Here is a 72,089-nt window from a genome sequence, read left to right on the forward strand (position 1 = left end):
TCATCTTCTACATGACTTCATCAGTTGCGTAAGTGATGGCCAGTGGATAGAGAGATACAGTAGAACCTCCCTCTCTCTAGTTCATCATTGGATGAGCTCTCTCATCACCTTGGCTCTTGTACTTGCATGGCTCCAAGCCTTTAGTGTCAGAAAAAAAGAAAGAAAGAAAAACAAAGATAATCTTCAACCTGTTTGACCTGGCATTATACATCAAGGTAACAGAAATAGTGTGGCAAAAAGTCTGGTATTATTGTGGAAGGGTCAGTAGCTGATGGTCATAGAAGGCAGAAAGTACAACAGAGCAGCAGCACATGCTTGTCTAAAAAGCTTTTCTTTAATAATTGTTGTATTGCAATTACTTCATTGTTTTGAGCATGTGTTGTATGATTTGTATAATACGTTTTCTTTTCGTTGTGGTACTATAATCCTGTCTCTTTAAAACCCCCCCTCTATTTCTGTGTGTGATCATGAATGCGATTGATGTTTTATTGTTGTTAGTATTTTTCTAGGTTTTAGCGTAGTGGCGCCGTAGGAGCAGTAGGGTTCTTTTCTTTTCTTTTTGCATTGTATTTTATGGCGTGATAGAGGCCTCTGTAACTAGAAATAAAAACTTTGTTATACTTTCCTAAATTGGTGTCTTGGTCACTCTCTCCTGAAACGTTATATTGCTCTGGTATCCCGTATTACGAACCTGTGTGTCTTTAAAGGTTACATATTTAGCTAACCTTCTTTCCTCTTTAATAGAGGTGGCGTTGTCGGAAATCTTATAATTATATGATATGCTAATGGTAATACTTAAATAATACACATCAAACTAAAGGGTGTAATCACAATTATTTATTAGCAAATTCAGTAACAAAGTGTTGACAAAGGGTACCAGTTTTAACACAGGCTGTTAATGTGAGCAGAGCCACCCTTACACAGAGCTGCTCCAAGTCAACTCTCTCTGAAGTCCAAACACAGTCTTTCAGCTTTCTGCTTTGATTCATGCTTCTGGAGAAGGCAACTGGATGTTGCACCTTGCATACACCCAAGAGGGTTAACGTTGTGGTAATTAGTGTTTTCATCCGATTACCTCAAGTGAAGACACTATGACTTTTAAGAAACACTAGGCACTATTGAAATTTGAGTTTTTTATTCACCTTTGTGACATCTTTATAGTTCTTGGTGAAAAGTGACCATTTCACCTAAATTAATGGGTAAGACCAGTAAATCCAGTAGAAGGAAATCTGTCGCACGCACGCACGCGCACACACACACACACACACACACACACACACACACACACACACACACACACACACACACACACACACACACACACACACACACACACACACACACACACACACACACACACACACACACACACACACACACACACACACACACACACACACCCACACCCTTTGGTTCCACACCACCATACAAATATATACTGTATATTATACAAAATAAAATGTTTTAGACTTCTGTGAAGTACAGTATGTACCACAGCAGGTCAAATTGCTCAATTAAGGCCGCACAATGTAGGAATGGTGGAGAGAGGGCGAGATCATTTAGCGACCTCCAACCGGGTTGCAACCTGATCATATATGGATTCTGTTAGTGTGTGTGGTATGTGGCCGATGTGGCCTCCATGTATGGGTATTCCCATATGAAGTCTTGTTAGATAATAATAATAATAATTGATGACATCAGGGAACTCCATATGGGCATAAAAGGGATTCTGTTAGTGTGACATGAAGCCAGAGCGTGATGTCCGAGCAGCAAACCCATTTTGTTAAGAGTGGTTCCCCTGACATCGCAGTGACATCAGAGCATGATGTCAGAGCGACAAACCCATAGACCGTAAAAAAAGTGTACACGTCTACACGTCCAGACAGACATGGACACGCTGTGATTTTTCATAGTAAACTGCGACCTTTGTTCGCAATAAAATAAAGATTATTTCCCGGGAAGGCGTTTTTTGAATGACAGCAGTCCATTTATTTAAGAGGTGAAAACACAAATAAGCTACCAGTCAGCAAGGTCTATCGTATATATAGAAACAATCAAAGGATGTATACGAATAAAAAATCAAATTACATTTGGGGTCTTGACCCATGGACTAAATAGGGTGGATATGCACGTTCTGCTTGACCCCCTAAAAAAAACCTAGAAGGTGAAATCATGAAGACTGATTTAAACATAGTGTAGTTATGCGGCGGTGTCACATACTGAAACAGATCTACAAGCTCACAACCTGTCATGCTGGGAAGAGTTGTGTCCTTGTAGATTGCCTATTCCCATGTGTGACACTGGCGTACAACTAAGAATAAATCAGGCACAAGGCTTGCTAAAGTAAGACATGCCAAAAAATGTCTCTTTAAAGAAAAGCCCACTGAAGTCTCTGTGGTTCTCCGTCTCCAGACACACATATTGTGAGCCGGGCCAGGGACTTAATCCTGACAGGTCTTTCTCCCCTGTAGCTCTCCCACGCTCATCTCATTTCCTTTGCCATCACTTGAATGTTTGCATGCCGTCTACCTCGGTGTCTGCCCACACCATCTCCTGTCTCTGAAGAAACAGCTCTAAGAAAGGACAGTCGACAGCCTGGCACAGCTCTTTTAGAAAAGAAAAGCGGGGGGGGGAAAAGGATGAAAAACCCTCTGAACGGCCAACCATTGCCACGTCGACCATCTGGAACAGTAAACTGTGTTGAACTGCAGCTTACAATAAACTGATTTATCATGTCCAAGCACTGTTTATCTCTAGATCTCGGCCTTCCATTCTCCTCCCGGGTGTGGAGGGGGAAACACTCCCCCCCCCCACAGCCGCCCACTTGACATCTCATGAGTTGATCTTTGCAATATCAGCAGGGAAGGTGAAGTAAATATACTGCAATATTGATTGCTCTCGCATTAGCATTTCACTGGATTAAGTGGAATGTCGCGGGGGAGGGCTGAGGATGGAGAGCAGTAGCGTGTGTGTGTGTGTGTGTGTGTGTGTGTGTGTGTGTGTGTGTGTGTGTGTGTGTGTGTGTGTGTGTGTGTGTTTGTTTGTGTGGAGGGGGGCGATTCCTTTCCTTACTCAAAGTGTTGGATGTGAGTTTTTCTGTGCATACAAACACACCAATCAAATGCTTTTCAAACACGGTTCATAGCCTATAGTGAACAGTACTGTGGGCCAAATGTCATCCAGTTTATGTACAGTATCATTACAAAGGGTTCATAAAGCAGTGGTGGTCATTTAATAATGGAGTTGTGGAAAGGGAAGGACAGACATCATGAGAGTGCTGATACAAGGTATGTAGGGTTCCATTATTTCCTGGAGGTGCCATGCCCTTGATTTCTATAAAGGTCATCCACAGTGTTTTTAATTGGCCTTGGGCAGCACATTGAAACCAGTAAAGGGGGCACAGAAATGCAGCAAAGCCGAGTTCTTTTCGCGGCCCCGGCCCGTCCCGTGGCACTTGTGGCGGACCTGCAGCAGGTGTTTGAATTGTTTGATTGCATAGAACTAATGCTCTACTCCAATCAGAACACCTGTGTAAGGCTGTGTTGACCCAAGAAATTGCCGCTCTTAGAACTACATTTGGCACACCCTATAGAACAAACACAGGTACATTCTCTCTCTACTGCACTGCCACCAAAATGTGGAATGCTCTGACACCATCCTGGCTTAAAGCATGTGGATCACTGGCTTCCTTCAAAACAGGCCTGAAAATCCATCTTTCAGGAGACCAAAGGGAGAGGTAAACTCATCTCTCCCATAGAAAGGAGATGGTAGCCTTTCTCTGCCGTCCCCCTTTCTACTCTGTACGTAGTGTTTTATATTTGTTGATGATATCGATTGGTATTCTTCTTTTTTTTTTTTACTGTACCTCACACCGTTTATATTTCAGTCTAATAAAGTATTCAATCAACACACCACTGGTTCCATGTTAATGAATACAGCCATCAGGCAGTGCTTAGCTCAGCACTTCCCAACCTGGGGGCCAGGGGCATTGGTAGTGGGCCCCCAAATAATTGTCAAAGATATTAATGATCATATAACACCCCCCCCCCCCCACCCACCCCCACACACACACACACACACACACACACACACACACACACACACACACACACACACACACACACACACACACACACACACACACACACACACACACACACACACACACATACACACACACACACACACACACACACACACACACACACACACACACACACACACACACACACACACACACACACCCCTAGCTTGAGCCGTTGGCTTGTAGCCTACCCTCCAGTCTGTCCTTGAAACTGTCCTTGGTCACTGCCAGCTCCCTCTTTAGCACCTTCTGGACAGCCTTGGCGCTGTCAGCGTCCCCTGCCATGAAAGCCCTCCTATTCCTATCCAACAGGGCTTTAATGGCACCATTGATTCAGCGCTTGTCGTCGGCAAGGTAGTGTACCTTTTTGATGGGGTACAGAGCTCACTCCACACTCACAGCACCTTAATGTAGTCTGTAATACAATGGAAGAGCCCATCGATTTAGTGCCAGCACCTAAGCTTAACGATCTGAGCTTAAGAAATGTTATTTATTTAGCTTGTTTATGACTTTTACTCTTACCTGTATCTCATCTGTTTCAACCTTGTTACTGTTGCTGCTATGTCCTACAAATGGTCTGTGCTGTAAGTTCTACATTTTGTCTCAGTCTGACTCCAGCTTACAGATCCTCTGTCGGTTTGGCTCCTGCAAGTCTGGCTCACGGTTGTTATTATTATAGTTGAATAAAACGAACAAATAACAAAACAACTTCTGCCATTTTCATATAATTGGTTGGTCCACACTAATGCTCATTATAAGATAGTACCATTTTTCAAAACAAAACAAAAAACAACTTCAGACATTTTCATATAATTGGTCGTCCACACTAATGCGCATTATAATATGGTACTATTTTTGTCTATAGGTCTGTGTCTCAGAGAAGGGTTGTGGACAGATCAGAAACCCGCCAAGAAGTGACATCATTAATGGGGAATCCGAGCTAATAGTAAAAGTTATAGCATCCTATAATAGAGGCCATTCATAAAACATACAATATATTTTTTTAATTCCTATCTTGACCAGTGGGACATCTGCTTACTCGTAGGCGCGATTCTGAAATAACTGAAATAAAAAAGAATATACAGTACAAAAAAATCTATAAATAACTGAAACTCTGTGTTTACAAAACTCACTAAAACAGAGTGTCTGATGCTGCTGCCGAAGAATGCACTCGCTTCTTCTGCTTTTGGTATAATATTTCATACATAAATCATTTAGCTGTGCCAGTTTTAAGCCCTGTTGTCAAGAATTGCCAAAACCTTCTAGAAATAGTGAAAATAGCTGATCTACAAGTTCACAACAAGACGCATCACGATGCGTTGCAGATCTTTGATGGAGCTTGTAGATCTTTGATAGATTAATTGATTGGTTGAATTATTAACAGCATGAAAACAGTCAGCTCAGTTACAGTAAGCTCCACGGCATTAGATTGTTTATCGAGTTGGAACTAGTTTATGCCTATCATACGCCTAAGTTAGCTCTTTCTCATTTATTTATATATTTATAGTAGCCAATTATTTTTCTCCCAGTTTAGTCGAGCTTGTCCTTGCTCACCCTCTACTGAGGAACTCTTACCTCCTCTTTATTGACTTGTTTAATCCACTGTCAGTTCAGATTCCATATGGGTCCGTATTTTATATTCCCCACCATTACATGGCCTGTGAAAAGGCTATATAGGGTTTATAAGTTTGTGATCATTAGCGTTCATCAATGGTTTATTGCATCAAGTCATTCACAGATTGATTACATTATTCATGTTTCGCTCATTGATTGCACGGGCATATATTTTCACAGCATAATGTTGACTTTAATCATAATTTAGTGTGTGCCTATCTGAAAAAAAAAGTTCTGTGAATTTTTATTAAGGAATCAGTCTGAAAATCCTGACTAAAAAATAATTATAATCTCATGCACTTTGGAAAGAAACATTATCAATGGAGCCATAATGCGATCATACTACATACATAAACATGTGCAGTTTACCTTTTAGAAATGGTATCTGATTGTGTAAATGTGTAGAGTTTAATTTACTTTTTCTTTTTTATGAGACTCACAAGAACTAGACAGTCCCGACCCATCTTTTCTATGGGTCAGACAAGTATATTTATTTTTAATCAGGTTGCTAAACCTGATTCTATGAAGAGACTTCCATGAAGAGATTTCTAGTTAAAGGAGACATCCAGACCAAAACACATATAGGGTTAAATCTGCCTTTTATCATACCCCTTCATACCTGCTTTTGTCGATTTTTTTCATAGCTGCCCCTATTGCTAGATTTCGGCTGCCCCTGTTGCTAGATTTCGCATAACTAACATAGTGGATTGTCCTTAGGCTAGTGCGGTTACTTCTTTAGCTTCAAAGTTAGTATTTTTTTATTGGATTGTGTTTACACAACGTCCTGAGACCAACCAAACCGCTGTTTTGACCTCACAGGTACCCTTACTTGTCAAACGGCTTCTGCTCTGCACCAGAGCAGGGAGAGGAGAGCCTAGAAAGGTAGGGGAGGGAGGGGTCTGTTTGACAAGTTAGGGTGCCTGTGAGGTCAAAACAGCGGTGTGGTTGGTCTCAGGATGTTGTGTAAACACAATCCAATAAAAAAATTCTGACTTTGAAGCTAAAGAAATAACCGCACTAGCCTAAGGACAATCCACTGTGTTAGTTATGAGAGAGCCCGCGAAATCTAGCAACAGGGGCAGCCGAAATCTAGCAACAGGGGCAGCTATGAAAAAAATCGACTAAAGAAGGTATGAAGGGGTATGATAAAAGGCAGATTTAACCCTATATGTGTTTTGGTCTGGATGTCTCCTTTAAAAAGGAGACAAAAGGTGCGGTGCCAGTGCCCTCGGGGTGCCTTGTGCTGTATATTAGGCATCCTTTTTTCGCTAGTCAATACTGGTGCCTTGTCACCAGCGTGTCATCAGCAAGGACGAGGTTTTCCGAATGGAAACGAATTAAGTCAAACAGCGGCCATTGCTCTCTTCACCTCTGAATTTTATTACCTTCTTAAACGCTCTCAAACTCCTTTTTTGTGGCACGGAATTTACTTTTAAGAGATTATAGGATAGTATTTAGTTGTTTGAACGTCATGTGTGGTCAATTCACCATGACATATCGCCACGAGAAAATCTCGATAGTCCGAGGTCCCATTAGTCTGAGTAAGGTTAGGGTTTAGGGTTAAGGTTAGCATTCACCACCGCTGGCAAGTTAGCATTCACCAGCCTCGGACTATGGGACCTCAGACTAATAACACATTGCTACGGATAGATGCTTATCCCGGGAAGATACACGCCGTTGCTATGAATTCTCTGTCAGCCGTGGCATACACACACAATGTTTATGAGCACTTTCTACTTTAGTACTGATACTTTTGTACTTTTACAAGTAAATGTGCATGGAAATGCACACAGACACAGCACGCACACTACATACAGTATACTGAGGTAAATGTGAGCAGTGAGCAGGAGCCATAACTTTATTATTCTTTGTTATGCTAAAGAAGATGACAAGCGCAACCTGATTATATCACGACTGTTGTCCTTTCTAGTTTAGGTCTGGCTAAGGGGCCTGGCTTCCTTGAGCTTCAAAAAGCCTACTATCCTGTTGTCCAATCATTATAGCTTTCCTCCTGATGATTATTTTCCAGAACCAAAAGGCCTGGTATTGTGTACACAGTGTTTGAAGTATGGATGAAGCATGGTGCACAATCACATTTCAGGTTATTGCATGGGACATGAAAGATGTGTAAAGGTCATTACCATGTTGCTATATTGTCACACACACACACACACACACACACACACACACACACACACACACACACACACACACACACACACACACACACACACACACACACACACACACACACACACACACACACACACACACACACACACACACACACACACACCTTGCTATTTTGGTTACTTTTGCTTGACACGCTTGTTTGACGACGTAGGGTATTCATTTACCAAAAACATAAAACGTTGAAAGATACAAGGTTTATGCCCAACAGCAACAAAATGCAAAACCAGAAGCATTAGTGAGCTGTTCATCCAAGACACGCTGCCCGAGGCAGGAGAAACAGAAAAGGTTATCGTTGATATAGAAAAAAAGACGAAAGAAGAAGGAGCACTCCCATTGCCGCTCTTTGGAGAACAAAGAGAATGAATAATATTTAATTTCCTAGGGTTCCATAGCTGACGGGTAGATTAGACAAACAGACAGTCTTATTATTATTATTTTTTACATTTTTATTCAAGGTTTTACATTTTTTATAACATGCAACCACAAACAGTCTTATTGAGGGCGAGAGGGGAGCGTTCAATCAATGGCTGTTTTATTACTTAAGTCTACCGTGCTGTTTGTTGGGTTGTCATAACCTCATGATCTTCATATCTTTACATCTTATCTGGCTAAAGATTTTTTTTTGAAAGAGCGAGAGATGAAAGCTGTCTGCCTCAAAGAAGTATGTGCCTAAACCAGCAATTCTGTACATTGATGTGGACCTGTGTGAGTGTGTCTTTTGCACCAGGATTTTCATATGGAATAGATATCAGGGCTTAAACCTAACTCTTTCAAGTGAATACCCTGACATACTGTATACACTATGGAGCTTTATATATAGTACAGGGGTCTTCAACAGGGGGTCCGGGACCCCTAGGGGGTCCTCAGAGTTACTACAGGGGGTCCTCCAAATCTTTGTGTGATAGATTTCTTCACTTGAACCCTATAGTGTCCATATCCGGGGAACTTTAGCCAAAAATAGCACATCCACAAGCTCTCAACGCCGTTGTGAGCTTGTAGATCGGCTATTTTTGGCAAAGAGCTTTGGTGTAGATGGGAAAAAGAGCAGACTAAGTACAGAGTGAAAGCTCAAGCTCAAGTATTGACGGTTCAAGTGGTTAAATATCTGGAGAAACAATTTGACATGAATCCAAAATACACTGATGATTGTGCTGTCAAATGATTAAACTATATGGAATCTATGAAAAGGTTGTGGGGGTCCCTGCTTCACCTAAGGGGTCCTTGGCCTGAAAATGTTGAAGACCTCTGCTATAGATTCTTCCCCTAAAGACTAAACAATCTATTCCCCAATGATATCACACAATCGGTAACACAAAGAAAATGGTAACAGACACAGTATTGCAAACAATCTGTAAACCCAAACACACCCGATCCATCGATCCCAAATCAGCTGACACCTCATTATCAACAGTCAAAGAAATATGGGAAAATGTTTAACACAAATGTTGCATGGAGTCTCTACCACAAAATCTTTTGAGATGGGGTTCCGTGGCCAAATCCAAAATCCAAATCTAATTTGGGGGTCGTTCACATGAAAATGTTTGAGAACCACTGTTAAAAAGGACAGACTTCACAGCAGTTTGTGAAGTATTTCATGTTAATGCCTCAGTGATACCTTTGTAGATGTCAACAAGAACAGAAGCCAGACAATTTCTAATCAAGTTGCACAGACGGCACGCATAATCACCAATGTGCACACACTCACAATCACAATATCTCTCCAAAATGCTTTTCTTGTTTTAATCATTAATTAATTACAAAAAGATAAATAAAAGAAGCTTCTGCACACCTAATGAAGTTTGGAAGGACCTATTTTTGTTTCCATTATGCAAGCTAAATTGACATATCTTAATTTTATTTTTTATGTGAGTGAAGGTAAATCCTGTGCATGAAATTATGTAATATGAAATAAGGCACGGTGATGCACTCGGTAGTGCTGTTGCCTCACAGCTAGAAAGTCATGGGTTTGATTCCCGCTGGGGACACTAGTCTGTGGGCGCTGGGGGTGTGTTCTCTCCTTCGCGTCATCAGTGCCCATACCCTGTGGGGTTGGCAAAAGGGCCTTTCTGTGTGGAGTTTGCATGTTCTCCCCGTGTCTCCTAGCGTAGGTACCCTCACAAAAACATGCAGTAATCCTGGTCTCTATAATGCATCCTCTGGCCAGTCGGGGCGCCTGATGGAACTGGTTGGAGTCCAATAAATAAATAAATAAATACATACATAAGGCAATTCTCTTCATTATTTTTGCCCCTGAGTTGGTATACGCAAACACACACTTTCTCTGGTTCAATGTAATCTTTCACATACACATGAATCCTCACACACACACACACACACACACACACACACACACACACACACACACACACACACACACACACACACACACACACACACACACACACACACACACACACACACACACACACACACACACACACGTCCATCTTAAAACAGATTAAATGTGAAGCAGGCAGTGGTCCATCCACATCTCTGGGTTCAGCCTAATCCGGGTCTTAATCCAGAGAGAATCCTCCTGAAATCAGCTAGTCTCACACTGGAGGTGTCAATCTAGAAGGAGATTACCCTGCTTAGTCACTAGGGGGCATGTGTGCACGTTGTGGTGTGTGGTTCTGTGGGTACCTGTACAGTGTGTGTGTGTGTGTGTGTGTGTGTGTGTGTGTGTGTGTGTGTGTGTGTGTGTGTGTGTGTGTGTGTGTGTGTGTGTGTGTGTGTGTGTGCACGCAAAAATATGAGGTTTTAGTCATCCGAGTAGTGCCCTATCAATTTGATGCCCCAATAATATTTTTAAATCTTGTATTGTGTGCATGTTTTTAGATAATATTATTAGAGAATCATATACAATGATGCTGTCTTGCGCGATGCAACCATACCTCAAAATCATATAGGACGGAGGCTCTAAGACCTCCTCACTGGCAGGTGAACCAGTAGGATACAACAGCAGGGACGACACACGCGTGAGGAGGAATTAATTGGCATTAACGAATAAACTAGGGAGAAACGGGGTAAAAAGCCATGTACAGAACAGTTGTCTTATAATCACTCTATCATTCACTCTGTCATTATCTCATTATTACAGGACTCAGGATTCAATCCATCCAAGAATGAAGAGGGTTTTATGTGTCACTCGTAGTATAATTTCTATGAAATGTGCAGTACAGTAGCCTATATTGTGTATTGTTAATAGTCTATTACTTCTGTCATGCATAATACAGAGGTTAATTTTCTCAAGATGGTAAAAGGGACAGCATAAAAGATGTGGATTACACCAGTTATTTTCGTTATGAAGCAAACACCACTCCCCTGGTCTGGACTGTCCATACAAAAACAGAGAACTGTACTGCTTGGATGAATTCCAGGTCCATCTCAGTAGAAGTTAGTTTCATGTCTCAGATAAGATTACATTCTCCCAGTCCATGATCCTATTAATCATTGTCCTCAACTCGCACATTTTTTATCTTCATCGATTGGGCGTTTGCAAGCTTTATGTTCGAGAGTGGAGCTCAATGCAATTTTGGCTTAAGCTGTTGCCTCTTTCCCCAGTAGCTTTAGGAGAAGAGGTGCCATTGTTGTTGCCGTTGTTACCTCCGTTGTCCGCCAAGTATCTTTCCTCACCACAAAGATCAGAAATCTGGTGATCCCACATAATCCTATATCCAGTCTACTGCGGTCAGAAAAAACTAAATAAAAGCAGAGCCTTGGCAGACTGACCGCAACAGCAAGTGACGTGGGGCATGCCACTTTTGGGAAGCCCCAACCACAACCACAACTGCTATTCATTCATTTACACTCATCCACCGGAGCTGCGCTGCATGCTCTGCTTCAACAATGACCTGCTGCTTCCTAGGCCACCTCTTTCTCTCTCGCTCTCTCTTATCACACCAGGCACGTGCACACATAGACATCAAAGGGGGCTTGACCCCCTGCCCTTTTACCCGTTTGTAAAAAGTGCCCTCTCCCGACCATGAATGGAGTTTTTACTATGGTGAAAGAAATGGAAAAATGCCCTCTTTCCATGCTATACCTGAAGGCAGCATACAAGAGCATTGCTTTGTCCAAACTCTCCTGAACTTGAATGCAGCATCGTATGTTGAAATAATTGCCCTTTCTGTATAGAAATCCATGCTGTTACGCAGCATCTCCAATATTGGCTTGATTATGCTTAGTTCAGTGTGGTGTGATATTATCAACAAAAGGCCCTTTTAGACATTTCAGCCCCTGCCTCTCTAACATTCTGTGCACGTCCCTAACGCATGCCACACACACACACTGAGTAAAACCCACAGCTGCTGTGTTGGCTAACTGTAAGCTCACAGGGGGGGCATTTTAGAAAGCCCTATAATCTATCACAGAGTCTGGGACAGCACCTGCACTGGCTAGCTGACTGATTAAATGGTTGCCTGGCTGGCTGAATAGCTGGCTCGATGGGTAACGGCCCGGCCGCCTGGATGGACCGAGGTGCTGGCTCAGAACCCCCAGAGATCTGTAATGTCCATCCCAGAAGAGGGAAGTCATTACTGTGCCAGCATCTATCAGGGGGAAGGAGACAGACATACAGAGACACGCAGATGTGCTCAGTGCATTCACCATAATAGCCATACTGTAGGCTACTGTATGTATGTGTAACATACACACACACACACACACACACGCACACACACACACACACACACACACACACACACACACACACACACACACACACACACACACACACACACACACACACACACACACACACACACACACACACACACACACACACACACACACACACACACACACACACACACACACACACACACACACACACACACACACACACGCCGTATAATGAACCCAGTGATGTTAATAGGTTTTTAATGTAATGAGTCCCGGGACCCAAGGAGGGTCTTTCGGATGAGTCCCAGGGATATTTTATGGGTCCCACAAAAATTCAACGCGTCATGTCATTTTTGACAAAGTGCAGCATTTAACTTGAATTGGTTATTATATGGTTATGTTCATGTTACGTAGAAATGTGTCTGAAAGAAATGGACCACAATTCCAAATCTTACAATTTTAATACTTCCAAATAGTCATGTGATGGTTTGATTTTTTTTATACCGAACCGGTAATATCGGATGTTGACCACTTGGGGGCGCAGATAGAAGCTTTTACAGAGTCTTCATAATCAACAGCCATCTGTTATTTTATATACATCGATAATATATAGATCTTCTCAGTGAGATGTCTCCTGTTTGTATGGGGGAAATGCTCTCTGCCGTGCTTGTGTTTGCTCTGCTGTACAGAGAACTAGTGGACTGGGTCAAAAACAGTGCATTGGGATTGCTTGTAGATCGGCTACTTTTGTTTTGAACGGTTGATCATAGAGGGACGTGCCGCCCCTCTATGGATGCGGGAGGGCAAGGCACAGGCGGCCGCGGTGGTCCGCTGCCCCGGCGGACACCAAAGGGACGGCGCCGCCACGAAAACACTATAATCAATCAAACCGTTAGGCAGCCTAGGCTACATACATACTATCTCAGATAGCATACATGCTAGGCTAGCTTGCTTCCTCCGTGTTGTAGTTGAGCCAATAAAGGTTATTTGACCATGTTCACCACGACGTTAATCGTTGCTATTGTTGTAAAGACGCAATGAAGACCTGTGTGGCTTCTAACACGTTGTCCAATATCCACCACATCTATAAACAATAGCGCGTGTATCCAGTTGTTATTGAATGAAGAGGATGAAGAGGACAGGGGGAGAGGAGGCGGGGTCGCTGTCTGAGCAGTGAGCAGTGAGCACGTCACGTTTCTGCGCCGTGCTTTGCCATACACGTTCTGTGGGGGAACCCTTTTTGGTGTATCACCTAACACCCTGTGCCACTATGGTCAGAGAGCGGCCCAGTGCTACGCTAAAACTCAGGCACCCATTGAATTCTGTGACCATGCACGGACACACAAAATGGCGTTCAAAACACACTGTCGTTAGTTCTATCGTCTGTTTTAAGACTTTCTACGCGGATTTCATTTGTGTTAACATAGCGTAAAGTAGCATGCCTTCACCCATGAACAATGGTGGCGTCTGTGGACTTTATAAAATATATTTTTTTTCGCGACGTGGTAAATTATTTTCACGTGGACTCCAATGGAGGCGATGCGTCCGTGGGACCCCAGAACACTGACGTGAATGCGTCTCTAGGCAACGTGAATGCGTCAGAGACGCGGGACGCGCACGTAATGACGTCACTGTGAACCAATAACAAATTGTATATGTATATTTTTTAAATACTACATTTACATTGTTTGAACTAATATGTGCTTGTTAGAATTCCGCATCTGCACCCAGAATCACAGTTACTGTATAATAGTATGGTAAACCCTACTGGTAACTTTTATTGCAATATCGGCATATCTGTCAATTTGACCATGCAGATAAACGGATATCGGCCAAAATGTAAATATTGTGCATCCTTAATATCCATGCAGTCTGTGTGAATCACCCTGTCACCATAGTATCACATGACTCGATTCCCTTGGGCATTAATCTTATTATTTCATTTTCTCAGATACCGTACTGTCACAGGATCCCTGGTACCCTGTTCTGTAAATTATACAGCCACTAGAGAGGGTACAATGGAGACTAGGAGATAATCACACACACACCACAGTGATAGAATTAGCAATAAGTATTTAATATGTACCATGGTCTATGGGGCATTGCCACATGTATGCCGTCTGTGTCAGAGCAGCATACAGACAATGGCAGTGACGTCATTACGTGCGCGTCCCGCGTCTCTGACGCATTCACGTTGCCTAGAGACGCATTCACGTCATTGCCCTGGGGTCCCACGGACGCATCCACGTTAAAATAATTTACCACGTCGCGAAAAAATATATTTTTTAAAAAGTCCACAGACGCCACCATTATTCATGGGTGAAGGCATGTTACTTTACCCTACGTTAACACAAATGAAATCCGCGTAGAAAGTCTTAAAACAGACGATAGAACTAACAACAGTGCGTTCTATCGTCCACCGACGCCATTCTGTGCGCCCATAGATGGTCACAGAATTCAATGGGTGCCTGAGTTTTAGCGTAGCACCGGGCCGCTCTCTGATCATAGTGGCACAGCATGTTAGGTGATACACCAAAAGGGGTTCCCCCACAGAACGTGTGCAACTGACGGCGCAGAAACGTGACGTCTCTACACTGGCAAAACAACAGCGTCGCGGTCAGGGTCCCTGCGGAATGAACGTGTCGCAAACAGCATTTCGTTTCATTAATATCCTCGCCAGAAACTGCCTGCCGTCTGTCTGTCTCTTTCTGCATGCAGCGGAGCCACCGCACTCTGCACTGCAGCAGCATGAATGAACGTGCTCTCTCTGTCACTCTGATGTGATGCTGCTACGTTTAGCTACATGCTAAAGCTACTGCCGTGGCTGCTCTCTGGCACAGTCAGTGAGGCTGGCAGAGGGTCATAAACTCATTAAGTCATAAAAAGACGTCTGATTTTCAAAGCGGAGAAACTAATTATCTGTGATTTACAACAGCAGTTCTCCGGAGCGCTCCACTTTCTCATAGTATTACGTCGAGTGGTCTCTCCATACACAGAAGAATACTCAAATGTTTTACTTAAGTAAAAGTATCTTCTACTGCAAGTTAAAAGTCCGGAATTCAAAATGTACTTGAGTAAAAGTATAGGCTACACTTTAGGACTAAAAGTAAAAGTACTCATTATGCACAATTATTCTGTATCACATGTTACCAAATAATATCCTTTGAAAATAGCCATGGCTGAAGTGGTTATGTAGGCTATACTTTTCAAAGTAACTAGTAAAGTTTTCAAGTAATTGTAGTGGAATAAGTACAATATTTGCCTCTGAGATGTAGTGGAGTAGAAGTAAAAGTAATGAAAATTGGAAATACTCCAGTAAAGTAAAAGTACCTTAAATTGTACTTATAAGTTACCTTTTTATTACCTCAAGAAAAGAAAAAAAAAGAACATTATTGCACCAAAGTAATCAACAAGCTAAAACTATACTATCAAAAATGTCCAAACATTAGCCTAATTGTAAAATAATATAAGATAGAGGCAAATATAAATAGCCGATCTAAAAGCTCACAATGCAAAAAATAAATAAAATGGGGACCCAAATTGGGGACCCATAATTTTTTTCTGGGACTCATTCGAATGACCACCTGTGGGTCCCGGGACCCATTACTTTGAAAACCTATTAACATCACTGCAATGGAGGGTGATATTAAAATGTCTGCTTCACGGAGAGGAGGCACCATAAATACCAGGCCTTTTCTACGACACAGGAGTCATTGAAACTGACATGAGAAAATGGGTTTGGACTCATATTGTATAGGTTGCTTTGTAATTGCATTTGCAGAGAATTATTGGTCCATTCCCTGTGGCGTGGTTCGTGCTTCCTATTGTGGAAAACACCTTTACAGTGTGAGCTTTAGACTGATGGCACACTAACGTCAATCTATATCTGACAAATGCATCATTGATATACAGTAGGGGGCCTTTATCCGACACCTTATACAGGTATATGACTTACAACCTGCACAATCGTTTCTGTAGACATTTTAGGAATCAAATGGCTTCTATTTCTTCCTGGGTTGGACCCTCGGCCAGGCTGCGATTATAACAGAATTCTCATTGCTGCTTATTAACCCAAGAACAGATAGGGAAAACCCAGGGATGTCTAATCTTTAACTGCTACATTGTTGCTGGCACTGGCAGGCAGAAACCCTGTACAGTATGTCCAATGCGACACTAGTCATTCCTTGTAATTGTTGCCTATTTTTGATACAGTAGAGTGTAGTGTAGAGCTAGTTATGGTATGCAGATGTATACTAGTAGTCGGAGGCCTTAGGGAGATAGAATGGTAATTTTGTGCTAATCAGTCTAAAAGCGCCAAATATTGCACAGAGCATGCTCTAATGATTTAGCTAGGGCACCCGAGATGGGAGACCAACTTGATTTGGCCGCTGTGACGACCCCGAAGGTCACCGACTCGGGTGCCCTAGCTAAATCATTAGAGCATGCCCTGGGATACATCTGTGCAAAAATTGTATCTATCAAATCTGTTGTTAAAACAGATGCTCTGTTTGATGTTTAGCTGATATCCTACTTATTTTTTTTTTATAAGCACAAAACTTCATCATTACCCTTACAGTCGTTTGTTGACTAGGGTCCATCCGATCTTGCACTAGAGTGTCTGCTAAATGCCTAAATCTAAATAGTAAAATGGAAGCAAGAGAGTGAGAGCACAGCAGACAGACTAGTGTCTACACAGCAGCTAAACATTGTGGTCAGATAATTGGAAAATAATGCACCATCTGAACATTAAACAATGGAACTTCTGGGAGACCCAGCAATTAGCACGGTTGTTTACAACACAGCACATCACCATGGTAATGACTCTGCACTGTAAACTGCTTCACTCAGGAGACAAAACAATGTGGTGTGTGTGTGTGCGTGTGTAAATGCATGTCTGTTCATGTGTGTGTGTATGTGCATTTCTGCTCATGCATGTACAGTACATGGGGAACGAATGGTGGCTATTTGTCATTTATGGCATTGGTTCCCAGAATTTTTCAGCTGAGAGCACGAGCCGAATCTGAAGCCGGTGGGACATGGATTACATACTGTACATACATACTCAGAGATTTCTCGCATTTATTCTAAGATAAAGTCAATCTCCACATAGATCGACGGGTTATGTAGTACTTTGGCTGAAATTCACAATACCGGATTTCTTGCACTCAAACAATACATGGAACTCATCCCTCATGAAAGTAAAATACAGACGTGTTCACTTACTAAATATACAAAAGTAAAAATACTTTAGCAGATCTATAAGCACACAAAATGTGAGCCTGTAGATTGGCTATTTTCAAATAGCCCCTATGGAGGGACAACAACCTATGGTTGGTTAATGTATGTTTTGTGTTAATAATCAAAATCTGCAAAGTAACTATACTAAAGTTGTCAATAATTGTGGTGGACTAAAAAGTACAATATTTGCCTCTGAGATATAGGGGATAAACAAATGTATATAACAAAAGTATAACAAATGTAAAAAAGTGGAAATACTCAAGTAAAGCAAAAGTACCTCAAAATTATACTCAAGTACTCAAGCAAACTACAGTACTAGAGCAAATGCAATTAGTTACTTTTGAGGACACACTCTCTCCCCCTCTTCAATCCACGTGTCTCCTCCTCCTCTGTCTCTGTCTCCCTCCATCTTAACCCATTTAGTGCTCCAGACATGAACGGGTTAAATGTCTAGCGTGCCGCTCACAGGCTCCTATACGCATCCATTGTCTTATTTTGAAGGCCAGAAGTCCATTGCGTAAACACTTCCGGGTTGACGTCATGACGTCATTCAACGGGAGCGGTCGTCATCCCATGCCGATCCTAAAATGGCCGATCGATGCCTTTGTTATTATGTTTTTGTAGCGAAAATCTAATGCCATCCTTGGCTTTAAAAGTGTTGTTTGGAGATAATGGATATTAACTCTTATTCTGCTTTGAACGTTCCTGTTCGCCCCAATTTTAACGAGTGAGGACGGCCAATACGGCGCTCGTTCGTTTACCTCGTCTGATGACTGATGCCTAAGCTGATGAGGGGTCGTGCCGCCGTGTACTGTAATCACATCGCGAGCAGTGATGTTCTTAAAAATCCATTATGCGTTGACATCAACGGAGACCATTTTGCTTCCGTGTTGATTATCTCAGGCCCTGGGGCTGTGTGTGCATTTGTGTCTTCCCATTGTATGGGAAGAGGAAGCGGCCACATTCACATTAATGGCATTACGCCCCCCCTCTGCTGGCTGGCCTGCGAAAGCGCAGCCTGGCAGGCAATATAAGGCAAAAAAAAAAAGAAAAAAAAAAAGTCTCTAAATCTACTATAACGTTGCAAAGGTAAGCCGCTTTTTGATGGTGCCAGACCCAATAAATAAATAAATAATCTGGCAGTAAGAGAGTTAAAGATGAGATCGGCCGTCGGCCTCCATGTTATGGGATTACTATTTTGTGCACGTGGATCCGTGATGATGATGAATCGGCGACGCCGATCGTGCCCAGACCTTCCGCCGGTTTATAGGGTAAGAACGCCAGTGTTACTCTATATACAGTATTTTTCGCGAGTATACTCGGGATCGGCACTCTAAATACTTGAGTATTTTTCACGAGTATACTCGGGATCGGCTAGAAATGAGTTAATCAATCTCTCTTATTCAGACTTTGAAGACCAGATAAAATAATCTCAAAACAAGGAGCGCTTTAATCAAATATGACACAAATAATATAATAATGTACAGAAACCCTCCCTCTCTCTCTCTCTGTCCTCCCCTACCTCTATCTTCATGATGCATTCATGACATCTGCGTCATACGGTACGTCCTTGTTCTGCTCTGTCCTAGTTTCTCTAGCGTCTAGCCTCACTCCTACAAGGGATATGTTACGCAAGGCGTGGTTCTCAACCTTTTCAGGCACTGACCTCCCCAAATAATCATATTCAAACTGGGGACCCCCCAAAATAATCATATTCAAACTGGGGACCCCCCAAAATAACCATATTTGAACTGGGAACCCCTCACCCTGTAAATGTAATGTAATGTAAATTAAAATAAATAAGATCAACAAAGAGGGCACACGCACCAGTGTCCATAAAGTGCATGAAGTCACAAATTATGAGGTATTTCCATTAACATCCTTTCAAAGCATTTCTGACATTTCAGTGCAATGGGCAAAAGGCCCCCAAACCCTATCATAGCCTATATTTCACCTTTCTTCTTAACACATCGGATGCCCACGTTAATTCAGGGTTTACCCTCGCAGGGGCCCATCGTCTCCATGGCAACACGTCATTTACGTACCTTCGCGTCGTGGAAAAAGTATCCGTAATACGTTGAGTAAATGTAATCCAAGTATGTCCAGTTTATTTTCACAATGATCTTTTCTTTCAGTCAGGACAGCTTTTTACCAATCTTGGGCCACAGCGTGTGTGTCACGGGCGGTAGAAAGGGTCGCGTTTTGAACATGGTGATTGAAAAAGCTAGACCAGGAGAAGAATCCGCCATGTTACGTTACCTCCGCCGTGTCACTGGGAAAATAGTATCCATGATACGAGTAAATGTAATCCACGGATGTCCTGTTTATTTTTACGATAAAGTTTTCTTTCAGTCAGGACATCTTTTTATCAAACCTGGGCCACAGCGTTTGTGTCACGGTAGGTAGAAAGGACCGCGCATTGAACATGGTGATTGAAAAAGCTAGACTAGGAGAAGAATCCGCCATGTTACGTGTATCTCCGCCAAGACTCCGTTACTGGGAAAATACTAGTATCCATGATACATACGGGTCGTGCGAGCCTGCGAGGGGACGATAGAGTGCAGTGCAGGATAGGAACAGAAGCTTGTGATTGGCTGCAGGGAGACTGCACATCCTGGTCACGATACATACGGGTCGTGCGAGCCTGCGAGGGGACGATAGAGTGCAGTGCAGGATAGGAACAGAAGCTTGTGATTGGCTGCAGGGAGACTGCACATCCTGGTCACGTGTACCGCGCTGCATTTTGGGAAATGTAGTGTTTTTCCCATATTGTTGGCGTTTGATCACCGTGGTAGAGCCTTCATTGCGGTAGCAATGTACAGTAACTACAGTACAGATTATTGTAAAACGCGTCAAACGCGTCGTGGGCCTCCAGAGACATCAAAGAGATTGGCGTGTAGACACCTCGTGGGCACCCGATGTGTTAAAGTTGGACTGAAATGGCTTTGAGCATTTTATTTTGAAGTATCACTCTGAAACGCAAGCCTGTGTGTTTCTGAACCAATCAGAAATGACCAGCCCTTCAGGCGATGGGACGGTAAAATCTGACTCATGTGATGCCTTATGTTTATGTCTGTAGCCTCTTTAGCCTGCAGACGCAAGCAGAGAGACACGACCAGGCTGCCTCTTGTGCAGAATGTTTGTAACCAAGTTGCTTATTTTTCTAACCTATAATGTTTTCAGATACATATTGTAGCGTGCTGATTAAGTTTACAATGACTAATACACAGTCTGGATGTCATCCTGAATGACATTCAAAACAGAGCAGCTGTGTTTGGAGCAGCAATGGGAATCAAACAGGTGAATGTAATCAAGGTTCATGTATATTAAATAGGGTCTTGCTCCGTCATCACGCAGCACGTTTTTGTTCACAGGAAAGAATTAAAGATGCAGTGCCATGATTTATTTCCCCCCTAAAACATGATTATCAGGTATTATGATTATACTAGGAGGAGGATTTATTCCAAAAAAGTGTACAGAAAATTAAAATGAGTTTTTTATGTGGCCACACCCACCAGTTCATTAAGTATGCCTGGTTGTTCAGGTGGGTGGTGACCCAGCTGAAGTTAGCCACACCCACAGTGTTGGGTGAATGGTAAAAGGGGAGGGGATGATTATATGATGTCACTTAATCACTGTTTTTGGATCTGCACTTTTGACCCACAAGGTGTCAGCCTCCAGGAAGAAATCCAAAAATACAAACGGAATACATAATTGCTCATAACAACCACACCAGGGGGTCTAATGAAGTACTGTCAACCTCATAGACACATGAAAACCAGAAAAAGAACAAAACTATGGCACCACCTCTTTAAGATTTAGCTTTTTATGGACTTTGGATATAAAAAAAAAAAATTGGCATCTGTTAGGAATGCCCATATGATTACCACGGATAAGCTCTAAAAATTTGAAAAACTTTGAACCTCTCCACTTCCCTCCACCCCCGCTTCTTCTCCTCCCCTCTTATTTCTCTGTATGCGTCTTGAGGTGTCTTGTTTCATCCTGATAAAGATTAAAGCAAGCAGCAGACTCCAAATGATGTAAAAAAAAAAGGCTTTGGCAGGACCAAACTTCCGTAATGAAAGTGCTTTATACTCGCTGCCGATCCGCTCTAAGTTCTGAACTTTAAACCCTAACCCATGCACTGTGAACAGTGATTTTACCACGGGCCGTCTACATTATTTGCAACCTTTGTCTCAGAGTTTGCAATGTTTGGCTACTTGTTGGAGGCGTAAGAACTGCCAAAACAAACTTTGTGTTTGTTTGCTCATCATTGTTTAGTTTTTTTCTTATTATTAGTGACCTGATGAAGCCGAAAAAAGTTTGACTTCATATGCTGAAGGCTTTAGTTTCTGTCCTCTCTCTACTTTTGCAGAACAAGAAAATATTAACTTCTTTTAAAGTGTTTCAGATGGAATTCATAGTCTCAGATATGGAGAAGGCTCGGACCACTTTTTTTCACGCCATGGAGACTAGAGTTCAATAATATTTTTAGTTTTTTGTCACAAAGACAAAAATGTGAAAACAATAAATTTACCCCCATCCGGAATCAATGGGGGTAAATTTACTCTAATCAAATTGTTGTCTTAGGAATGTGACAAAAACCAAAAAATATTATTGAACTCTACTCTCCATGGCATGAGTAATCAATAGAAAAAAAGTCATTTTGGGGGTGAACTACTCCTTTGACCTGTCTTCTGTTTCTAATAACCGTTAGGATTACAGGATCAGCGACGGTGTTACTGTAGGTGTTGGGTTTGTAAAGGACAGCTTCTGAAAATTTGCCTGAATCCTATCGCAATCCTAGCCCAATCCTAGCCCAACCCTACCCTCCCCTGCCCCTTCTTTGTATATACTTACTTACTTACTGTTTAGACTCTTTTTTCTTTGTTCTCTCATTTTTCTTTTCTTTATATATCTACTGCATAGTACTGTGTCCTATGCAAACTTCTAATTAAGTCTTCAATCAATCAATCGTTCTATTGTGAGATTGCCATGTACAAATCCCAATGTGTTCTGTCTACTGAGTTTCAGGTTAGAATGAGAAAAGTTGCTTTAAAAGAAATTCCAGTTTACAGTCAAACACTTCAAGGCAAGCCAAGGAAGAATTAAAAGTCAGCAGTCAGTAATGTTAAAAACCAAAACCCAAGCCAAAACTTTAGTCATGCGCTCAGACCGTAACTTCAGACACATTAAGACATTACAAAGTCAGCCTACTACCACTTCAAGAATATACCAAGGATTAAAGGACTTAAGTCTTCAGAAAAATGTGCCCATGCTTTCATCTTCAGTAGACTTGAATACTGAAACAGTGCCTTTACTCAAAAAAGATCTACCAGACAACAGCAGTTGATTCAATACAACTGCCGCCTCCGTTTTTACTAATACTAATGATGATCCACTCTAATTGAGTGGATTCACGATTGGTATTCAGAGCAGGGGTCTTCAAAGTTTTCAGGCCAAGGACCTCTTAGTTGAGAGAGAGACGAAGCAGGGACCCCCACAGCCTTTTCATAGATTCCATATAGTAGTTTCATTGTTTGACAGCACAATCATTAGTGTATTTTGGATTCATGTCCATGTGCGTGTTTTCACTTTTCAGATATTTAACCACTTGAACCGTCAATACTTAATAAACTTGACCTTTTACCCTGCACTTAGTCTGCTCTTTTCCCCCTCTACACCAAACCTAAAATAGACAATCTACAAGCGCGAGGCGTTGTGAGCTCGTAGATCTGCTATTTTCGGCTAAAGTTCTCCGAATATGGACGCTAGGGTTCAAGTGGTTAATATGAAAAAGGTGAAAAAAAGGTTTCTACAACACAAAGATTTGGAGGACCCCCTAAGGGTCCCGCGTCCCGGACCCCCTGTTGAAGACCCTTGATTTAGCATAATTCCTACCTAATCAGAAGCCCTCGGCCATGTAGGTGTATGTTTTAACCTAGTATTGCTATAGTTTCTAAAGGGTCGGAGAACTAGCCCTTTAAGCCAATGGAATGGCCATGTCTGTTTCCCTCTGTGACTCAAGGATGGATCGCATGGGGATCCATCATCTGTCGGCCTCATGTCTCCACTCAGCATCGTTTATTGAGTTTCAACCTCTTCATGGTGTCAGAGCAGGGACACACACACACACACACACACACACACACACACACACACACACACACACACACACACACACACACACACACACACACACACACACACACACACACACACACACACACACACACACACACACACACACACACACACACACACACACACACACACACACACACAGCTCTTTAGCCCAGTCCAGCAAGCAGCAGTGTGTTTCATGTGTACGTACGTGCTCTTTACCTCGCTATGTTTTCCGTGTGAGATCTTGCGCTGCGTCACTGTGGTTTGAAGGGGAGATGATTGATGCATTTGCTGCCTGTTCTTTCACCCTGCCTCCCTCCCCCCGGGTGGAGCTCATTGATTTTCTGAGGTGTGGTTGGGAATCATAATCAGTCTGGGGTGAGAACCAGTAGTGGAAGAAAGTACTCAGATTTTCTTTTTTACAATGTAGAAATACTCAGCTACAAGTAAAAGCCCATATTCCGAACTAAGTAAGAATACTCATTGGGCAGTATGTCTCATTTCACAGGTTTTCAAAATGTATAAGCATCTTTTGAAAATAATCCAAGTATATGGTATACTGCAGGGCTGACAAGGTTAATGTAATCTAACTATTAATTTACAGAATGTCTGTCTGTCTGTCTGTCTGTCTGTCTGTCTGTCTGTCTGTCTGTCTGTCTGTCTGTCTGTCTGTCTGTCTGTCTGTCTGTCTGTCTGTCTGTCTGTCTGTCTGTCTGTTGTCTGTCTGTACTCTGACATCATAGTACTCACAGACAGAGATAAGAGATCTCCATAATGTATGGGCATGAAAGGGACACAGACAGACGGACAACGGTGATTGCACAACTGGACGTCAATGGTGAGTGACCGGTCTAGTAGAATAATAATCAAAATCTACAAAGTAAAGAGTAAGTATCCTAAGTATTGAGAACTGGAAATGCTCCAGTAAAGCAGAAATACTTTGTAAAAGTACTTATACTGCAGTTATACTGCACACAATACACCGGCCCTACTGCTGCCGCTGAGCACATCTCATCGGGGAAGCCAAACCAATGCACTTCAAGGCCTTTTGCTAAAGCCAAAGGTTGCGGGTTTGAATCCCAAGAGCAGCACGAGAAATCTGGACAGGAATAAGAATGAAGAATGCTCACCAACCCAGTGATATGAGCAACATGGATCAATGGATCCAGTAACACCAATCGTAGTTCATTTTTATCCTATATTTATATTTAGCTTTAGTCTTTTGAATAAAATTCCTTTTAGTTTTAGTCATATTTTAGACAGATGAAATGTTTTATTTTCAGTCGAGTTTTAGTTAACTAAATATACAGTTGATTTAATCCATTGGTTCTCAAAGTGGGGTCCAGGGACCCCCAGGAGTCCTTGAGGGAGTTCCAGGGGGTCCCCAGATAAATGATAGTTAGGAACCAAATGGAACCCTTATGGGTATGTACCGTAACTCAGATAGTGTACAAATGGAACCAAATGGACCCTAACGGTTTCATTTGGTTCCATTTGTACACTCTCCGAGGTAAATGAACATTGATTTTACAATATAAATTGGGGTCAGAGATAGAAATGCCATTAAATCGGCGTCCGTAGCCTAAAGCATGTCAAACTGGGGGTCTTTGAAATTAAAATGGTTGAGAATCACTGCTAGAGCTGTAAAAATCTTGGGGGTCCCTGGCATATCTTTTCAAATGGGGGTCCGCGGGCTAATAAGTGACAATTTGGGAGTCCTTGACATGAAAAAGTTTGAGAACCACTGATTTAGTCAACTAAAATTGTATTTGGCGGGCAGTGATGCCGTCATAATGCCCTATTTATACTTAGCTCTGTGCTTAAAATAACCAATCTACATTCTCACAACATGTCACATGGGCTATAGATCGGAGCATGGCTGACACCTGCTTGTAACCAACCATAAAATTACTTATCTTAGTTCTACAGGATCTCTTCTCCACTAGTCCTTTCTAAAATATTCGTCTATTTTTTTAATTGTGCTGCCCAAATTGTCAATGTCTACAGCATGTGGTCATAGTTTCATCATAGCGTTAGTGTTTTCATCAGTGAAAAAGGGTAGTCAAACATTTTCCATCATAGTTTTAGTCTACGAAGTGAGCAATCTGATCATAACCCTAACAGTGCACTAAACCAGAATTAATTGCCTTGCCAAAGTGTCTGAAACTGCCCTCTTTCATGAGATTCACACAGGAGGTGTCCAAGACGCACGATTGGATGATCAATAAACCCACTGATGCCATCACAGTGTGTGACAAGCCAAGTGATCAAACTAACGTTGATACTTTTATCAAAAGGTCACAATGTCTTTGCACTTCATCTGAGCGGATTCTGTGGATTTGACTGTGATGGTTTAACACTGACCGATCCATTGAGGCACGCAATGACACTAGTAAATCACCTGAGAGAGAGAGAGAGAGAGAGAGAGAGAGAGAGACAGACCCCATGAACCGACAAACATAATTCTCCAAAAGTGACATTTTTAAACGAGCAAGCCAAATTTTCAGCTTGAGCTCCTGAGAAGGCATAAGAAATCTGGGCAGGGAAATATCCTCCCTTTATACTGTAGGTACAGTGTGGGAATTTCACCCTGTTGTCGGGTTAAGATACTTATTATTGGTTGACAATGTAAATAAAGTTCTATAAAGCACATGGCACACCCAATGGGTCATAGACTTTCATATTATAGCTTTAAGAAAATATTAAGCAAGGCATGTAATCCACAATATGGCCAGGCTCTTTAGTTTAGAAGGGGCCTTCATTATTTAGTAGTAGATTAGCTGTGGAAAGACAGATAATGAAGTGGAACCTTTTTCACGTCGTTTTGTCTGAGATTTGTCTGTAGCCCCTCTCATTTATAATAAATAGTACTTGTTTTCATTCATCCCAGCAGGCGATCATTTCAAAGAATAGAACATTTTAGTTTTTTTAAATTATTAAATGTATTGGTATTTTCATTAGATTTCTCACAGACTGATAACAATAACAATCTGACCATTAATCATCATCATTCAACACACATGAGGGCTGTTGAGAAAAACAACATATCCTTATTTTCTCAACTTTAACATTTCAATCTTCAATAATAACATCCATAAAGCTTGTTGATCCTGAGGATGTCAATGTCAGACATGTCAACCCTCTGTCCGATCTGCACAGAAGAGTCTGGGATGGGAGTAATGGTCTCTGCTCCGTACGTTGTACCGAAAGCAGTCTTTCCATAATGCATGATGGAGCTGTAATCATAAGGGGTGTCCAGGTTGTTGGTGTTCTGTCTCTGGAAGTTGTTGGCAGAAGCTGAGGAAATCTTCTCCCAGTTGATCCTCACGTAGTCATTTCTGTCACTCCTGGTATGTTCATGTTGGAAGCCCAGGGCATGGAGAAGTTCATGCTGAACGATACCATGGTGAACGCAGCCATAAACAGACAGAGACAAGTCTTGCTTTCCACCACTTCTACCCAGGGTAGAGTAGCACCCTCTGTGACTCTCAATGCTGAGATAATCGGCCTGCTCAGTGTAAGGAACAAAGCGAATACAAGTGTTCCTGTGAAAGGTTTCCATAGCTTTCTCGATCGTAGCCTTTTCAGAAGCATAGAAGTAATTGCTGATGGAGTATGGCACCTCAACCAGCCCGTTAAAGGACTTTGGCCATTTGCAGGAGTCACTGTCCCACCAGCACCTCATGGCGTTCCTCTTCCTTGGAACAGCAACATCTCCCTCCATTAACGTTTGGCTAATGTCTTTGTTCACCTCTAGGATCCTCGAGGTAATGTCTAAATGCCTTGGTTCTTTGGTGTCTTCTGTACTGGGAGTCACCTGGGTGGTGTTGAGTGCTGCAGAGAGACCCAGCACTACAGCCAGGACAGCAGAGAAGAAACTCACACCCATGATCCAAATGGTGCTCCTTCCTTGGATGAAGATGGTGTTCCTTCCAGATGGAGATGGTGAAGATGGGAGAGGATCCTTGGCTGGAGAGGTCAGTGACTAGAATGGTCTCAGTCTTGGGGTTTTTATACAGCCAAAGAGGGCAGGGACCACCATTGTCCAAAGACTTAATGTCAACACACTGAAGCCTAAACAAGCATTGTATAGGGGAGGGATAATCTCTGACAACAACCTCACCCAGTGGTTTAAAATCTCTACCTGGGCGTAGACATCATTCTGAGGCTTAGTACTTTGTTTAACCAGGAAGTCCCACTGTGATTCAGTTACATTAGGCCTATGTACAGTACTTGATTAAAAAATAAAACTTACGCTTGCATCCGCGCGTGCACACACACACACACACACACACACACACACACACACACACACACACACACACACACACACACACACACACACACACACACACACACACACACACACACACACACACACACACACACACACACACACACACACACACACACACACGTCACAAGTGTGACTCATGTCACAGCAACCAAACTTGCAAATGTATTCTGTCCTTGTCCCTTTTATGCCCATATATGGAGAACCCTCATATCATCAATATTGAGACCATATCTGGGAATGCCCATCTCGCCCTTCTCACTGATATTGACTATTTCACGATAATGGGAACATCAGAGTTATAAGTGAGGAGTTTTTCCCTACAGTTTATAACCGAATCCATAATTTGCTTAGGGATCTCTGTTCAGGAAAGTGGACCAAAATTCCTCTGGATTAACATTCCTCTCTCCCAGCAACTTGTTACCACTGCAATGCGCTTAATTGTCATCAAATTGAGACCATCTGTGGTTGTCTGAACCTGTCACCTTATGGAAGCGACTCATATACATCCATGATCCAAGGGAAACTATACGGCTGGCTATGAAGTGCTTTATGCACAACTTACACTAGCATCTGTCAGTGACCAGGACAGTTAATGTGGACTAATGGATTTGATTTGTTACAAAGGGGTTGGATCTGACCGGGCAATAGGCCTGTGACGATTCACTTTTTCCCGATTCGATTCGATTTCGATTCATAGGGTGACGATTCGATTATATCACGATTATTGCGTTTTCCTGCGATTTGCGATTCGAATCACGATTATTGTGATTTTCCCCAAAAAATTACATATTTTTTATATTGAAACATTTTAAAACAATTCTAAACAATATAAAACATTAAAAGTTGAAGTGGTACAACATTACAACAACATGTTCCTGGTCAAGATGCCAGAAAACACAGAACACAACAGTCATAAAAACATTAAAAAAGATCGCTGTGCTGCAGGCCTACAGCACTGTGCTAGCTTTAGCCATAACATGACATCCTCATGACCTAAAACTGTTCCTTTAGGACCTGTACTTACTCTGACTGAAAGTGGTTATTTCACCAAATTCCCCTTCAGGTTAATTTCGCCTTAAAAAAAAAAAGTTTTTTTTTTCTTTTTTTTTTTAAAATAAATAAATAAAATCGGGAAAATCGATTCTGAACTTTGAAAATCGATTAATTGAATCGCCAGCATTAACATCACGATAATATAGTGAATCGTTTTTTTTGCACAAGCCTACCGGGCAACATGCTTAATAGGACAGAAACACCACTGTTGCTCTCAGATTATTACAATGAATTAAGCGTCATTAAAACCCATTTAGGCCTGAACACATTATTACTAGGGATGGAGCCCTAAACAAGGGTAGCTCGATAACCCGATACAGATTTATTGAGTACCCGCTATCAATAAGCTTTGGGCTTATCAAGCTTGTTATCGAGCATAGCAGCCCATATCATGTTTAAACAATCAAGACAAGAGGCGATCAAGAAATGATTACAGTACTATCCATAATATATAGACATTTAACACTTATTGCACACTAATGATTAATGAATGATTGTTTTCATGATACTTAATTGTATTTGTTACTTTTGTCAATTGTCATCTTCATAGGTGGTGGTCAGCCACAAACTCACAGTTGCAACAACTGGCCAATAAAAAAAGATACCAGTTATGTTCTGAATTTGTCGTCTCACTTCTTTCCACAAAATATTAGAAAACGCTCAATAGTGGGCTCGATAAAAGCCTGGCTCAATAAGCAGGATCAATAAGGTGCTCATTATCAATAAAAAATAACAAGCTCCATCCCTACTTATTACGCAATATTTTATGCTTTAAATATACAGCGCAGCACCGAGTGCCACGCTGCGAGCTTGTAGATCTGCTATTTTTGAAAAAACTTGAAAATTCGTGCAAATCTTTGAATATTTTGACCCGATTCTATAAGTGTCTCCTAAATCCTTCTAAGGTTTTTTTTTTTTTTAACTATGTTTCTGTCAGTGGTTCTCAAAATGTTTCATGCCAAGGACCCCCAAAACTACATGTATTTGGCCACGGGCCCCCATCTCAAAATATGTTGTTCCTCAAAATATTGTATCAAGGTCACAATGTCTTTGCACTTCATCTGAGCGGATTCTGTGGATTTGACTGTGATGGTTTAACACTGACCGATCCATTAAGGCACGCAATGACACTAGTAGATACTGAGAGAGAGAGAGAGAGAGAGCCAGTAACCGACCCCATGAACCGACAAACATAATTCTCCAAAAGTGACATTTTTAAACAAGCAAGCCAAATTTTCAGCTTGAGCTCCTGAAAAGGCATAGGAAACCTGAGGAAATATCCTCTCTTTATACTGTAGGTACAGTGTGGGAATTTCACCCTGTTGTCGGGTTAAGATACTTATTGGTTGACAATGTAAATAAAGTTCTATAAAGCACATTCATATTATAGCTTTAAGAAAATATTGTTATGGCACGTTTAAGCAAGGCATGTAATCCACAATATGGCCAGGCTCTTTAGTTTAGAAGGGGCCTTCATTATTTAGTAGTAGATTAGCTGTGGAAAGACAGATAATGAAGTGGAACCTTTGACTGTCATTTTACACGTCGTTTTGTCTGAGATTTTGAAGTGATCCCTGTCTGTAGCCCCTCTCATTTATAATAAATAGTACTCAAGCACTTTGTTTTCATTCATCCCAGCAGGCGATCATTTCAAAGAATAGAACATTTTAGTTTTTTTTTTAATTATTACATTTATTGGTATTTTCATTAGATTTCTCACAGACTGATAACAATAACAATCTGACCATTAATCATCATCATTCAACACACATGAGGGCTGTTGAGAAAAACAACATATCCTTATTTTCTCAACTTTAACATTTCAATCTTCAATAATAACATCCATAAAGCTTGTTGATCCTGAGGATGTCAATGTCAGTCATGTCAACCCTCTGTCCGATCTGCACAGAAGAGTCTGGGATGGGAGTAATGGTCTCTGCTCCATACGTTGTACTGAAAGCAGTCTTTCCATAATGCATGATGGAGCTGTAATCATAAGGGGTGTCCAGGTTGTTGGTGTTCTGTCTCTGGAAGTTGTTGGCAGAAGCTGAGGAAATGTTCTCCCAGTTGATCCTCACGTAGTCATTTCTGTCACTCCTGGTGTGTTCATGTTGGAAGCCCAGGGCATGGAGAAGTTCATGCTGAACGATACCATGGTGAACGCAGCCATAAACAGACAGAGACAAGTCCTGCTTTCCACCACTTCTACCCAGGGTAGAGTAGCACCCTCTGTGACTCTCAATGCTGAGATAATCGGCCTGCTCAGTGTAAGGAACAAAGCGAATACAAGTGTTCCTGTGAAAGGTTTCCATAGCTTTCTCGATCGTAGCCTTTTCAGAAGCATAGAAGTAATTGCTGATGGAGTATGGCACCTCAACCAGCCCGTTAAAGGACTTTGGCCATTTGCAGGAGTCACTGTCCCACCAGCACCTCATGGCGTTCCTCTTCCTTGGAACAGCAACATCTCCCTCCATTAACGTTTGGCTAATGTCTTTGTTCACCTCTAGGATCCTTGAGGTAATGTCTAAATGCCTTGGTTCTTTGGTGTCTTCTGTACTGGGAGTCACCTGGGTGGTGTTGAGTGCTGCAGAGAGACCCAGCACTACAGCCAGGACAGCAGAGAAGAAACTCAGACCCATGGTCCAAATGGTGCTCCTTCCTTGGATGAAGATGGTGTTCCTTCCAGATGGAGATGGTGAAGATGGGAGAGGATCCTTGGCTGGAGAGGTCAGTGACTAGAATGGTCTCAGTCTTGGGGTTTTTATACAGTCAAAGAGGGCAGGGACCACCATTGTCCAAAGACTTAATGTCAACACACTGAAGCCTAAACAAGCATTGTATAGGGGAGGGATAATCTCTGACAACAACCTCACCCAGTGGTTTAAAATCTCTACCTGGGCGTAGACATCATTCTGAGGCTTAGTACTTTGTTTAACCAGGAAGTCCCACTGAGATTCAGTTACATTAGGCCTATGTACAGTACTTGATTAAAAAATAAAACTTACGCGCGCGCGCACACACACACACACACACACACACACACACACACACACACACACACACACACACACACACACACACACACACACACACACACACACACACACACACACACACACACACACACACACACACACACACACACACACACGTGTCACAAGTGTGACTCATGTCACGGCAACCAAACTTGCAAATGTATTCTGTCCTCGTCCCTTTTATGCCCATATATGGAGAACCCTCATGTCATCAATATTGAGACCATATCTGGGAATGCCCATCTCGCCCTTCTCACTGATATTGACTATTTCACGATAACGGGAACATCAGAGTTATAAGTGAGGAGTTTTTTCCCTACAGTTTATAACCGAATCCATAATTTGCTTAGGGATCTCTGTTCAGGAAAGTGGACTAAAATTCCTCTGGATTAACATTCCTCTCTCCCAACAACTTGTTACCACTGCAATGCGCTTAATTGTCATCAAATTGAGACCATCTGTGGTTGTCTGAACCTGTCACCTTATGGAAGCGACTCATATACATCCATGATCCAAGGGAAACTATACGGCTGGCTATGAAGTGCTTTATGCACAACTTACACTAGCATCTGTCAGTGACCAGGACAGTTAATGTGGACTAATGGATTTGATTTGTTACAAAGGGGTTGGATCTGACCGGGCAACATGCTTAATAGGACAGAAACACCACTGTTGCTCTCAGATTATTACAATGAATTAAGCGTCATTAAAACCCATTTAGGCCTGAACACATTATTACTAGGGATGGAGCCCTAAACAAGGGTAGCTGGATAACCCGATACAGATTTATTGAGTACCCGCTATCAATAAGCTTTGGGCTTATCAAACTTGTTATCGAGCATAGCAGCCCATATCATGTTTAAACAATCAAGACAAGAGGCGATCAAGAAATGATTACAGTACTATCCATAATATATAGACATTTAACACTTATTGCACACTAATGATTAATGAATGATTGTTTTCATGATACTTAATTGTATTTGTTACTTTTGTCAATTGTCATCTTCATAGGTGGTGGTCAGCCACAAACTCACAGTTGCAACAACTGGCCAATAAAAAAAGATACCAGTTATGTTCTGAATTTGTCGTCTCACTTCTTTCCACAAAATATTAGAAAACGCTCAATAGTGGGCTCGATAAAAGCCTGGCTCAATAAGCAGGATCAATAAGGTGCTCATTATCAATAAAAAATAACAAGCTCCATCCCTAATTATTACGCAATATTTTATGCTTTAAATATACAGCGCAGCACCGAGTGCCACGCTGCGAGCTTGTAGATCTGCTATTTTTGAAAAAACTTGAAAATTCGTGCAAATCTTTGAATATTTTGACCCGATTCTATAAGTGTCTCCTAAATCCTTCTAAGGTTTTTTTTTTTTTTTAACTATGTTTCTGTCAGTGGTTCTCAAAATGTTTCATGCCAAGGACCCCCAAAACTACATGTATTTGGCCACGGGCCCCCATCTCAAAATATGTTGTTCCTCAAAATATTGTATCAAGGTCACAATGTCTTTGCACTTCATCTGAGCGGATTCTGTGGATTTGACTGTGATGGTTTAACACTGACCGGTCCATTAAGGCACGCAATGACACTAGTAAATACTGAGAGAGAGAGAGAGAGAGCCAGTAACCGACCCCATGAACCGACAAACATAATTCTCCAAAAGTGACATTTTTAAACGAGCAAGCCAAATTTTCAGCTTGAGCTCCTGAAAAGGCATAGGAAACCTGAGGAAATATCCTCACTTTATACTGTAGGTACAGTGTGGGAATTTCACGCTGTTGTCGGGTTAAGATACTTATTGGTTGACAATGTAAATAAAGTTCTATAAAGCACATTCATATTATAGCTTTAAGAAAATATTGTTATGGCACGTTTAAGCAAGGCATGTAATCCACAATATGGCCAGGCTCTTTAGTTTAGAAGGGGCCTTCATTATTTAGTAGTAGATTAGCTGTGGAAAGACAGATAATGAAGTGGAACCTTTGACTGTCATTTTACACGTCGTTTTGTCTGAGATTTTGAAGTGATCCCTGTCTGTAGCCCCTCTCATTTATAATAAATAGTACTCAAGCACTTTGTTTTCATTCATCCCAGCAGGCGATCATTTCAAAGAATAGAACATTTTAGTTTTTTTTTTAATTATTACATTTATTGGTATTTTCATTAGATTTCTCACAGACTGATAACAATAACAATCTGACCATTAATCATCATCATTCAACACACATGAGGGCTGTTGAGAAAAACAACATATCCTTATTTTCTCAACTTTAACATTTCAATCTTCAATAATAACATCCATAAAGCTTGTTGATCCTGAGGATGTCAATGTCAGACATGTCAACCCTCTGTCCGATCTGCACAGAAGAGTCTGGGATGGGAGTAATGGTCTCTGCTCCGTACGCTGTACCGAAAGCAGTCTTTCCATAATGCATGATGGAGCTGTAATCATAAGGGGTGTCCAGGTTGTTGGTGTTCTGTCTCTGGAAGTTGTTGGCAGAAGCTGAGGAAATCTTCTCCCAGTTGATCCTCACGTAGTCATTTCTGTCACTCCTGGTGTGTTCATGTTGGAAGCCCAGGGCATGGAGAAGTTCATGCTGAACGATACCATGGTGAACGCAGCCATAAACAGACAGAGACAAGTCTTGCTTTCCACCACTTCTACCCAGGGTAGAGTAGCACCCTCTGTGACTCTCAATGCTGAGATAATCGGCCTGCTCAGTGTAAGGAACAAAGCGAATACAAGTGTTCCTGTGAAAGGTTTCCATAGCTTTCTCGATCGTAGCCTTTTCAGAAGCATAGAAGTAATTGCTGATGGAGTATGGCACCTCAACCAGCCCGTTAAAGGACTTTGGCCATTTGCAGGAGTCACTGTCCCACCAGCACCTCATGGCGTTCCTCTTCCTTGGAACAGCAACATCTCCCTCCATTAACGTTTGGCTAATGTCTTTGTTCACCTCTAGGATCCTCGAGGTAATGTCTAAATGCCTTGGTTCTTTGGTGTCTTCTGTACTGGGAGTCACCTGGGTGGTGTTGAGTGCTGCAGAGAGACCCAGCACTACAGCCAGGACAGCAGAGAAGAAACTCAGACCCATGGTCCAAATGGTGCTTTTTCCTTGGATGAAGATGGTGTTCCTTCCAGATGGAGATGGTGAAGATGGGAGAGGATCCTTGGCTGGAGAGGTCAGTGACTAGAATGGTCTCAGTCTTGGGGTTTTTATACAGTCAAAGAGGGCAGGGACCACCATTGTCCAAAGACTTAATGTCAACACACTGAAGCCTAAACAAGCATTGTATAGGGGAGGGATAATCTCTGACAACAACCTCACCCAGTGGTTTAAAATCTCTACCTGGGCGTAGACATCATTCTGAGGCTTAGTACTTTGTTTAACCAGGAAGTCCCACTGAGATTCAGTTACATTAGGCCTATGTACAGTACTTGATTAAAAAATAAAACTTACGCGCGCACACACACACACACACACACACACACACACACACACACACACACACACACACACACACACACACACACACACACACACACACACACACACACACACACACACACACACACACACACACACACACACACACACACGTGTCACAAGTGTGACTCATGTCACGGCAACCAAACTTGCAAATGTATTCTGTCCTTGTCCCTTTTATGCCCATATATGGAGAACCCTCATGTCATCAATATTGAGACCATATCTGGGAATGCCCATCTCGCCCTTCTCACTGATATTGACTATTTCACGATAACGGGAACATCAGAGTTATAAGTGAGGAGTTTTTTCCCTACAGTTTATAACCGAATCCATAATTTGCTTAGGGATCTCTGTTCAGGAAAGTGGACTAAAATTCCTCTGGATTAACATTCCTCTCTCCCAACAACTTGTTACCACTGCAATGCGCCTAATTGTCATCAAATTGAGACCATCTGTGGTTGTCTGAACCTGTCACCTTATGGAAGCGACTCATATACATCCATGATCCAAGGGAAACTATACGGCTGGCTATGAAGTGCTTTATGCACAACTTACACTAGCATCTGTCAGTGACCAGGACAGTTAATGTGGACTAATGGATTTGATTTGTTACAAAGGGGTTGGATCTGACCGGGCAACATGCTTAATAGGACAGAAACACCACTGTTGCTCTCAGATTATTAAAATGAATTAAGCGTCATTAAAACCCATTTAGGCCTGAACACATTATTACGCAATATTTTATGCTTTAAATATAAAAGAAATAGCAGATATACAAGCTCACAGCGCGGCACCGAGTGCCGCGCTGCGAGCTTGTAGATCTGCTATTTTTGAAAAAACTTGAAAATTCTTGCAAATCTTTGAATATTTTGACCCGGTTCTATAAGTGTCAGCTAAATCCTTTTTTTTAAAACTATGTTTCTGTCAGTGGTTCTCAAAATGTTTCATGCCAAGGACCCCCAAAACTACATGTATTTGGCCACGGGCCCCCATCTCAAAATATGTTGTTCCTCAAAATATTGTATCAGGGACCCCCAAGAAGCAAATATTTGAGTTACAAATGTTCGCTTTCAAAAAGATATATTCAAAGACTTGTATATATCACGCATCAAGCATCCCTCCATCATCAGATACTGGCACGGTCTTAAATGGTAAGCATTACTTCACTCAGTACACAGCTTTGGCCGCTCTTCTCCTCCCCGCGCACAAACGAACGAATGCATGCACACGCACACGCACGCGCACGCACGTACAAACACAGGGTAGATAGTCCATGGGGCGCTGCCCTCAGTACCCTCAGCCATATCTGACTAACTACTTCAAATAAGTGAGCGATACACACAGCCACAACACTACTAGAGGGAGCGACAACAATGACCTGGTACCACCCACCTATCGAACAAGAAATATCTTTCTATTGTACTACCACCAAAGTGTGGAATGCCCTGAAACCATTCCTTAAAAAATTTGCATCTCTGGCTTCCTTCAAACAGGCCTGAAAATCCATCTTTCATGAGGCCAAACTTGGGGAGAGGTACTGCAAATCTCACTTCTCCCATAGAAAGATGGCTTTCACCCCTCATAGTTTTAGTCGACGAAGTGGGCAATCTGATCATAACCCCAACCGTGCACTAAACCAGAATTAATTGCCAATTCAAAGTGTCTGAAACTGCCCTCTTTCATGAGATTCACACAGGAGGTGTCCAAGACGCCCGATTGGATGATCAATAAACCTACTGATGCCATCACAGAGTGTGACAAGCCAAGTGATCAAACTAACGTTGATACTTTTATCAAAAGGTCACAATGTCTTTGCACTTCATCTGAGCGGATTCTGTGGATTTGACTGTGATGGTTTAACACTGACCGATCCATTAGGCACACAATGACACTAGTAAATCACCTGAGAGAGAGCGAGAGCCAGTGACCGACCCCATGAACCGACAAACATAATTCTCCAAAAGTGACATTTTTAAACGAGCAAGCCAAATTTTCAGCTTGAGCTCCTGAGAAGGCATAAGAAATCTGGGCTGGGAAATATCCTCCCTTTATACTGTAGGTACAGTGTGGGAATTTCACCCTGTTGTTGGGTTAAGATACTTATTGGTTGACAATGTAAATAAAGTTCTATAAAGCACATGGCACACCCAATGGGTCATAGACTTTCATATTATAGCTTTAAGAAAATATTGTTATGGCACGTTTAAGCAAGGCATGAAATCCACAATATGGCCAGGCTCTTTAGTTTAAAAGGGGCCTTCATTGCGACCGTAGGTCGCATTTACTATCAAACCCTGCACAAAGTGTAAGTCCGTCCGTCCGTCAGTCCGTCAGTCAGTCTGTCTGTCACACCTCACACGTCACACTCTTGCCCTGCTCATATCTCCGCAACCGTTGCCCCGATCCATGCCAAATTTTGCACACACCTTCCTTACCTGCCAAACTACAACCTCCAAGGACCCCCGGAGCTCCAGGTCCCTGGGGGACCCCCAGATGTAAAAAATGACCAAATGTGCTAAACTGACCAAATGACCACCCCCACGGGGCAGCTCACGGGGAATTCCCGGGGACCACCCACTCCTGGTGCTCCAGAACGGATGCAAAAGTGGTGGCGCCCCCAGTGGAGGACCCCCTACACTGCAGCTCACATAAAATGCCGTAACTCCGGCTAGGAGCGACCGGGACAGCCGGGGCCGGTACCTATTCGTCCGCCTTGCCGGCGCGGAGACCCCACCCCTCATTTCTCACATGGCCCTCTTCTAGCGCCACCATGAGGCCGATTCTTGCAAAACACATTTTTGGACACTGCTCCTACAATTTTTGCCCTAAAATCACGCAAATCGGTACACAGTATGTCTACACTAATCCCATCAACATGAATCTCTCCCATATAGCGCCACCTCCAGGCCGATTTTTAAAAACACATTTTTGGACACTGCTCCTACAGATTTTGCCCTAAAATCATGAAAATCACTACACAGTATGTCTACACTCATGTCATCAACATGGATCAGGAAGATTTTGGCAAAACACATTTTTGCCCTATTTGTGGAGATCAGTGACCTACGGTCGCTTATCTCCCGATTAGGGAGTGTTACTGGTTATTTAGTAGTAGATTTCCTGTGGAAAGACAGATAATGAAGTGGAACCTTTGACTGTCATTTTACACGTCGTTTTGTCTGAGATTTTGAAGTGATCCCTGTCTGTAGCCCCTCTCATTTATAATTGCGACCGTAGGTCGCATTTACTATCAAACCCTGCACAAAGTGTAAGTCCGTCAGTCAGTCAGTCAGTCTGTCTGTCACACCTCACACGTCACACTCTTGCCCTGCCCATATCTCCGCAACCGCTGCCCCGATCCATGCCAAATTTTGCACACACGTTCCTTACCTGCCAAACTACAACCTCCAAGGACCCCCGGAGCTCCAGGGACCCCCAGGTCCCTGGGGGACCCCCAGATGTAAAAAATGACCAAATGTGCTAAACTGACCAAATGACCACCCCCACGGGGCTGCTCACGGGGAATTCCCGGGGACCACCCACTCCTGGTGCTCCAGAACGGATGCAAAAGTGGTGGCGCCCCCAGTGGAGGACCCCCTACACTGCAGCTCACATAAAATGCCGTAACTCCGGCTAGGAGCGACCGGGACAGCCGGGGCCGGTACCTATTCGTCCGCCTTGCCGGCGCGGAGACCCCACCCCTCATTTCTCACATGGCCCTCTTCTAGCGCCACCATGAGGCCGATTCTTGCAAAACACATTTTTGGACACTGCTCCTACAATTTTTGCCTTAAAATCACGCAAATCGGTACACAGTATGTCTACACTCATCCCATCAACATGAATCTCTCCCATATAGCGCCACCTCCAGGCCGATTTTTAAAAACACATTTTTGGACACTGCTCCTACAGATTTTGCCCTAAAATCACGAAAATCACTACACAGTATGTCTACACTCATGTCATCAACATGGATCAGGAAGATTTTGGCAAAACACATTTTTGCCCTATTTGTGGAGATAAGTGACCTACGGTCGCTTATCTCCCGATTAGGGAGTGTTACTGGTAAATAGTACTCAAGCACTTTGTTTTCATTCATCCCAGCAGGCGATCATTTCAAAGAATAGAACATTTCAGTTTTTTTTTTAAATTATTACATTTATTGGTATTTTCATTAGATTTCTCACAGACTGATAACAATAATAATCTGACCATTAATCATCATCATTCAACACACATGATTGCTGTTGAGAAAAACAACATATCCTTATTTTCTCAACTTTAACACTTCTTCAATAATAACATCCATAAAGCTTGTTGATCCTGAGGATGTCAATGTCGGACATGTCAACCCTCTGTCCGATCTGCACAGAAGAGTCTGGGATGGGAGTAATGGTCTCTGCTCCGTACGTTGTACCGAAAGCAGTCTTTCCATAATGCATGATGGAGCTGTAATCATAAGGGGTGTCCAGGTTGTTGGTGTTCTGACTCTGGAAGTTGTTGGCAGAAGCGGAGGAAATGGTCTCCCAGTTGATCCTCACGTAGTCATCTCTGTCACTCCTGGTGTGTTCATGTTGGAAGCCCAGGGCATGGAGAAGTTCATGCTGAACGATACCATGGTGAACACAGCCATAAACAGACAGAGACAAGTCCTGCTTTCCACCACTTCTACCCAGGGTAGAGTAGCACCAGGGCCGGATGTAAGCTCTAGTAGTAGGTGGGGCGAGAGGAAATGCCAGGGGGGCAACCTTTTTAGGGGGTCATAACGCCAGAAATGCATAAAAACCTATGCATTTTGGCACACTTATACCAATGACACACCACACCATGCTGTGTACAGTACAAGTCACAGAACTTAAGAAATAAAATACACAAAAAAGTAAAAAAAAAAGAAAATCACACCCGTGTGAACTGAGCGGTGGTTTACCCACCTCATAGATCACGTGTACCGATTTTTGTGACATTTGAAGAAAATATGTAGGAAAAGGAGCAAAAAGTGTGTTTTGGAGAAAATTCAAGATGGCGGAAAATCTATCCTGGCGCAAATGGGCGTGGCCTATATGGGGAGATGCGTCTTGACCCAAGGAATCCAGGGAAAAAAGAATTTTAATTTTCCGATCTACGGTTCAAGAGTTACGGGGCAAAACGTAAAGTAGGCCGTTATAGCGCCACCATGAGGCCGAGTGATGTAATTATTTTCATTCTTAAAATCATTATGAATCTCCTCTCCGAGGTTTGAAACTGTAGCTCCAATGGTTTACGAGAGAAAAATACTTGAAAGTGATTTCTTGCATTGTCCCATTATAAGTCAATGGGGACAATTAAGCGTCGTTTTTTGCCGATTACGTCGGCATGGTAAGGCGGATCGGAACGAAAGGTAATAGCACACCATTCCCGGCCGAGCCGCACATTTTGATGTATATATTGCGCGAGTGGCGTAAATGGTGCGGCACTAGTTACGCGCCGAAGTTTAGGCTACATACAGACACGGACGGAGACAGACAGACCCACACACACGGCCACGTATAGGAGCGTTGTGACCACCGCTCAAAAAAAACAACAAAAGGTTAAAGAAATGATAAATAATGTGATGACAAAAGACAGACATGTTACTGGTGTGATAGCTATATAAACTGATGTGATTGACAAAGATGAATGCAAATGATACTATAAACTGATAGATATAGATTGATACACTGATATGAGACTAGATGGATGATAGATATGATACTGGATAGATTGAGACACTGAGATGACACTAGATGGATGATAGATATGATACTGGATGGATAGATTGATACACTGATATGACACTAGATAGATAGACAGACAGACAGACAGACAGACATGACACTAGACAGACAATGACATTATATTTCCTCCAAATTTGCGACAAGGAAAACAAAAGCACGCATCTAGCTTCACTGAATATTCCAGCCATGGTCTTCCTCCACGGTACCAGCCCGGGCTGAATGCGCGTGCTGTCTTGCCAAAATGACGTTTTGGAAACACAAGATTAGCGGGCTGTGATGGTGCTGTTGTGCTTAAGCCAGTGCTGTTAGCAGCGGCCACTGCTGCGTCGTGTACGGCGAAGCTTTCAGCTTGTGTTGCCGTGCTTGTGGAACTCAATTGGGGGTTAGGGTTTGGGTCGGGTCGAGGAGCAGCAGCTCTACCTCCTGCTCCCTGTGTGCTGTTGTCGGCGGCCGCTGCTGCGTTGCGAACGGCGACGCTTTCAGCTTGTTGCCGTGCTTGTGGAACTCAATTGGGGGTTAGGGTTTGGGTCGGGTCGAGGAGCAGCTGTACCCCGAGTCGACGACGGCTCGGAGCCTGCCTCTGGACTGACTGGAGCCGTAGCAGCAGTGCTACTCGCGTCGCGAGGTTTAGAAACCAGAAATCGACGCATATTGACCGAAAGAGCCAGAGAAAGAGAACAGAAGTTAAAGTGAAACAAGCTGCAAGCACAACTAAAAAACAAACTGTTCCTTCTCTCGATTAGTTCCTTAATGCGCTGGATAAAACTGAAGTTAGTTGGCAACCAGAAGTGGTGCGTGTACTTGTCTGTCGAGACGAGACTGACTGCTGTTCCCTCCTACGCATTCAACGCATATCGGGGGCGGAGCTGCTGGCCTGGCTGGAACATTATTATTTGTTTTACTTCTTTTGAGGTGCAGAGAGGTGCAGAGAGATGGCATTGGCGATCGGAGTTTTTAAAATGTATATATAATGAAATGGTGTTGGTTTTGGTGGTGCGACAGCTGTAGCATAATATTAAAAAAAAAAAAAAACGAAATATATATATTTTTATTTTTTCATGCCATCTTGTTTGGTGGGGCAGACAGGGCATTTAGGGGGGCAATGCCCCCCCTTGCCTATGGGGAGATCCGGCCCTGAGTAGCACCCTCTGTGACTCTCAATGCTGAGATAATCGGCCTGCTCAGTGTAAGGAACAAAGCGAATACAAGTGTTCCTGTGAAAGGTTTCCATAGCTTTCTCGATCGTAGCCTTTTCAGAATCATAGAAGTAATTGCTGATGGAGTATGGCACCTCAACCAGCCTGTTAAAGGACTTTGGCCATTTGCAGGAGTCACTGTCCCACCAGCACCTCATGGCGTTCCTCTTCCTTGGAACAGCAACATCTCCCTCCATTAACGTTTGGCTAATGTCTTTGTTCACCTCTAGGATTCTGGAGGTAATGTCTAAATGCCTTGGTTCTTTGGTGTCTTCTGTACTGGCAGTCACCTGGGTGGTGTTGAGTGCTGCAGAGAGACCCAGCACTACAGCCAGGACAGCAGAGAAGAAACTCAGACCCATGGTCCAAATGGTGCTCCTTCCTTGGATGAAGATGGTGTTCCTTCTAGATGGAGATGGTGAAGATGGGAGAGGATCCTTGGCTGGAGAGGTCAGTGACTAGAATGGTCTCAGTCTTGGGGTTTTTATACAGTCAAAGAGGGCAGGGACCACCGTTGTCCAAAGACTTAATGTCAACACACTTTGAAGCCTAAACAAGCATTATATAAGGGAGGGATAATCTCTGACAACAACCTCACCCAGTGGTTTAAAATCTCTACCTGGGCGTAGACATCATTCTGAGGCTTAGTACGCTGACATTCTTTTGTACTTTGTTTAACCAGAAGTCCCACTGAGATTCAGTTACATTAGGCCTATGTACAGTACTTGATTAAAAAATAAAACCTGCGCGCGCGCACACACACACACACACACAGTTTATAACCAAATCCATAATTTGCTAAGGGATCTCTATTCAGGAAAGTGGACAAAAATTCCTCTGGATTAACATTCCTCTCTCCCAGCAACTTGTTACCACTGCAATGCGCTTAATTGTCATCAAATTGAGACCATCTGTGGTTGTTGAACCTGTCACCTTATGGAAGCGACTCATATACATCCATGATCCAGGGGAAACTATACGGCTGGCTATGAAGTGCTTTATGCACAACTTACACTGGCATCTGTCAGTGACCAGGACAGTTAATGTGGACTAATGGATTTGATTTGTTACAAAGGGGTTGGATCTGACCGGGCAACATGTTTAATAGGACAGAAACACCACTGTTGCTCTCAGATTATTAAAACGAATTAAACGTCATTAAGCATCCCTCCATCATCAGATACTGGCAACGGTAAGCATTACTTCACTCACTACACAGCTTTTGCCCCTCTTCTCCTCCCGCGCACGAACGAACGAATGCATGCACACACACGCACGCACGCACGCACGCACGCACGCACGTACACACAGGGTAGATAGTCCCAGGGGCGCTGCCCTCAGTACCCTCAGCCATATCTGACTAACTACTTCAAATAAGTGAGCGATACACACAGCCAGAACACTACTAGAGGGAGCGACAACAATGACCTGGTACCACCCACCTATAGAACAAGAAATATCTTTCTATTGTACTACCACCAAAGTGTGGAATGCCCCGAAACCATTCCTTAAAAAATTTGGATCTCTGGTTTCCTTCAAACAGGCCTGAAAATCCATCTTTCATGAGGCCAAACTTGGGGAGAGGTACTGTAAATCTCACTTCTCCCATAGAAAGATGGCATTCACTGCCCCCCCCCGTACAGTACATAGAGTTTTCTATTTGTTGATGGTGCCCAGGACTGGTGCCCAGGACTTTTTATGTTATCCTTTTGTGTCCCAAATGTGTGACTGTAACTCGTGCTGTTTACATTCTGTCTACTAAAGCACTGGTTCCCAAAAACTGGGTCAGGACCCATTTGTGGGTCACGGACACATTTATCTTGGTCCCTTCGTTTTTCTTTTCAATTTTTTTCTTTTTCTTTTTTTTTTCAAAAGATTTTCAAAAAACCTTCCAATATAAGCTTTCTTTCATGAATTCCATAAATTAGAACTAGTGAAAATAGCTGATCTACAAGCTCACAATGCGGTACAAAGCGACACGTTGTGAGCTTGTTTTCACTAGTTTGGGTCCTGGGCAAACGTCTAATCTCTCTTTTGGGTCACGAGCTAAAAAGTTTGGGAACCACTGTAAAGTATTCAGTGAATCAATCAAAACACGCACACAAGCGCACGCACACACACACACCAGGTTATGCACCGTTGACAGCGGCTTACGTCAGTACACAAACGTGACCTTCTCACAAACGCGAGCTAAACACGGCCAACACAGATGGGATCGTACTACATCTCATTATGGGTTTGAAAGTGCATAATTTCCATTTCATTACTGTTAAATGTGTGCCTGGCAGTGCTGTGCGTGTTGTGATGGAAAGATAGATGAGGTGCGGAGGGGAGGGGGCTGGTGGTTTGTTAGAATGACATTTGGCGGTTTTGGCAGAGAGCGACACCCACAGTCACAATGTTACTGAGGTTCTTGCTGCAAATCTGGGCATCTTGTTTTGTCATCTGGTGCTGCGACAACCACTTAAAAATGCATTTATAAATTGACCAGATTGCTGATGCACACAAACACATTGTGGCAACAGTACACTGCATACCATCACACATCATACGTCCAACTCCATTCTGACAGATTATTAGACACAACATCCATTCAGAGAGTAGACACATTATAAGTAAATTCAACAGACAGTAGACTGACAATACAGTATTGGGGATGACTTTTACTAGATGAGCCTAAATCTTACTACTATAATTGGAGAGGCAAGCCTTTTTATTTGTCAGGGAATTGCCAGCACAGGATCACTCAAATTCAACTGGGGGTTTCCCCAAAATGTCCCCCAGTGGTCTGGCCATAGGATAGGCTTCTTACCCCACCTTGAATGGACTTACACGTATAATGTAACTTATTGCATCTTTATTTTATTTTTAGCCCCATTTCAAATGGTCAAAATTGTGCAGCACATGCCCCATATATGGGCATGTTGCTATAACCTTTCTTAGGGGTGGGCATTCAAGGTGGAGAAAGAAGCAACCTTTCTGGAACCCCAAAAAGTCCATTGAGTTCTGGACTACATATTTCTCTAACTTTTTCTGTAACCCTAAAACCCCAAAAGTCGATTGAGTTCAATTGATTTTTTCCTGTAACCTTTTGTAACCCCAAATGTCAATGGAGTAGTGGTGCCAGCTTGAGGATTGGTTAAGCTTGTCCCCCCTAAGAACAGTTATATCATCAGCATGCCCACATATGGGCGTGTGTTGCTGTGCTTAGAGTTAGAGTATGATGCATTTCAGTCGAATGCTCTGATCAACATACAATTAAATAAAAACTCACACCCAGTGTGAAGTGAGCGGTACTATTTATGAGTTAATTTCATTAAGCGTCCTGCAAATCTTGGCCAATGTGGGATGGGGCAGGACAAATACAGACACAGGACATACAGACAAAGACAAAGATGACAAATGGAATAACTGGCAACATTTAATTATCCATCGTACCATTATCCTATCCTCTCAAATGCCACAAAATCTGACCCCAAACATCCCTCAATGATGTGGCCATTAGATAGGCTTCTTTCCCCACCTTGAATTGACTTACATGATGTATAAAACATGATGTATAAAACTAAAATTCTATTCTGTACGTGTGTCGTACAAAACCCTTGCAACGGCATGCCACTGGGAGTGTTGGGATGACTGGGTAGGCATAACTCTTCTTTTACAATGACTGTTGCCATGAAGATGGGGAACTGCAGTGTGTGAATGTGTATGGGGAGGGTGGGGGCGGTGTACTGTATATCACCCCTTCAGACAGACAGAAGGCTGACAGACACTCAGAGGGGTGAACTTCCGCCACATTGGACAGGACATGAATGCATAAAATAGCCATGGCCCTCGACACTCTACACGGGAGGCACCAGCTGGTCGCAGCTTTCAAGGCCATAATCTTTATTTCACACCCTCGATGACGACGCCAGTTTCATTTGCGATGAGGGAGTGCTGGCAAGGAGACAGAAGGGAACGGAGAGGGGGGTAAGACAGCAGAAACCAACCACCTGTGTGAAGGCTAAAGATGATCATCAAGTCATAAGCCGCTTTCCAATCCGAGGGGTTCGCACTTAAAAGTGCGCATTTGAAGGGCTATGACGTCACGGGGCCGCGCCATGTGTAGGGCTGGTGTGTAGGGCTTGTCCTGTGAAGTGCACATTTTTGCCTGTGGAATGGGACAGCACTGCCAAGTGCATAGCCGAGAACTTCCGGTTGCAAAAATCAAATTTTTCCTCTGCGGTGCTTTTAAACTACGTATTTTACCTTCTTAAACGCCCAAACTGATTTTTTTTGTGAGGCGGAATTAACTTTTAAGACAATTTAGGATATTTTTTATTTTTTGGGGGGGGTCATAATTCACCTAATAATTCACAGCTATTTTGACGTTCGAGGAGAATTGAGAACCAGCATCACTCGAACCGAGGCAGGCAGTGAGAGTCATGTCATCCGTCCAAGGCATTCGATTTTCGGCTTGGGATGAGCATTGCATGTCCTGTTGCTTACCTGCTCTACAAGCTCACAACGCGGTGCAAAGCGACGCGTTGTGAGCTTGTAGATCTGCCGTTTTCACTAGTTTGGATCCAGGGCAAACTAATTTCTTTTTTGGGTCACGTACAGGCTAAAAAGTTTGGGAAACACTGGCTATAGACCTATACATGATTGTGATATGATTTATTGTGGCTACAACTTTCAGACAGCCCGTTTCAAATAGTTTTCTGTTGATTAGATATTAAAGAAACTTCTGTTTTTGGTTTTGTCATAATTAAAGGTCTGACAGTCACATAACTGTATGATGAGATTGTTCTGAAGCACAAGATCATGAAATAAAATAACAGTTTATTAACACGCTCTATTACAATTCACACTGTAACATGTATCATGATATTCATATTATGCTTAATGTAAAAGCGGCTTCGGAATTAACATCATTTCAGGTCATTTATTGACAGAGAGAAATATGAAAAGCCGGAGCCCGACCTTCCTTTTAAACAAAATAAAATGATTCGTATAAGGCTTCTGTGATATGTTTGTGGTTGAAAATGTGTTTGCCCTGTCGATATGTGAACAGACTCAGGGAATCACATGATCACCGTAATCTGATCATCATCATTAATAGCAGCAATTAAGCAATACAAGCCCCAAAATAAAAATGCAACATTTCATATCATGGTCAGGCATAATTCATAGTAAATCATAAAGCAAACATTCAAATTGCTTCAACGCATAATGTAATTCTTTTTACGGAACTATGACAAAGATCTGAAGATTTATTTAGTTATTACAGTGAAGACTGAATGCCGAGTTCTAACCCACAGATATTACACTAGGATACATATAGGCGAATATAGGCCTATAATCAAATGGACCCCAATACAGTATTTTCTCATTCTGAAGTGTATAACCGAGCAGAAACTGCGTTCTGTTTCCCGACATGGAAGGTTTATAGATTCTATTGATTGAGAGAATAAAACATTTCCATTAAATGTCATTTAGCTATTACAGTTCTGAGCCTCTGTTTTGTAGGCCTATATTACAGAGCAGTGGAGAATAAAGCAAAAATAATTGTTCCCCCATAGTTAACGTTTATTTATTTATATGTTTTGATTTCAAGGACCCCCCCCCAATCTGGAGGTCTCAGTTGGAACTGTTACCCCCGCGACCCGATTCTGGATAAGCGGTTGAAGATGGATGGATGGATGGATGGATGGATGGATGGACCCCCCCCACCCCCACCATTAATTCTCAGAATAAAAGGTCTGTTATATTTATTTTTTTATTTTTTTATTTTTTGTATTATCATTATTTTCTTTTTTTCATGATTGCGACCACTAGGTTGCAAGTTACTATGAAAAGCTCCACCGGCTGTCCCTCCGTCTGTCTGTCTGTCTGTCTGTCTGTCTGTCCGTCACGTCACACTTTTGCCTCTTATCCCCTCTTATCTATGCCACCGTTGCTCCTATCCATGCCAAACTTTGCACACACACTCCTTGGCTGGCAAATCACAATCTCCGCCCCTGATTTATCACATGGCCCTCTTCTACATATATATATATATATATATATATATATATGAGAATGCTCGTGCATAATTATCAATTAGTAAGAGATTCTTTGAGAGAGAGCTAACACTTTATGCTATTATCTTCCAAATTATGCATTCTTACAGTAAAAACTGGGGAGTGGGGATTAAGCCCATGCAAGTTCATTTTCATCTGTCTTGAAAGACATGGATCAGTAGGCCTCATGATATCTATAGAAATGATATCACAACATTGGCATTTGAAATAATGAAAACAGCCAATTATTAGCGCTGCCTTCAAAGCTCAAGTCTCTCTCTCTTAAATCATGTTTATGCCAGTTGTTTTTAAACTGTTTTGTTTTTTTCATTTATTTTGCAATTTTATAATTAATTTCACATACTGTAGGTCCATGTAGAGGGACAGGAAGTGGGTACGATATGAGTGAGTGAGACAAGACGTGGTTCGGACATGATCCCAGGTCCTCATGCTCACAAAAAAGGATTATTGTCTGGCGAGCCCGTAGAAACACCAGCCAGAATGGAATGGATCATACATATACAGTATAGTTTAACAGTCTTAGCACACAAACTGCCACTGTTTCACAGTGTGCACTTGACGCTTGTCTTATGTCTTATGACAAATCAGTATTATGCCGTGTGTAATATTCACCCACATGATCCAGTGACAGGCTGAACATAGCCGTGCAGTTGCAAAGAAGGCTAGTTTATGGACTTATTATGTCCAACAATTTCTTCTTTCCCCTACCCAATTGAATCATTGCCAATTCTCCCTGTGTGCCTGGCCTCGCCCGCTTGTGTTGTGTTCGCTGGAGCGCCCAGCGCAGCCCCAGGCACTACGGAGGAACCCTCAGCCTCCTCAGTGGAGGGCAGGAACTTTATCCCTGTGCTTCAGTTTATGGACTTTTTTTGTGTGTGCAGCCTGAAATTATATTTCAGACAATAACCCCACTCCTGCATCGCCGGCGGTATGGTGACTAATGGCAAGAAGAAGAAAAGGAAAGAGTTGAATAGAGTTCAAAAACTAGAATTACTACATGAACAGAATTCAGAAAGTGGCAAGGGCTTCTGCACTGGGTGAGTTTGAAGACACACGCAGAGCTTTCATTGCTCCTACTGGACACGACGAGATTCTCATTGCAACACAAAGTTAGAAACTGGCACTTTCACAACTTAAACCCCTTCGGGGTGTTTTGGCCTCACCAGCACATCATATTTTTTATTTTTTTATTTTTTGTATCCTACCATTTCAAAGAGCAGTTTTATTCTCTCTTCCTTTCCCGTGTGATTTTAACCAAGTGCAAATAAACAAAACTAAACCAAATGCTCTATATACTTCAGGTGATGGGCATCCCACAGGGGCCTATACTTCATCGTCCTCTACACCAAATCTCTTTGCCGATCTACAATCTTGTAGTTGGTCCATGCTTTAGCCTATTTTGCCACAATGTTCACTTGTAACATTATGACATGCCTGGCCCAGCAAAGGAATGCGTAGTTTCATAATGGTTAAATTCGTTTAAAATGTATATATGGCTGTCTCCCTGAGTCCCATTTAGTGTCAAAAGAAACATTGTGCTATCCACTGATCTAAGCCGGGACTAGAGTGCTTCTCCACAGCACCAAGGTTTTCGTTTCCCTACATCCAACCCCTTTAACCCACAAACCTTTGAAGAGAGAAGATATAAACTATCCCAGCGGCTGTCTGAGCCTAGAACAGGAGAGCAAGAGAGCGAGTGAATGAGAGGGAGAGAGAGAGAGAGAGAGAGAGGGATAGGTTGATTTGTGTCACAGGTCATCATCCAGATTCAACCCCAAATTGTTTCTTTGCCCCACATTAGCATAACTCAACTAACAAAATGAAACTTGTGGGGTGCACTGGTAGGTGAATAGATACTTTGTCAACCTGTCTCCCCCCAGCTCCCCATCTCACGGATAAGATACAGTTAGGGCTGGTTTGGGCCCAAAACATGAACAAGCAAAACGGGCCTTGAGTCGCAGGCTTGGGCGTGGAATTAGTTTGAGACATGAAGGAAAGTTAGACGAACGCAAATGGGACAGATTATATATATATATATATATATATATATATATATATATATATATATATATATATATATAGCCACCTAGATGCCCTGCAATTATTCATTCTCTGTCAAACATGCGCGTACAGACCAAATTCCAAAAACCAACCAGAGCTCAGGCTCAGCCATACCCCTCCACACACACACACACATACCAGTCGGCTCGTCTTTGTTTTTACCATTTCTTTAGGTTTTGTTTATCAACAAACATTTCATAGCACAGACAGTGAAAACGGTAGGTTCCGTACGGAACCATTGTTTACTTAGATATGGAAGGATGACCTCCCACTTGGGTAATGACGCCCCCTGGCGATCATTCAGAGAAACTACTTCAGCTCCCGTACTAACGTAGGTAGGAAGGGCCTGTCACTCAAACCGGAGTGACCCGCCTCCAGGCTATATAAGCCCCCGGAGGCGGAAGTAACATCCTCTTAATACCACTCTCTGCCACATTCAGTGAAACAGAGGGGCATTACGTGGGAGGTCATCCTTCCATATCTAAGTAAACAATGGTTCCGTACGGAACCTACCGTTTACTGTCAATATTCCAGGATGACCTCCCACTTGGGATTCTTAAACTCCCCTCTAAGCCACAACCTACTCTCATACCCCCACACACCCCTCATACGGGTGAGCACAGCCCAAACGGGCGTGACCCATCACCCAGAAGGTCCCAGGCCCACCGGACCTGGGTGTGAAGGCATGAGAAAATAAAGAGAGACCCTGACAGACCGAAGTCCGCCTCATTCAACTAAATGAAAAGGACAAGTCCGCCTTATAAGTAAGACACACTATATAAGGAAAACACAGGGTCCCCCCAAAATACCCCAGGTGGCTACATGCCCACCTGTGGGAGGGGAAGATCCGACTCCTCTATGACGTAGAGGAGGCAACTGCACCCAGAACCGAATGCGCTAGCGAAGAGGATTCGATATCCAGGTGATAGTAGGCTGCAAAGGTAGAAGGCGAAGACCAATTCGCCGAAACACAAATCTCCTGAACGGAGACTCCCTTTGCCAGTGCCCACGAAGTAGCCACACCCCTAGTGCTATGGGCTTTAAGTGCCGCCGGCACTTCCACACCCGCACTAGAGTAAGCCAGCCTAATAGCATCCACAATCCACCTCGAAAGAGTGGGTCTAGACACCGGCTTTCTGACAAGAACATTGCCCATTTCTACAAAGAGCTGAGAAGAAGCTCTAGAACCAGCAGTCCTGTCACAGTAGGCCTTCAATGCCCTGACAGGACAAAGGCAATTCAGCCGTTCATCCTCCACCGAGACAAACGGAGGAGGATAAAAAGCCAGAAGAACAACAGGCTCCTTAGGAACCACCATGTTCTTAGGAACAAACTTAAGATGAGGCTTGAGCAACACCTTGAGATCATTGTTCATAAACTGCATGCACTCCGCAGACACCGAGAGAGCTTGCAGGTCACCAACTCTTTTAGCCGTGGCCAAAGCCAGCAAAAGAGCCGTCTTGAAACTCAAAAGTTTCAAAGGCATCCCTACAAGCGGCTCAAAGGGAGCCCGACATAGGCCCCCTAGAACCACCTGCAGATCCCAAACTGGGAACAAAGACCTAGTCACCGGCCTCAAACGTTCAACTCCTTGCATGAACTTGATGACCTCCGGGACTTTAGAAGGTGCCTTGCCCGCCACCCCCAGGTGACAGGCATTAATAGCCGCCAAATACCCCCTAAGGGTAGAAAATGCTAGACCACTTCTCAAGCGGTTCTGCATAAATTCCAGAATTTCCTGGGCTGACGCCACATGAGCCACCACAGGTGGAACACGCGACTCACACCAGTCCTCAAAGGCATTCCACCTTCCATCATAAGACGCCCTCGTAGAGGGCGCCTTAGCACTCTGAATGGTATCAACCACTTCAGAAGAAAAACCGGCTGCCAGCAGGTTTAACCTTTCACGTGCCAAACCCACAGGTCTAGGACCTGCAGGTCTTGGTGGAAGATCTCCCCCCTGGCCTGACTCAACAGGTCCCTGCACTGAGGCAGCTGCCAACCCGGTTCGCAAAGGAGAGGGGCGATCGCCGATCTCCACGTGCCCTTGTAGGGAGCCACCAGGAGCATCTCCAGACCGAACCTCCTGACTCTCTCCAGAGTGGGTCGGATTAAGTCGAAGGGGGGAAACGCGTACAGTAGACCTCTCGGCCACGTGTGCGCTAAGGCGTCCAACCCCAAGGGGGGACTGCCCTTCACCGCGAAGAACAACGGACACTTCGTATTCTCCGCTGACGCAAACAGGTCCGCCGCTGGCTGACCAAACTTGCGAAAAATCTGGCTCACCACCCTGGGGTGGAGAGACCAATCCTCGTAGCGAGGACCTCCCCTGGACAGGAGATCTGCTCCGCTGTTGAGGAGACCTGGGACGTGTGAGGCCCTGATCGACTTGAGGCGCGACAAGCACCAAACCGTCAATTCTCGAGCCAGACGGTCCAGTGGCAACGACGACAGGCCCCCCTGTTTGTTGACATAAAACATGGCCGTCGTATTGTCTGTCCTGACCAGGACGTGACAATGCAAAATCCAAGGCTCGAAATGCTTGAGCGCCAGGAGTATAGCCATCAACTCCAAATAGTTGATGTGACGACCCCTCATCTCCAGAGGCCAAAGCCCCTGCGCTGTGCGCCCCTCGAAAGTGGCTCCCCATCCACTGAGACTGGCGTCTGTCGTGATCGACTTGTGGGAAACCACCTCGCCAATCGAGACTCCGCTGGTGAGGAACCCCTCCACCAGCCACGGAGACAGGGCGATCGCGCAGGAAGGGGAAACCGTAACCTTCTTGTACTTCAAGGAGGGCGGGATCCCGAGGGATAACATCCATCTTTGAAAAGGTCTCATATGAAACCTGCCCAAACGCAACAGATGTACTGCGGAAGCCATCATTCCCGTCAGTACCATGCAACTCCTGTAAGTGACCTCCTGGCCCACTTGAAAGGAGTCGAGACATTCCCGAAACCTGTCCACCCTCTCCTCTGAGAGACGGGCCGACATGTCGGATGAGTCCAGAAGGACCCCAATGAATGTAAGACGACTTGCTGGAGTCAGCATGCTCTTGCCGTGGTTGACTATGAAACCTAAGGCCTTCAGGTGAGCCAAAACCACTTGTGTGTGACGCGCCACTTCGTGGGCGGAGCTCGCTGAAATCATCCAATCGTCGATGTACGTCGCCAACCTGACGCCCTGCTGTCTCAGCGGGGCGATGGCTGCTTCGGTCACTTTCACGAAAACCCTCGGGCTCAGTGACAGACCGAAAGGGAGTACTGTATACTCGTACAGGCGACCCTCGAAGGCGAACCGAAGGAATTTCCTGTGTGGGGGATAAATCTGGACGTGCTGATAAGCATCCTTCAGATCCACTGAACAGTGGAAATCCCCTTGCCTGACCGACCGTAACATGGTGGGTACTGTTAGCATCCTGAAAACGTATTTCTTCAGGTACACGTTTAGTGCCTTTAGGTCCAGGATGGGACGTATCCCCCCCCCTTTTTGGGCACCAGGAAATAACGGCTCCAAAATCCCATGCGGGATTGGGTCCTGTCCAGCTCCACTATAGCACCCTTGCTTAGCAATGAGCTGATCTCTTCTCTCAAAAGACTTGCTTTTAAACCACGTGCTCTGGTATGAATAACCCTGCTCGAAAGCGGGGGTATATCTGCGAACTGTAACCTGTAACCCCTGGTTATCGTTCGAAATACCCAATGGCTCGGGTTGCATAACTTCCACTGGCGCGCACAGCGTGCTAGCGTGTTTTGAGCAAGAGAAACCCCACCACTGTGCTTCCGTGACGGCGGAGCTTTTTGGCGGCCGGACCGGAAGTGGGGAACCTGCGTATCCGTATCCGGAACGACCGGATGCGGAGCGCAAGGGTTCAATAGGCCGCATGGCGGAAACACCTTCTGGTTGTACCGCTTGACTAGCGGAGCTATTTTGCGGCGGGACCGGAAGTGGGGAACCTGCGTATCCGTATCCGGGACACCCGGATGCGGAGCGCAGGGGTTCAATAGGCCGCAAGGTGGGAACACCTTCCGATTGTACCGCTTGACTAGCGGAGCTCTTTTGCGGCCGGACCGGAAGCGGGGAGCTAGCGAATCCGTATCCGGTGAAACCGGAAGCGTTCGGTTTTGGCTCGATAGAGCGACAGGAAGAGCAAAGCGATTCGACTGATAAACAGACTCGCCCACAACTAAAGCATTCTCCCCTGACAGGAGAGGAACTTTTACGTTTAATACCTGCTCTAAGGCCTTTATGCTTGTCCCTTGACCCGGGCTCATAGTAGCCACTCGCGCGCATGAGGAACCATATAATTGTTTGACGTTAACATTACTGGTTGCTGATAAAACCTCTGACTGATTAAAGAGTCCTGACGGGACTCCATCATTCTTACAGGAGGCATGCATAAAGGATTCATATTGTCGACGCGAGGGATATCCCACTCGCGCGCTTGAGGAACCACATAATTGTTTGACATTAACATTACTGGTTTCTGATAAAACCTGTGATTGATTATCGAGTCCTGACAGGACTTCATCATTACTACAGGAGGCATGCACGATGGGGTCGTCTGTGCTAGTGCGAGAGAGTTGGACAGAGACAGACTTTGTTCTTTCAACATGTTTATTGTCGACACAGGAGGCATCAAAATTAACATTTTCATTTCCCCGACACGGGGTACCGAAAAACGCCCTCGTTTGGGGGGAGGGGGACCGAGAGACACCTCGGACCCCCGCCCCAGCACAATTCCCCTCTTCAGAGTGTCATTTGCGCTGTCCCCTACCGCGGCCACCGCGGTATGAAGACTGCTGCCTGCCATCCTTGGACGGGCGGCGCGGCTGAGCGCGCTCGGGAACCACAGCCTTGCTGCGGGGCCTGTCAGGCGCCCTGGCTGCAGAGGCTCCCCTGGAGGAAGACGAGTGCTTCTTAAAAGAAGCAGAGCGGCCCCTTTCCTTGGCGCGGGAGGAGCGGGACGTCCTCCTAGCTTGCTGCGGTTCATCCTGTGGCACTGTGGTGGACTCGACGATGTCCTTAGCCGCCTTGAAGAAGGTAACTCTACCCTGCAGCAGCTCCAAGCCCCCACCCATGAGGGTGGTGGGACTGTTCTCCATGTTTATGAGAGACTTGTACATCTCCCCGCGAGGACCTAGAGGCTTCTCGCCCACGTCCCTCTTAGGCTCGAGGTCGACATAGTCGAGCCAGCGGGCTCTCTCAGACTGGAGGTTGTAGTCCATGGACCTGCCCATCCACTTAACCGCATGCCAATTGACCTTCAGCATGATGTCAAATAGAGTGTTCAGTTCAGCTGTGTGCTCCCCCGTGGGCAGACCTTTGACCAGGTCCTTGGTGGAAGCGAGCAAGAGCTGGATCAGATTTAGGTCCTTAGCGGCCAGAGCAGCGGACCGGTAGACGTTACGAGCCCTGTCCGACTGTAGCTTGTCCTCCAGGACAGTGAACCCCGGCGGGTTGGTGCCGACGGGGCCAACAAACGGCCCGTTTTTAGCCGTGCCTACATCTTTGTACTGGGGTCTGACAGAACTCAGGAAAGATTGTGCCAACAGGTGGTCCAGGTTAGGGCAGGTGGACATGCCTGCCTCCGCACCGCCCACCAAATCCAACACAGAAAAAGGCAGCTTCCTGGGGTCTTTATGTGTCTTCCATGAGGAATGGAGGGCCTTGGTGAAACCTTTCACCAGCGGCAGCCTGGAGAGGACATACGGGGCGGGAACCGAAGGCTCCTGCCCGGGCATTTCATCATCATCCTCGGCCTCTTCAGAGGGGAGAGGAGGTGGCAACTCCTCTCCAACTCTGGCCAGAGCTCTCATGTAGACTGTGAGATGATCCAGCATTTCTGCTGCAGAATCGACGTCCTCTGCTCCCGCTTCACTCGCTTGACTGGCGGGTGGAGGGGCAGTGGTGCCTGAGGAGGCCTGGGAGCTCCCTGCGGCGTCCAGTTGACGTGCTGGAGCCGCAGGGGCATTACCTTTCACAGTGACCGTGAGTCGAGAACCCTCGTCATCGACGGAGTCCTCCTCCTCCTCGGCCGTGTATCCAGAGTATTCAGAACCAGAACCCTCGCTCTGACAGGAGCTCAGGTCCGACTCTCGCCTGAAGGTCTGGACTGTTTTGGTGATGCTCACGTCGAGGGGGACGTCCCCGACGGTCACATCCAAGCGTTTCTTTTTGGGCACCGCGCCCGAAGGGGAAAAGGCTACCGGAGATTTCGTCTGGATGTTAGCCTTCTTGGTCGCCTTCTTAGCGGCGACTTCACCAGACCCGCCAGCTCCAGTGACAGTGGAGCTAGCTGCGGTCGGTTGCGCGGCAGGCGGTGTCTCATGTAGCACAGCGCCATCTTGACTTGGAATGGCGCGCTGGTTGCCAAGCGGATCTCCGGAAGGCAGCGCCGCACCTTGACCAACGGTGCGGTCCGCCTGGGGAAGGAAAGACTGGGCTGTGGGGTTGAGAGCAGTGGACCCACCTGGTGGAGCGCAGGCCCCGAGGCCTGCCCTGGCTAGGTAGAACCGGTGTATCAGTACATCGCGGTCGTAGGCCACGCAGCAGTCACAGAAAGGTCCTGCTCTCCCCTGAGGACTCAGTGCAGAGAAGGCGTGTGCAACGCCCATGCAGCCGACACAGAGATGGTGAAGATCCTGTCCGTCGATGAGTCCTGGACAGCCTGGACATTGCCTCGGCAGGAAGGCCAGAGGATCCATGGCGAAGCACTGTAGATAGAGTTAACCAGAAGCAGACGAGCTAACAAGCTAACGGCTAAGGCTAGGCCACGCTTGATTCGGGCAGGGCCTGAACAAGCGGTAAGCAGTGTAGCTAACGTTAACAATAGCAGACGAGCTAACAAGCTAACGGCTAATGCTATGCCACGCTTGCTTCGGCGGAGGCCTGAACAAGCAGTAATAATCCTTTGTTATAAAAGGAAATAACCGTCGATTTAGGACGGAACAAGAATAAGTATTCTTAAGTACGGGTTAATTCAACACTCGCCAGTGGGCGACTCCAATGCCACCGCTTTAGGCTAATGCGCGAAGAATAATAATACAAGGCTGAGTTTCAACTTATCTGAATGTGATATCGCAGAGAGTGAAAAGAGGATGTTACTTCCGCCTCCGGGGGCTTATATAGCCTGGAGGCGGGTCACTCCGGTTTGAGTGACAGGCCCTTCCTACCTACGTTAGTACGGGAGCTGAAGTAGTTTCTCTGAATGATCGCCAGGGGGCGTCATTACCCAAGTGGGAGGTCATCCTGGAATATTGACAGTAAACATTAGGTCTCACAATTTTAACCACTTAACCCTATTCCCATGGGCTTCACTAGACACCTTTGCCGAAAATAGCAGCTGAGAAGCTCACAACGTGTCACCATCTTATTTCCTCGGAAAGTACGCCCCAGAATAGAGCTGCTATGGTTCAAGTGGTTAATTTGTGACCATGACCCCTTTGACCTCACTGCCAGGTGGGATTATCATCTATCTATAAATGCGAGAAGTCTCTGCGTGCGTGCGTGTCTGCGTGTCTGTCTTGTGGTTTGCCAGCCAAGGAGTGTGTGTGTGCAAAGTTTGGCATGGATAGGGGCAACGGTGCCGGAGATAAGATCTGGGCCAAAAGTGTGACGTAACGGACAGACGGAGGGACTGACAGACAGCCGGTGAAGTGAGAACACCTGAGATGTATGACGACAAAGTCGAGGGAGCTGAGCTGCCGTCACCATTGACAAATGAAATAAGCACCAAAACTCATCACAGCTGAGGAGTGGGCGAATGACATCACAATTTCCAGAGACAGAGTGACAGATTAGATGAGTCACTGAAAAGGAGGCTGCAGCAGCACCTCCAGGACCACGGACAACTCCCATGTCAGAACACATGCCCCAGCTCCAGCACCATGGACAGCTCCCATGTCAGAACACATGCCCCAGCTCCAGCACCATGGACAGCTCCCATGCACTGGTGGGAAAAGTACTCGCATTCATTACTTAAAGGAGTACTTCACCACTTTTCAACCTATCTTCATATAATTGGTCCTCACTAAAAAATTGCTTTTCTTTCTTTTTTCCCCCCTCATTGGAGGGTTGTGGGCAGGTCAGAAACCCATCGTCTTGTGACATCATCGATTGGGAATCCAAGCTAATAGAAAATGCAGGCTTTCTACTCCTCAAAAGTTGCAATGTTAAAGTGGAAGCCATTATTCTCGTGATAATAAAAATCGAAATATTTTTTTCAAAAATATTGATGATTTTTTTTTGGGAAAAATGATGATGTCACAACACGATGGCTTTCTGAACTTCCCACAGCTTTCCTAAGAGACTTGGACCGAGTAGAACAAAAATTGTGCTATTTTATTATGAACATTAGTGAGGACCTATTATATGAAGATGGGTTGAAAAGTGGCAAAGTCCTCCTTTAAGTAAAAGTATCAATACTGCAATCTAGAAATACTCTGTTTCAAGCAAAAGCCCGGAATTAAAAAATTACTTGAGTAAAAGTACAAAAGTATTGGTATCAAAATGTATTTAAAGTACCAAAAGTACTCATTAAGGCTCGGACACCCTGTACGATATGTAATTGGTCTGCAATTATTGGATCGTTAGAATATTTAACACTGCACTTTGGCAGAATGTCCCATTTCATGTTTTCAAAGGACATTATTTTTAAAATAGCTGATCTACAAGCTCACAATACCTCACAATACAGAGCTTGTAGATCGGCTATTTTCAAATGGTCGAAATGTATAGAAGTGGTTAATGTATGTTTTGTGATAATAATCAATCTACAAAGTTAAGTAAATAGTAATTAAAGTTTTCAAATACATGTATAGGAGTAAAAGTACAATATTTGGATCTGAGATGTAGTGCAGTAGAAGTATTGGAGATTGGAAATACTCAAGTACAAATACCTGTGCTTAGTTAGGCCTACTTTACAACACTGCTCCCATGGCAGAACACATGCCTTACACATGCACACACCAAGAAGTTTATTTCTGTGTGCGTTGAACAAGAGGTTCCAACAACCCTAACACCACTGCACCCCTATGCCACACCACAGACTTTAACCACTTCAACCCTATATACTTTGTTGACCAGGGTCCTCCTTTCTTCTCTCTACATCAAATCTCTTTGCCAAATGTTCACCTATTATGACATGAGCAGAATAGGGACACTAGGGTAGTAGGGTTTAAGCGGTGAACAGTGGAATAAGCTAGTGGCCTATCCCTGATGTGTTGTAGAAATTTGAGGACACTGGGCACAGTGGGCAGGGGACATAATATAGAGTTCAAGCCCCTCTCTGCACACCACAGCTTGAAAAGGCTCCTCTTATTCCCGGTATGTGAGAAACCAAATCACCCGGCATTAGTTGATGCCCTCAGTTGGATATACAGTAGATATAAAATCTATAGATTTTGTATACATGCGAGATTGTTCACAGAATAAACATACACTTGAAAATATACTATATACTAGAATATTCTTAGCCATCACCATTTGAAATATAGGAATGTTTTACAAACATTGCCAATATAAAAATAATTATTGCAGCTACAGTATTGCAGTCCAACAATACAGCAAATACAATAACACATTAATGTTAGTTCTCCTATTGAGATCTCAGTGAATCGGCTAGAATGACTGAGATCTAGAGAATAAAAATATGTCTCCGCTGCTCATCTTTACTTTCGGTGGTGGAGCAACCCATTTATTGGATCACTCATTTTGGATCACCGATTGTGCCTTTGAGTACACAAAGACCCAGCAAGAAAGACCAACAATGTCTGAAGGCTGACACATTGTGAAGGAACCTTTCAGTCAAACAAAACGCAGCACACAGCCTCCACAGAGCGAGATAAGCCTGGAAATCTTAAAAAAAAAAAAAAACTCTTTCATTGTTCTGATTGCCGTGTAATCTCTCATTGTGCGCAGAAACTATTTTGTGGGAAACCAAATTGCTGTGTTTAGGAACATGAATTAAAGTGATTTTCTGCTGATGGCGTCTCTGTGGAGATGTTGCAATGCTCAGCAGGGGACCTCTATAAGGGAGGTTCCAAACTCTGCTCCTGTATCAGCAAGTTAATTAGTTCTCAGCTCAGGTCCTGGGGACCCAGATAATTCTTAGAAACTAACAGTTTCTAACAGAAAACATACAACTGAAAATAGCAGTTTATTCAACATTAAGTAGTTAACCACACTGGGAGACACACTAGTGGTTGACAAGTGGTATTGCCTAAAGCTCAAAGCAATATCTCCCCTGCCCAAGCAGGTGTTCTATCATACTCACTGGTAGAAATGTTGTCTGTGTTGCTTCATGGAATGTGTATGGAATAAAAAGTATTATCTTTGTAAGATTTGAAGCACCGGCAGTAACGATACAGGGTATACCTACAGTACATATATAAATGCTAGTACTAGTATGTCAAGTGCCTAACAAACATCTTAAATGTACAACTAGGATATATGTCACATAGTACAGACGTATCCGAAGAACATTTATTGTGAACAACTGCAATAAAGTTCTTTTTTAAATAAAAATAACCTTTTCTCAAGTAACTTCCATCTCCAAATATTATGAAATACTGATGAAGCTGGATAAAGTGAAAATAATATCAAGTATTGCAGGAAAAAAAAGCTCCTCCAGTCAACACGATATGGTTAAAATACCATATAGGTCAAATTCAGACCTTCTAGCCTCTATATAATTGACACCATCTACCCCTGATGGAACATGAACAAAGTGCAGATGGTGAGAGATTGGACAGCTTGGCACTTTGTGCAGTTGGGAGGAACAGAGAATCTGGAAAAGATTCACAGCTGCACCGATGAATTATTGAATCATCCTCATAGATGTGAAGATCATCGCACAGACAGATCACCCAGGGCTGTAGTTTTTATGTATGCATAGATTGGCTGAATTAATTAATCACAACGACTAAAATGTGTATGGACACATTGATTGAGCGCTCGCTCATCCTGTCATAAAAATTTAAATGATTCTCGTCTGGTGACTAGTGGAGGAAGAGCTCCCGGGAGGAGGATCGATGGGGGTAGAGGAGACTTTTCAACAGGATCAAAAGACAACGCTGTGGCCTCGCTCCCGCGGCTGCATTTTCACTTATAATTCTCCGGGGTAACATCGCCAGAAGCTCTTTTCTGACAGCAAACATACAGTACCATATCGTCCTACCCGACCAAGGAAAGATGTTTACATTTTAGGGTAATTGTTGAGTCTCTGCATACAGACAGACTGTGTGGATTTGGTGCATGTTTGCTCAAAGGCTGTTGAGGGTGTCAACCTGCAACTTTGTTGGTTGCAGTCAGGGGCGTCACAGGGGGGAGGGTTACTAGGGCCCAAGGTGGAGGGGGGGGCCTTATTTATTTTATACTTTAGCTATTGAAAAATAGCAGATCTACAAGCTCACAGCACGGCACCGAGTGCTGAGCTGCAAGCTTGTAGATCTGCTATTTTTGGAAAGTCGTGAAAATGTGTGCAAATCTTTGAATATGTGTATTTTTTATAACTTTTGTGACTCACATTTTGCTTCCCTGGAACTAAATATTTTGAGATGGGGGTTTGTGGCCAAATACATATCATTTTGGGGCTCCTTCACATGAAAAAGCTTGAGCACCACTGACATAGAAACATGGGTTTTTTAAAAAAAAACCTTAGAAGACTTTTCAAAAATAGCAGATCTACAAGCTCGCAATATCTACTATTTTTCAATAGTTAAAGCACAACATGTGAGTGAATCCTTGTACCCAGGGCCCAGAATTTGGTGCGACACCCCTGGGTGTCAACCTACAACTTTGTTGGTTGCAGTACAGGCAGACTCTCCCTGCTCGGCCACCTGGCCTGTGAGTACAACCTCAATTGAGCTTCCAGTTCAGACAATAAACGGGTTTGTGCCCCAGGGCTTGAGAAACTGTGGGGAGGAATTGAATGAGGGAGTTAAGAAACATATTTGGAAAATCTCCCCATATGAAATTCAATCCATTTTTTAATCAAGAGTGAATTATTAATGCAGGAAGACTAATTGGCTCCAAGGCACTTAGCACAGTGGTGGCAGAGTGAGGGTGAAAGAAAAAAGGAAAAGCTAATGACTTACAGTAAAACTCAACACTGTGGCACTAATAATGAGAAACTATTGTATTAGTAATCAGTGACTTGTCGAGAACAATAGAACCAGTTCCAACAAACAGTAAACATACAGTATATAAATATACTATGTATGTAAACTATATGTACTGTATATGCATAAAATGGAGGAAAGGAATTGCCAAGATGGCATGAATCCAAAAGTCACGATACAATGCATTAACATGGAAAAGGAAGAAGGAGGAAGGGGAGAAGTTAACCTAGACAATAGTAGACATTGTGACAGACCTAAGCTCTTTCAACAGACATTCAAGCTCTCTCCTCAACTAAAACCAGCAAGTCCTGTACAATGGTAGAGGGGTTAGAATAGAATAGAATAGAATAGATCTTTATTGTCATTGTCACAAGTACAACGAAATTAAAACTGCCAAACGATCAGTGCATCACCAAAATAAATAAAAAAAATAAAATAAAAAACATACACAGAACCATACTTTCCGTCATTGCACAACCCCTATTGCACTTAGCATGCGCAGCATAGACAAACATGTAAATAAAAGCAGCTGTTATTGCACAAACTCATATTGCACTTAAACCCAAACAGCACCATCAAACATGTATGTTAATCAGATCAACGTTTCTTAGCAGCGTTCAGTGTAACTACCGCTGCGGGATAGAAGCTGTTACTAAACCTGGCTGTACCTGACTTTATCGATCTGTACCTTCTGCCTGATGGCATCAGATCAAACAGGGAGTGACCGGGGTGAGAAGTGTCCTTTAAAATGTTCTCTATTTTTTTGTGACAGCGGGACCTGTGTAGTTCTTCCAGTTTGGGGAGAGAGCAGCCAACGATTCTCTGTGCTGTATTTATGACCCTCTGGATTTTTAACCTCTGAGCTGCTGTGCAGCTGGTGTACCACACACATATACAGTATGTGCCCGACAAACTACTCATTTGAAGACTTATTACAGGTTAAGACCATCTCTATGATGTAATCAAGAATAGGAAGAGGAGGAAGACAAATAAGAAATACCGGAGATCAGCAGAACCGTCCAGACCCGAATTATCATTAAACCTTGAAGTCACGTGTCTAATTCACACACAGCACGATGCCTAAATAAGATCACCCGGATCTTCAACTCACAACCATTGGAACAAAGAAGAGCATGTCAATTTGACCATGTTGATCTCTCCAGAGAAATGTGACACTCAGAGGTGGCTTCACACTAAGACTTGCATAACTTTACAGTTGGGCAGAAACCTCTTGCAGAATCTTTTTATAAATGAATGCACTACTTCATCATACAAGAGTGTCACACCAAAGTACTGAATATAGTAATGGTTTTGGACAATGTTTTCTACCTGACAGCAACAATATCCAACAGTGTTGCACTTTTTTTTCAAATACTAGAGGGTGACAGAAACACATTTGTAAAATACACCAACATAAAATGACTAGGCTACAGAAACCCCAGAGAACAAACTGTGCATAAAAGCCAATATACCCTGGCCAGCAAAGCCAGTAAACACAGCCCTAGGTGGATAAATACTACTGTCAACAAGAAATTGGACACAAACAACAGGTGACATTAATCTAGTACGTGATTATCATTTTATTACAAACAACCATTGCCAACCATTGTCAAAACATGTCATTGAGAATTCTGAATACTTTCAGCATTCATCCATTTGGCCTGCAGTACATGATCATGAACAGTAGCAGACGCGCTTCATCAGACATGCTAGATTTGATTTGATATACAGAGAAACGGGAGAGAAAATAGTTAAGGTGGGTTGACAAGCAAGACAGACCAGACAGAAAACCCCAAGATGATGTACAGTAATGTGGTCAGTGTTGACTAAACCAGTGGTTCTCAGACTTTGAATGTCTCCCATTAACTTTGACAGTGTACAAATGGAACCAAATGGACCTGTTAGGGTCCACTTGGTTCCATTTGTACACTGTCAATGTTACAGACTTGTAAGGGTCAATTTAGACCCCCATAAAGGAACCTAGAGAGTCCCTGAAATCCACTTTGAGAACCACTGGTCAATAATTGTAGCTACTGTTGAACCAACTTCCCACAGTAGTCCCAGATTATTTCAACCTGTCAAAGCATCAAAGCCTTGTCAAAGGCTCAGTGCTACATTGCTGCATCTCTGCTCCACCCCACAAGGGAATTATGTGGAAATCAAATTCTGTAACTACACCCTGCCTGTCAGATATATTCACTCAATAAGCACATGAACTAATGGCATCGAACATGGCACACGAAAACTCATAATGTACTCTAGCTGAACTACTGATGAAAAGTGAATGTGTTGATTAATTCAGCAGTTAAAAAAAATAATAAAAAAATAGACTTAATAAAGAATAAATTAAACTCGCAATAAACCCTAACTTGAATTGTGCCCTGCAAGTTGGATTTCTATCTCGAGCTTGCCTGCAGTAGCAGGAATGCAAAACGGAATGAGAAGAGACAATTATTCCTTGAAGAGGAGAATGCTGGGTCTCAATGCTAAGAAATAATCAGTAGTAGTAGTCAAGTAAAACTTGACTACTACTACGTGTATACAGTATAGTATACAGTACATACAGTATTACGTTTTATACCAATCACAAGAAAGTGACATGCAGACCTAGTACAACAGCCATGTTAGTGCAAGACTTAATTCACAGTCTCCTTGGGTGTTAGTATATTGTTTGTAACTACTTCAGCCTATATGCATAGGGCGGGATACTGTACATGGCACTGTGACTGTTTATTTTGGACTGCATAGTGTAGGCAGGTGCTATTCTTCCTCTGGCTCTGACCCCTAGTATTATTAGCGACTTTCAGCAACGCTACGGCAACGGCAGATGACAACGGTAACCGGAAATGATCCACGCTCGATAGATAAACCTGCCGTCGCCGCAGCCGTCTCTACTACGCCAGAAGGTCCCTTCCCACGTAGCGCCTACTCCGTCTGCTGCGTGTACGCGTCCAAAAGCAAAACCAAAGCGTTCAGTGAAAGGGGTGGGACTGGGAACCCGTCGCCGCCGAGGCTTTGCTTAACCATTTTGACCGCTACGGCATAGCAGCCGTAGCGTTGCCGTCCTGAAAATCATCGAGCTTAAAGTCGCTATTATCTTACAGAACTGCACTGGGAAGTCTGGTGTCTTACAGTACTTCTCTTACTCTGTATCTGTACCTTAACTGCTTTGCTGCCTCTGGCAACTGAATTCCCTCTGCAGGATCAATAAAGGTATTTCTAGTGAGTGGTGCCTTTTGGCCTGAATGAAAGTGCCACTAAATCAGCTCACTATCTTGCAATTATTGTGAAGTCTTAGATGACAGCAAAACATGCAGTGGTTTGAGTGCATCTGTGCTGTGATCTGTTTCTGACTATATTTGCACATGTTGTAAATAGCTTTTACAACATGTATAAACAGGGCAGATATAAACAGGGCATTTTAATCACTGAAAATGCATTATGTCTGTCTTGAAGCTATAGAAACACTGTATTCTTCCGGCCTACTCATTAATTTACTATTCATTAACCTTGTTCACAGACTTCTAAACTTCTCCTCCGGCCACTTAGCCTATTAATCCAGTGGACTGATATAAGGACAATCATTAAACATACCTCCAAGCTGTCATTCACTTCAGCAGAGCTTACAGTGTCTTTGAAACAGTAGAAAGTGTGTGCAGTCCTAAATCACCGATTACCACCGCTTTGACCAATATTTCGTCAGTGTTACCGGATATGGTTATGAGGATCCGGAATGTGTTCTGCCTTCTGTGTATGTGTGTGCGCACGCACATGTTTTTTGAATACTTTATTATACAGAAATGTAAACAGCATGACTTGAGGTACAGACAAGGTATCTTGAGGTCAGACATTTACAGTAGGCTAAAATGATATAGTCTTGGCTTGGCTTCCTGTGTGTGAGGCTATTCGAACAGAATGATCAACATTCAGATCCATCTGCTCCGTTCCCCCGATTGGTACTTCAATACCATAATGTAGATTGGCTATTTTCAAATGACCGAAATGTATATAGGGCTGAAATGGGTAAAGTATGTAATAATAATGAAAATCTAGAAAGTAACTAACTATAATTGAAGTTTAGTAAAAGTACAAGTGCTCCCTCATCCCTATAAGAGAGCAGGGTTGATTTATTCATTTGGGTGAGGCTGTCTGTGTGTGGTATCTGCAGTGACATTGATTGATTGATTGAAGACTTTATAAGAAGTTTGCATAGGAAAGGGTACAGTTTCATGACGGTACAGTTCACTGGTACAAGATCTACTAAAAGGAGATCCTAGAAAAAACTAAGCTTATTTCCACAGGAAACCATTTAAGTATCTCATATAACATTGAATGACAGACGAATAGAACACAGTACTATGCAGTAGATATAGTCAGTAAAAAAAAAAAAAAAAATGAACAAAATACAGTAAGTCAATACAAACAGTAAGTTGGGTTGGGTTGGGCTGGGCTGGGCTAGGTTTGTTTCAACTTGTTTCAACTTAACATAAACTTGCTTGTTCTATGAGAGGTTGTTATAGTTGTTAGAGAAGTGCCTTGTTTTGAGGAGTTCTTTGTTTTGTTCCCGTTCTGCCCTGTTCACCACTGCACTACTAGTACCTCTGTACATAGCCTTCACTGACCTTTGTTTGAATTTAATTTATGTTAAGCTGCTCACTCTAATAAAATCTAAATGAGTTGCAGTATACCACCGCCTTTTCCCCCCAGACCCAGAGGGTTGTAACAGTCAAAACGTGCAAAATCATCTAATCAATTTGAAAAGTTTAGATTTGATTAAAGTTTCTATTTGAGAACCTTTAACTTTTAAGCAAAAAAGAAAACGCCACAATGAATGTTTTCATCTATAACAACACACCCACCGCTAGGACGCTAGGTTGAAAGCGATTGAAATCGTGACACATCCGCTGCGTAACTGCCAATACTGATGTAAAACAATTCCAATAACAGTTGCTATATCCAGCTAACCTATACCGTATATTGGTCTATAGCTCTAGTTGTGTGTCTGAATTGATTTATGTGCTGTGGAGCACACTTTGGCATCTAATTGGCTGAAGGGCAGAATAGCTCTAGTTTGATGGATAGAGAATGAAAGGTTATGCTGCCCTCCAAAACATCTGTGCATGTCTGAAGCCATGGTGTAGTGTCCACCCAACATTAACCTTTTAAATTTTCTTTTAATTTACAATACGGATGTTGAGTTGTTAAGTAAATATTGTACTGTCAAATGTGTGGATGTTTAGTGACAATGTGTCATTAATTGTGTCTATGAAAAAGCCTTGTTTACATGCAATACCACCTGAGATAACAAAACAATTTGTTTCTGTCCCATTCTGAGAATGGAGCATTTGCTGTCTGATGCCACGTGTTTCGCCTATAGACTGATTTCCTAGAACGGCAACCATAAGTGCGTTGTCAAGCAGCACCGCTTCGCACAGCAACACCGCAGCTACACTGCAGCGCTCTGGAAAAAGGTATTATCGCTCCCGCTCTGCTCACAGAATAGATCACTGTCACCATGGATCCTCTGTCCCTGCATGTCAACCTGACCTGGCAGACGGTCACTGCGCTACTCTCCACAGAGTGGTCAGCTGCGCTTTTACCTGCCAGACGAATTGAGTAATAAATAATGAATGTAACCTAATTGTCAGTAGGCCTACCGGTTCTAGGACTCAGGTGGCCCTATGCAAGATTATTTTAGGTGGCTCCCCACTGTCTGATGCGTGCTCACAGCACGTATCAACATTTTTTGATGTTTTGATACGGCCGGATGAGGGCGTCTTTGAATGACAGGTGTCGCAATGTTATGGTAGCCCTGATGGCCTCAACATTGATTCATTACTGACAGTGACTGGAGCAGCCGTGTGCCGGGCACAACACACACACACACAGTCATAACCACTGCAGCACCAGATCTAGATGTTCTTTTTGGAGGCATATTGACTTGCTCATGAATCAAGAACAGGCAGCCAGGCCTAGAGTGAAGTTGGGGGTTATGGGGAAGGAATTATTCTGTTGTGTCTTGTGTGACATCTTCATTTTATTGCACATTAAAATAACTAGTTTTTGGACAGGGGATACATGACATAATGTAACAATATGTAATATTGTATCAACCAACATTTTTTATATTATTTAATATGAAAAAACAAAAAAAACAATGACACAATGTCTGATTGGACATTATATTGTCCAATATATCTGGCCTTATAACCCAGATAACTTCAGTTAAAAAGGTTAACAAAAAAACACGGTTCACTTTAGCTGGCATAAAACCCTAGAACAGCAGTGCTACAGTATAGCAACCACACCGAAAAGTAAAAAGAAAAGCCCAAAAAAACAGAAGACAAAGAGAGCGGTGAAAAGCAGCATATTGTTCCTTAGTTCAGTGACCTCCTGCTCCACGCGCCTCCTCAGCTCCTCGGCGACGCTCACTTCCTGTTCCTGCTGCTCTCTGATCAGCTCTCTGGCCTCCCAGCGTCTTCTCTCCATGCTAGGTGAGGATAGATTGGGGTTTTTCATTATAGTTTAGTTTTAGTTCGTTTTGACACTTTTTTTCCTTCTTCTAAATCAGTTAGTTTTAATTAGTTACTTATTTGCTAGTTTTTATTAGTTTATTTTGTAAATTGTTGTGTTGTGTTTATTAGTTTTAGTATTAGTTTTAGTTGTTTTCATACTTTGGGTCAGAAAAGGTCAGAGTTTGTAGGCCTATACTGTGTAATAAAAACTCAACAAAAGCAACCATTTAAAAATATATATTCAGTTACTGTTGGTAATGAGAAAAACTAAAACTAAGGGCATTTTGTCTTTTATTTCAGTTTGTTTTAATAGTCTTGTAAACAGAATACAGTTTCAGTTGGTTATTGTTTTCTTTTTTTTTCATTATCATTTTTTTTCTCTCTTTTTTATTTTAGTTTTCGTTATTTTGTTAGTTTTAGTTAACTATAATAACCTTGTCTCCATGGAGTACACGAGCTCCGTGAAGATGGCATCGCTGTCCTCCACTGCTCTGTCAGCACAGTGGTTGATAGACTCCACCTCCCGCTGAAGAACCTTCACCAGTGGGGGAAAAAGCACTTTTAATTTTACATAAAGGACGACTTCACCACTTTTCAACCTATCTTCATATAATCGGTCCTCACTAATGTTCATAATAAAATAGTAAAACATGTTATCTACTCGCTCTGTGTCTCATCTGAGGGCTGTGGGCAGGCAGTTCAGAAACCTGTCTACCAGTGACATCATCGATGGGGAATCAAAGCTATAAAAACTGCAGGCTTTCTATTCCTGAAAAGTTACCATGCTATAATGGAAGCCATTGTTCTTGCGTTAAGAAAAATCTAAATATATAATTATATATATACTATATTTATTTGTTTTAATCTTGTTTTAAAAAAAAGAATCTCCCTAACGATGATGTCACTGGTAGACAGGTTTCTGATCTGCCCACAGCCCTCCTAAGAGACACAGACGGAGTAGAAAGAATTGTGCTATTTTATTGTGAACATTAGTGAGGACCAATTACATGAAAATAGATTGAATAGTGTTGGAGTCGTCCTTCAAGTATCAATACTGCGATGTAGAAATACTCTGTTACAAGTAAAAGTCTGGAATTAACATTGTAATTGAGTAAAAGTGGATGTATAAAAAGTTTTCAAATGTAAAAAAAAGAAAATGCTTTGAAAATAGCTGATCTACAAGTTCACAATGGGTCGCATTGCAACGCTTGTAGAGCTTGTAGATCGTCTTTTTTCAAATAGCTGAAATATAGGGCTGAAGTGGTTAATGTTTGTTTTGTAATATAGGCTAATCTAAATGTACAAAGTAACTAAAGTTTTTGAAAAATCTTAGTGGAGTAAAAGCAGGCTAAAATATTTGCCTATGATATGTAGTGGAGTAGAAGTAAAATTACTGAAAACTGGAAATACTTTAACTTAAGTACAGTATGCCTACTTGAGTAAATGCACTTAGTTACTCTACAGCACTGACCCTCACGTCGTGCTCTCTCTCCTGGATCCTCTGACGGATGCTCCGGTGACGACTCGCGGCGACAAGCTCCTTCCGTCTGGCGACTCTTTGCGCCACGGCCGCGATCGCGTCGTGGCCGCCGCTGCCGCGAAGCTCGGCGGAGGCCACGACCAGCATGTGATCCTTTAAGGCAGGGTATCGACGGTGAGGCTGGAGGTGAGCGTCGCAGTAAGAGACCAGACACTGAAGACAAGTCTTCATGGCTTTCACTTTCCTCCCGGTGGTGCAGTAATCACAGGCCACGTCTCCAGGTCCCGCGTAGTAGTGGTGGTGATCAGGAGGGACATCTTGGAGTCCTGTTGTCTAGTGTTGATTTTGACAGCAAATTTTGATTTAGTTTTAGTCGTAGGCCTAGGCTTTTGAATACAATTCCACAGTTTTAGTCATATTTTGGTCATCTGAAAAGTTTTAGTTTAAAGGAGCTATAGTCAACTTTTTCTTGAAAAACGGATGCTAAAATAAAAATAATGTTTTGAAAATATTTTATAAAAAAATAAGCTTCATATATGTGTTTCTATTCAAAAATAACCACAAAAAGCGTAAAATAATGATAAAATAATCATTTTGGCCATTGTCAGACCGACACTTTGTTTACATTCTAGTCTATAGACTAGGATGTAAACAAAGTGTCGGCCCTACAATGAAAAAGTTGACTATAGCTCCTTTAAGTCTAGTTTTAGTCAACTAAATATAAGATTTTAGTCGACTAATTCTACATTTGATTTTGTCAACCAAATTTTATTTTGGCAGTGCCTTGATGGCTGATTTTATACTTGGTTGCATGGTGAAAGTAGCCGATCTACAAGCTCACAGCACATCGAAGTGCGTCATGTTGTGAGCTTGTAGATCTGCTATTTTCAGCGCGCAACACCCGAACGTAACCAAACATAAAATACCTTGTCTTTTAGTTCTACTGGATCTCTTCTCCACTAGTCCCTCCCTAACATTTTACTTTAGTTTGTATTTGTAGACGAAAATGTCAACATATTTAGTCTTAGTTTTAGTCATCATAGCCTAGTTTTTATTTAGTTTTCGTCAGTAAAAAAGGGTATTCGTCAAACATTTTTCATCATAGCTTTAGTCGACGAAATCGACATTAGGCCTAC

The 72,089-nt window shown here is 43.2% G+C and overlaps 3 protein-coding genes across 3 annotated transcripts; all 3 read right to left on the reverse strand.

Annotated features, from left to right (window-relative positions):
* Positions 1 to 26,957: 26,957 nt before the first annotated feature.
* On the reverse strand, positions 26,958 to 27,767 carry LOC308294400 (hatching enzyme 1.2-like; the record flags this gene model as incomplete). Its single annotated transcript, XM_080737133.1, has 1 exon — positions 26,958 to 27,767. One exon carries the CDS (start codon positions 27,765 to 27,767, stop codon positions 26,958 to 26,960), a length of 810 nt encoding a protein of 269 aa, XP_080593259.1.
* Positions 27,768 to 31,057: 3,290 nt separating this feature from the next.
* Positions 31,058 to 31,867, reverse strand: LOC308294401 (hatching enzyme 1.2-like; the record flags this gene model as incomplete). The annotated part of the gene is made up of 1 exon (XM_080737134.1): positions 31,058 to 31,867. The coding sequence occupies one exon, from the start codon at positions 31,865 to 31,867 to the stop codon at positions 31,058 to 31,060; it is 810 nt and encodes a 269-aa protein (XP_080593260.1).
* A 2,688-nt stretch (positions 31,868 to 34,555) lies between these two features.
* LOC308294402 (hatching enzyme 1.2-like) lies at positions 34,556 to 35,365 on the reverse strand (the record flags this gene model as incomplete). Its single annotated transcript, XM_080737135.1, has 1 exon — positions 34,556 to 35,365. The coding sequence occupies one exon, from the start codon at positions 35,363 to 35,365 to the stop codon at positions 34,556 to 34,558; it is 810 nt and encodes a 269-aa protein (XP_080593261.1).
* Between the last annotated feature and the right edge of the window lie 36,724 nt (positions 35,366 to 72,089).

The sequence above is a fragment of the Nannobrachium achirus genome, assembly GCF_963921795.1.
Source record: "Nannobrachium achirus genome assembly, chromosome: 11".
In the NCBI taxonomy this organism is placed as follows: Eukaryota; Metazoa; Chordata; class Actinopteri; order Myctophiformes; family Myctophidae; genus Nannobrachium; species Nannobrachium achirus.